Consider the following 72,089-nt stretch of genomic DNA (forward strand, 5'->3'; position numbering starts at 1 on the left):
ACAGAATACATTTAAAATATGTTGTAAGATCATGAACATGGGCCTCACACAGAGTGTCGATTATGAAAAAAATATACAGATATAATTAATTTTCAAAAAACTATAGTGGATCACTGGTTAGTTATGATAAAGGACTTTGATAAAGTGAGTAACTTAAGAAAGATGTACTCCATTTTAATTTTATGAACAATTATTTTCATGTCACACCATATGACGATTTTAGGCACAAGTACAACAAACTGCTGAATAAAGTCTAATTCCAATAAAATATCTAAAAACAAAATGTATTTCCATAAGGTTGAGAGTGAGTAGAACAAAAGTAAATAACTTTTATGCCTGCAATTTAAAGTTTTTTTAAAAACACATTTTTTGGGGCGTCACGTCACTGACCCATATACTGTTTGTTTTAGACTTACTGTCTTCTTTTTTTGTTTTTCTTTACATATCTACTGCATAGTACTGTGTTCTATTTGTCTGTCATTCAATGTTATATGAGATACTTCAATGGTTTCCAGTGGAAATAAGCTTAGTCTTTTCATGGATCTCCTTTTAGTAGACCTTGTACCAGTGAACTGTACCGTCATGAAACTGTACCTTTTCCTATGCAAACTTCTAATAAAGTCTTCAATCAATCAATCAATGCTGCCCCCCCATACTGACCACCATCGCCCCCTAGTGGTTTACTGCTGCTATTCAAAGATTTGGCATTTCAGATCATGACAAGTGACAAGCCAGTGGGCCAATTACATGAGTTATATTTCGTCATTGTCGGGTGGAAACCTTGTATGTCCAAAACCATTTTAAAAATTATTTAAACTAGTGAAAACAGCCGATTTACAAGCACACAACGCCTCGCACCTTGTATGATGAAGCAAGGCTTTGCTTTACGAAAAAATGTACAAATTTCAAACTTGGAGATACGAGGTTTCTTCCCGTGCCCGACAGTGACGATTTACTTTGTTGGCCGCCCAGCCCCCAAAATGGTGCTAGTGTTTTTATTTCTTTTTCTAGTATCTACACGTCGCTCAGCACCTGCCCAACTTGGTTTGGATGTGCATGTCATCTCCCTGTTTTCATGTAAATACTGAGCCTTGCAATCCATAGTTATCTGGTGAGAAATCTGTTGTTTTGACAGAGAGCGAGAGTGGTTTTTCAATGTTGCCATTTCTTGTGTTCCGGTCTGATCGGGACTCAAACCTGCGACAGGCTGTCAGTCTAATTTAGAGCCTACCTGTGGTATGTGCCTGGCCCTGGACCACTAGGCAAGCAGGCATCTCAGATGACATCAATGTCTCATCAGATGGTTTATGGACATTTCCAAATCTACCTACCAGTGACATCATCAATGGGGATTCCACGCTAAACTACAAGCTTCATGGAAAGTTACAGCATGCTGAAAATAGAAGCCATTATTCATGCATTCATAAAACAAAACAAAAAAGGGTGAAAAAAAGTTCACAATGGGTGAAATGCTCCTTTAGGTACATTTTGGGGTACTTTATTTGAGTGTTTGTTTTTTTGTGGGCAATAACTACTTTAGTGCTGTTGTATCATACTAACTCACCTACTCTTCCCATCCAACACGCCATCCCAGCCTGTAGGAGTACATGCAATGACCAGTATCACCCCTCCCCCGAACACTGGCCAATTGTGTTCACCTAGAGGCCCGGTGAAGATGGATGCACCACAGGGGATTTGAACCCACAACCTCCGTGGTGGTGGACGAGGACTTTACCACAGCTCCACCTGAGCGTCCTCAACGTTGTACTTTCAACTACAAGCTCTACACATCTATGAAGGGATTATATTGTTTTTGTTTACATTTTATTTACTTTTTTAGGGGAAACATTTAAACATTTCAACAGTATTGATATAAAAATACAATTTGCACTTAGTATTTTTAAAAGCACTCAGTAGGCCTGCTGTAAGTCAAGTACACAGTTGACTGAGCAACTGAACAAAATTTTAATTGTGTAATATTTGAACTGGAGTAGGCTCTTTAAACATTATCTGCAGTGGTGGACAGTAGTACTCGAGTGCAGTACAAATAAGTGTTAGATGCCCAGAAAGCCGTGCACAAAACGTCCAGTGATCAGTACACAGCAGAGAGCAGACACTGCATGCTTTGAGTTGCTCTCCATGTTCTGTGGCACAATGACCTCATATCACTGGTGGAAACCTTTTAGTCCAAAATGCTTGCTTTTCAGGAAATGGAAAAAATATATAATGTAGTCACCAGCTCTCTCAAAACTATATAGACTAGTTAGTTTGTCATCTACTGTTGCTGTTCTTAGTCATGACTGCCAGCTCCCACCTGATGTCGTGTCGGAGTTCAGACTGCTTCACACCGTACTGAATAACTGCTAGCTTGCATAATGACTTCAGACTAGGACTCAAGTCTAAGATGTACAGGTCACGGGGTGTGGGGTATCCTCCAAAGAGGATGATATGATGATCTCCCATCATGCAACAGCACATGTCTGTCATCCTATCGGGGCCTTTTCCCTTGGGCTCAATCTTCTTCCAGGTGAAAGTTTCTGGAATGAAATTCCAGATATCATTGAAGGTCGTCCCATTGTTGCCACCAAATATGTAGAGCTCTCCATCATAGGTAAAGGCTGAATGACCGCAGCGTCGTTCTGGAAGGAGCTGTGTAGAAGGTGTGCTCAGCCAGCAGTCGGTCTCTGTATCAAACACTCTGACGATGTTGTAGTAGCCGCCCCCACGTGCACAGCCCCCAAATACAAACATCTTTGTCCCGATAATGGTGGCAGAGTGACCGTATGAAACCGGTGGTGAAGTGCCTCTGATGTTAATTAAAGACCAGACCATTATTGTGGTGTCTAACTTGTAGATGTCATTAGTGCATCCATACATCTGGCAGCTGTATCCTCCATGGACATACATGAGCTTCCCCAAGACACAGGCTGAGTGACACCGCCTCCCCTCTGGAACAGTCCCTGACACCTTGGGCTTCAACCACCTGTGTGTGTCGACATCAAATGCATAAAGAATGTTGCAGTATGGTGTTCTAATCCTATAGCCTCCCCAGATGTAAATGACATCTTGTAACAGCGCAGCTGTGTGTCCCCAGCGCCTGGAGGGAACCTCGACGGGACGTTCTCCACTTCCAGAAGTTCCAGTCGTCACTGGAGCCAACTTCCTCCAGCACAAAGACACCATATTGAAGATGTGGACTTCAATCGGCTCACTCTCATTCGTAAAACTGTACCTTCCAAAGTAGTAAATCTCGGGTCCCACAGGAACAGCGGCATTATACCAATATGTTGGTCCTTCCTTCAGACATACAGTCCACCTCAACATTTCTATAACAGACAACGATGAATAAAAGCAGCTTCTTCAAGTGTTGTTGAATACAGTTATATTCTGTGTTCTGACACTTATATTGGTACAGAGGCCTCCACTGCTGTACTGATGTCATGTTGGTGACATCAGTCTTGTCCAAATGGAGTTCCACCCAGCCTGGTGGAGATGTGCACTCGACTGAGCAGCACATTTCTAGTTAGTTAATTCAATCTGTTACTTTTACTTATAGGTAAAGGTACGCAAGTATTGATTGATAAGCTTTGGGTTGAAGTTGTTAAAATCAGTCTGAACACACAGATCAGATCTGGTCACTTGAAAATGCAGGGGGAACAGTCGGGCCACAAGATCAGATTTGAGAAATAAATCAGATTTAGACTAAATTTGACTGAGTCTAAATCCAGCCTAAATGGTAAATGGTAAATGGTAAATGGTGCATTTATATAGCGCTTTTATCCAAAGCGCTTTACAATTTGCATTACATTCACCCATTCACACAATCACCTAAATGCAGACAGGTCACATGAAATCTGCTTTTTACAAATGTGACTTAGTTGAGCCACATGCAGAGGTGGTTTCAGATCTGATTAAAATCTGATTTCTAAAGATGTGCCTCAGTCTGAACACGGTAACCTTATCTAACGAGCCAAGTCACATATCAAACTCCAAAAACATCACTTGCAGCGTGACCCAAGCGCCACTGATGTCATTACAAGAGCGTAAATGGGGTGTAATGAAAATAAAACACTACAGAAGAAATGCCCAGCTGCATTCAGAAGACAGTGGACTAGCACTTTGTGGGGATGCCTAGTAGGCCTACATGAGAAATGTACAGGAACAAGCAATAAAGGCAATATATGAAGATATATCTCACGGCATGGCAGAAAATGTCAAGGTTCACAAGGTCTGCTGCAATATCAGAGGAACATTAAGAATTTTAAGGACACATATAAAGAGATGATGTCTACTGTACTTTGTTAGCACGGTAACAAAAGCAGATATGTCGACACAGGGCGGCTTTGGATTGAGGTTGTTAAAATCAGTCTGAACACACATATTTGATCTTTTCCCTAGATAATGGAGTATGAACAGTCAGGTCAAAAGATCGGATTTGAGCAATAAATTAGATTTAAGCTGGACTTAGACTGCAGTCTAAATGGGGCCTAAACCTTATGGGGTCTATACTTTGTCCCCTCCTTTCCCCATCTATACCAAAACTCTTCTGCAAAAACAGCAGATCTACATGCTAGTTATTTGTGAGCTTATAGCTAGCTGTGAAGCTTTTCAGCAAATGTTCTTGTTAGGGAAAAAGCATTTCAAAGTGTGAGTGAATCTTTTACTACTGCTGTAGGAGAACAGACTTACAATTTAATGCAGTGGAAAACACTCAAAGCATGTCCAGTCTCACTGCACAACTAGTTCCACACAACAACCTTAAGTCAATGCAATGCATGTGAATCTCACACAAAGTATGTATAACTCACTTTGACATTCATATGAAATTGACAAGAACTCATGGTTGCAGAGTCTGGAGCTAGTTCACAGGTCTAGGTCACAGGTCAAGTTTAGAAGTTTTTCATTTTTTATTTCATTTTTACTTCAATTTCAGGTTGAGTTCTTTATTGTCAGAGCAATATAAATACAAAAAAAGTTTATTGCGTGAGGGAAAAAAAAGACCATTTAAAACCAAGGTTTCACGGTCAACAGGCATAGCTAAACAAGTTAAACTGATTTCATAACCACAGACAGTGGTATATGTATGGAATAAATTGACTAAAACATTTTCTCTGTGATTTTACATATTGTTCTATTTCCTTGTAAAGCCTAGTTGATAAGCTGTAGTTGGGCAAACAGACTATACTACTTGAAGTTGTCCGACTTTATTCCATATTTTATTGTCTCCAAAGTAAACTTTTTTTTTTTTTTTTGCCATGCTACTCCTCCCACAGGTTTGGTGGCAGCAAAATAATCATATTTGAACTGGGGACCCACCCTGACGAGCACTAAGAGTTGAGAAATTACATCTTGCATAACACAGTTGTATTGAGAAAATAAAAGATTGTGAGCATGTAGATCGGCTATTTTCACAATTTCTGCCTAATATTTAACAATATTACATTAGGCCTACAACAACTTCACAACAGTTTGAGTCTTCTGTTTAACCAAAATCAAGTATTGTAAATAAATTAAAGCATTTGATAAAATTATTTCATGAAAAGCTTCCACCAGACAGTGATATAACATTTCATCAGTGGGTTTCCATGACGATGACGATGGAAACGTGCTCATGTGCAACTCAAAGACCTGATTTATACATGGCTGAAAATAAAAGATCTACAAGCTCTCAACACACCACAGTGCAACTCGTTGTGAGCTTGCAGATGTTCTTCTCAATGCACATTACAAGTATGACGTATATTTGAGGCGTAAGTAGGTGATGGATGCAAGCTTGCCCCAAGAAAAGACGTGATACTGTATCATTCTATCATTAATTAGTGTGGTTGCCCTATATGGCAACCAGACTTTAGTACTTGTCCGACTTTATTTCGGGATAAACTTTATTTTGCCACGCTACTCTTCCCACAGTTTTGGTGCCATGCATTTGGGCCGTATGTCAAATTGACCGGCTTCATCGGGACACGTCTGCTTGCATTTTGTTAAGAGATACATTTGATTTGATTTATTTATTTGCACAATAAGAAAACAAACAATACATGTTAACATTATTAAAAAAAGCATGAAAATATGTGCAGGCGAGAAAGGATACGAGGTTCTCACCTGAAGTAATAAACAAGTAAAGTTGAAACACAAGATTCAAACTAGAAAACTAAAAAATAATTGTCCCTCGAAAGTGTACATAGTTTAATTTATATGTTAATGTATTTGTGAATTAATTTTCTCCATTGACTTGAATGGGAAAATGAAAAAAATAAAATAAAAATAACTAATTAGTAATTACCAAATGTGGAGATGACTGACATGATATCTTACTGTCATAGAAAACATGAGAGTGACACAATGATTATGTCCATATATGGTCATTCCAAGATATGGGCTTAATATTGATGACATCAGGGATCTCCATATATGGTCATAAAAGTGACAAGAATTGACAAAGAGATCTCCATAATATGGCCATTAATTTATTTGTGAATTAATTATCCCCATTGACTTGAATGGGAAACATTCAAATGGTAAGATTTGCACGTGTGACTCACGTCACAGCAACCGCATTTGCAAATTTCATCTGTCTAGTTCAATCTTTTTATAATAAGGTGTACATGTCATACTGTATGTATTTGTTGAAGTAATAAATACGTGTAGACATGGGGAGGACTGTCCCTAAATAATGTTGTGTATTAAATGGTGTAAAACTTCTGGGAATGTGTGAATGAACAACATCATTATCATATATATATATTAAGGCTGTCAGTCGATTAAAAATTTTAATCCCATTAATCGCATGATTGTCCATAGTTAATCGCACGATTAATCGCAATTAATCGCATATTTTGTATTTGTTCTACATCTACCTTAAACAGATATTAATACTCATATCAACATGGGAGTAGACAAATAGCCTACTTGCTTTATGCAAATACAGCATATTTATTGTTATTTGGAATAATAACAAATACTGTCCATAATAGGCCTAACAAACATATAACAACTTGAGAAAATATCTGCTTCCATTAGGACAGATTAATAGTGAAAGGACCACCGCTCATCAAGGTGCTGCATGCCTGAAGGTCTATGACCAAAAGCTTGCACTTTATTAACTGAAAATAAAGAACATGATTTTGCACCTTAAATCTTTCATTAGGAGAGATTTAAAATAAACTTGGCATTCAATCACTAAACCTCAGCATCCCTATTTTAAGGGCATATTCACCAAAAGTAGCAGATTTAAAAGCTCATTACAAGATGCTACAAGAACTTGTAGATCGGCTATTTTTGGTGAAGAGAGTTGGTTTATAAATATAACTCAAGTACAGTGCAACTCAGGGGTGTTTTACAAAGCAAGCATGAGGCATTAGAGGGTCTGAATTGGTTTAACTGAAGTAATATTGATACATTCTAAATATTATCAAAGTATTCTGAGGCAGGTTATTGGGCACCCTAGTTCACTATGAGAAACCCAGCTGTTATGATGTAGAGTGTACTAGAGACACTGATGGCTCGTTGGAGATGTGTGGCACACAAGCCATAGTCAGCCAGACTTGCCGGATTTCAGCCGGATTTGGGCCATAACAGGGCCCAAACCTGTTTGCCACTGAGGCAGCCAACTGGTGACACTGCCAATCTTAACTGCTAACCACTGTATGTGGGTTCTCTGGCCGTTGTTGCAAGCATTTGGTGGTCACTGTTAGCATGTTGGTGCGGGGGTCTGGGGAGGCAGAGCACTGTATAATAAAGGACGTCGTAGGCTACTATGTGCTCGTGTACAAGTTGGAGCGCTCCTGTTCTTGGGAGCGTGTGTGTCTGCAGTATGGGGCTCGCGCTGTCTGCAGATGTGCCGTTTCAACGCTTCAGTATTTGATGCGCGCGACGCCGTGAGCGGTGATATTGTGGCTGTCTGCTGCAAAAATCTCCGCCGTTTTGTCTGTCTCATACATAGAGTTATGGGGTCTCATACTATGACTAGCCCTGCTGCTAGCCGCATCACACACTGACTGACTGTTGTCAGCGCATTCGCTTCCTCACTCTCTATACTACGGAGCGCACCGAGGCTCAAACATCAGCTGCGTTAATCGCACGTTAAAAAAAATATCGGCATTAAAAGGATTGTGAGTTAACTAGTTAATAGCGCGCTAAATTCGACAGGTATAATATATATATATATATATATATATATATATATATATATATATTATATGTTACAGTTAGATTGGGTAACTCAGTTAGATCGTGGTAAGAGCACTTGTTTTGTCGTTCACCACACACCAATCACCACCAGATGGCGACAACAGCCATTCACTAGTGTAGGCACTGACGTCACTCGTTTGCGACTCTCTTTCGTTGTTTATTTACTAGCCTAGCTCGGCTGTGTTTAGCCATTAGCTTACTATGCCTAACTCTAACCCTAACCCTAACCTTAACCTCAGTAAAACTAAGCCTAACCCTAACCCTAACCTCCGTGGGCCGTCGCTACGTTGTTGTTGCCTTTGTTCTGGATCAAAGTGACCACTTGTTCCGCGCCGCGCCGCACGACGAGCGCTCCGGTTCTCAATTTCACCGAACCTCAAAAAAACCGGGACATATATATATGTTTGTTTTTCTGCTTCATTAAAATGAAGATGAATGGAGACATGAACCCTATTGTCCCTTGCATGTTTTAATAGGAGGACATTCAGTGAAAATAGATAATCTAGAAGCTCACAAAATGTCACAACACAAAGCTTTCAATTCAATTCAATTTTATTAGAGTGTCAAATCATAACAAGTTATCTCAAGACAATTTACAAAGGCTAAAGAGCCATGAGAGAGAGAGAGAGAGAGAAAGAGAGAGAGAGAGAGGGGGGGGGGGTGGGGGGGGGGAGCAGAAATGGGGGGGGGGGGCGAGACAAGGGAAAGGGTAGGGAGGGCCGGCTTTCTGAGCATGAACTGTAGGTCCACTATTTTTGGAAAAGAGGTTTGGTGTAGAGAGGAGAAAAAAAGAGGGCCAAGTACAGACCCCTGTAACTAAGTACCGGTATGTACACATTGTTAAAGTTGAGCTTACTGTTGCAGAGGAAAGACCATATGTCATGGCATCATCAGCTACAGTACATCATTAAACACAACTACTTTGATTGACAATGTGAGATTATAGATCTACAGTAAGTAAATGTGTATTATTGTCCAATGTGATCATTTAAAAACAGTTTTCATAGGCTTTTGTAATGTTTCTCTGACAGCTTGTCAAAAATCTGTTCTACTGTACTACTCACACTAGAATGTGAAAGGTTCAGCATTGTCAACTACCCATTAAAGCTGCAAACAGTTTTGTGAATACAACTGTATTTGAATCATTCTTAATACAATCTAGTGCATCTGAGTAGTAAATAATGTTAATAGAATATAACTAGTATGGTAGAGTGTGCTAAAACGATTTACCTTTATTGTAGAGTATGCCCCCCCCCCCCCCCCCCCCCCACACACACACACACACACACACACACACACACACACACACACACAAAGACTAATGAATAATCCATTAATAGCTGAACACACAATGTTTATTTGAAGATTATTCCATGTAAATTACACACTGATGAAGTCATAAATGTGTTAAATTGTTACAATGGCTTTCATGTACAAAAGGATTCTCAAACTTGACATGATATCTACTCACATATATAGATGTTACAAATTGTTTCAGTTCAATGTCTTTGATCTGGAAATATGACAAAAAGCTAAATAAACTGAAAATGACAAATATTATATACTGTAGATATGATTGTAGATAGATAGGTTTGCTTTATTCTACAGTGTCAGTGCATTGTTTCACTTTTTTCCATAAATGAAAAGAATACAAAAAACTTATTAGCCATAATTTAGGGGGGGGGGGGGGGGGGGGGATGCTTTCTACCTTGCTTGTATGGACTGTAATATTTGGAAATAGTGTTTGATTTAAAACAATGTAAATGTTGAATCAGGCAGTCCAGGCACTCTAATTAATAACACAGTAATATTTTTTTTCTCCTATTTACAGGCAAATTCATGTTTGATTTAAAAGTAGCCTACAGCTATTCTTGTAATTGGTATAGCATGTTGTGGTTGTTGTGATTCACAGACTACATGTTCTCCAAGCTTTTGATAGCCTCCTCTTTTGTATGCTTTTTCCATGCTTCAGGAATTTCTCCACTGCCCTCAAATTTTTTGCCGTAATGATCCTCCAGTTGCTTTTGAAAGTGACACACAAACCATTGCCAATATTTCAGTTTTGATTCATCAGGGGTAATTCTCCAGTTAGCATATTTTTTCCGATACTCTTTGTATGGAATGGTCTCCTCTGAATCTCCTCTTGCGAAGAAATGTCTATCACTTGCAACCAGTGTTGTGCAGACATCAATGACAAATTCCACTGTACCTTTATACCAGCCTCCATAAATTGCTTTTGGGCGATGAAAAAGGGCACTGTGATCATCTGGACTGTGATCCTTAAGGGTGTTGGTACAAATGGCAGAACAGAAAGGACACTGTTCCCAGCAACAGTTGCACAGTTGTTCGATAAGAATTGTGTGTGTCTTTAACCGGACATCCTCCTGGTTGGTTAAGAGGCCAAAGGTCAAATCTGCCTTCATGGACTTAAGGTGTTTCTCAATCTCCTCTTTAAGAAAGTCAAAATCATCTATGTCATTAACATGATCATAGCAGTTGGTGACAACACGTAGGTCATCTTTTAACTGATAGGAGAACTCCTTCAACCACATGCTGGTGTCTCCACTCTTTGTTTTAACTTTTTCTGTTGCGTCATACACTGCTTGATTCAGAAGCCTGACTATATCGTCCTCATTTTTCTGCATGATACTGAGTACCTTGTTCTGATTGGTGGATATGTAAGTATCAACAGATTTTTTGATAAAAAGCTCTACTTGTTTCCTTGGATGTCTGATATATGTCACGTAACTGTCAAAGTCCTTTTCTTCTGCCAGTGATTGTAAAACGTGTTTCTCCAAATTCACCCTATTCCCACTGAAGGGAGGGTGACTATTTGCCATCTCTCCAGCCAAGTCAAGGGCAGTCTTGTCATGGACAGGCAGAATTGCAGACTCCTTCAGTTTGCTACAAAGTAGTTCACCAAGCACAACGGCAGAGGAGTTACCTTCACAAAAGCTTTTGAATGCATTATAATATTGTCCTTTCTGGTTTTCCAAATATGCACACGCATCATTGGACTTCTGGAATTCATTGTGAGCATCTTGAAAACTTGCCTTTGCAATTGTACAGGCATTAAGCAATAGATCAAGCTTAAACTCCTTCTTGAGGGCAATGTGGGATTCAAAATCTTTCACTTCTTCTTCCACATTTAAGGCTACTTCATGCATGTGACCAATATGGTAATCTGTGTTAACAGGTTTCTTCTTAATTAAGGCATTGGTTTGTCTCTGAACATTGGCAATCAGGGCTCTGATCAGATCATTATAATTAGGTTCTTTTGTTGAATTCAGCCATGAAGAAAACTGTTTATAAGCCTTTTTGAGAGCTTCAACTGCAACCAATTTGCTATGCTTGCTGGCTATGCAATCAAAATAATTCCCTCTCTTTGTCATGTCTTTGTAACAACCTTGCGTTTTGCGTTCATTTAGAAGATTCCACTCATATCCCATTTCCGAAAGGATAGAATCCACATCCTTTTGGATGTCTATGTCTTTTATGCGAGGAACACCTGCCGTGAGCTCAAAAACCCAACATTCCCAAAGAGAGTTGAACTCCTTTTTAAGTTCATTTTCATCCTTTGCCTTGTCTTTTAGCTTGCTGGCAAGCTCTTTGCTCTTCTGTAGAAGCGTATTCTCATAAACTGTCTTCTTATCGTCCATATTCTTTCGAGCACTCCTCTGCTGAATAATTTCCCCTAGCTTTTGTTTGGCTCCTCTCACTTGTTCATCACGGAAATCCTTAATTTTGGTTTCAAATCGTGTTTTCCATTGAACCAGTACGTCATCTTTATCTTCATCAAAATATTTCTTCACAGCCTTTTCCACTTCTTCCCAAGTCGTATTAATTTCTTTGATAAGATCACTCATATTAATGTCGTCAAGTCCTCCATTTTCAATTCTGTTGTGAAGTTGGTTTTCAATTGTCAGCATTTCTTTCCTTAAAGCCCAGGTCCATTTTGCATACTCTTCTTCAAGTTTTCTGTACAATGAAATTTCCTTTGTGTTTTTGAAACTGAAGACAAAATTTTCATTCAGCAGGGCATCCCAGAGGTCTTTAATGGTGCTGCTGAATTTTGAAAGTGTCATTCCATTAGACTCTTTTGCTTTTGAGAGGATCATGTTCTTCAGCTCTTGGATGTTCTCACTATAACCTGGGTTTGGAGGGGCCATGGGTGGACTGCCTTCCCACAGCTGAGAAATGTATTTCACATCTTTTTCTACATCAAATGCAATGACATCACTGAAGAACTCAGCATCAAACTCTTCCTCTTTGGCAGCTAACTTGGTCATCTCATCAAGCTTTTCTTGTAGGCGTCTCTTTCCCTCCTTGTTTTTGTCACCCGCTTCAATAGCTGCAACATTCTGGTGAACAAACAGACAACTTGGAGACAGTTTAACCTTCTTCATTCTCATGAAGGCCTGAACAGCAATATGAAGAACGTCTTGCATCTCAGATGGATTCTCTCCAAAGATGTTGATCAAAGTCATGTTTCCTAGGCCAATGACAAATGTTGCCAATTCATTGTCATTGTGATGAGTATGTTGCCCTGCCAGCTCAGGAGCACGCAGTCCTTCAGTGTCCACAACCAGGACATAGTCAAACTTGAAGTCTTTCTGGATCTCCTCTGACACTTTCACTAGCTGCATGAAGGCCCCTCTTGTGCACCTGCCAGCACTCACTGCAAACTGCAATCCAAACATTGCATTCAGCATTGTGGACTTTCCACTGCTCTGAATGCCTAAAACTGACAAAACAAAAACTCTCTTGTCTCCGAGTGTCTTGATGACCTCATCTAGAACACTAGTGATCCATGTTAAAGGCACATGAGCTGCATCTCCATCCATTAGCTCCATTGGGTGTCCTGCTATCATAAGCTCTGCAGCCAGCTTAGGGTAATGGGAAAAGTTTGTCCTATTACTAATAGATGCATGGGCTTCATAGATTTGTCCTATTTCTCTCAAGATGTGCTCAACTCCAACAGTTGCTGACTGTAGTTTATCTGAAATGTCCTCCAACTCCTTTTGCTTCTTCGTCAGCAGTTGTGGTGTGTCCTCCCCTTTCTTCTTTTTCAAAGCCAAGACCTCAGACCATTTTGCATCATATTCCTGGTTGAGTTCAGAAAGTTTATCCGTGAAGCTGTCATCGAGACGGAATACAATCCATTTTAGGAAGTAGAGTTTTTCATTCTCATCCAGAGACTGCAGGTTTTCAATAAACATCTGCATAAGCTTACTGGGTGGTTTGGCACATTGTTCCTGTCTTATCCACTTCAGTTTATTTTCTTTATCACTTTTGTCCTTCTCTAAACTGTCTCCTTTGAGGCGGAAGAGGTCTTTGTTTGTTTTGCACCATTCATGCCACAATTGGCCATGACATGGTAGAAAGGTGCCTTTGATCTCTGAAAGCTGTTTTTCTTTGAGCAAATCCAGAATCTTCTGAGCAGCAGATTTCCCTTTTTGGCATGCAGGGTTGTTTTCGTCTATTTTGATTCCAGAAACATTTCCCATACTTTCAAGTCTGAAGGATGGTTTTGTTTTTGACAAAATGTCTCCAATTACTCTTGTCATTTCTTCAGCCACATTTGACTCACTTCTATCCTTCACACCCATTATAAACTTTCCTGGTGTGATCTCTTTGGCAACAGAGTCATTATCAGCAAGGAGACAAATGAGAGGTTTTGGACCCTTAACAAGGTCTGTCACCATTTTATCATCTCTTCTTAGAGTAGGTAAAAGGACAACATTGACTGAAGCCTTATCAATAAGTAGTTCTCGCTGTTTATCATGTGTTAGAGCGTCTCCGTGAAGATTACAGAAGGCAACACAGTCAGAGAAAGCATCATTTGGTTTTCCAGCAGGAAAGTACCAGGCAATCTCTGCCATGCCATCTACCAGGCAGTGAGATTTGGTGGCACCTGGACAATTTCTATGAAAGAATGTGTTGTGGCGGTTATTGATTAAGGTATTCATCAGCTGAGATTTAGATGATGACACTGAGCCAAAGCGTAAAAATGACACCATAGGTGTCTCAGCTTGGCAAATAGGCATATTCTTACTTGTGATGGCACCTGAACTATCAGTTACCTTCCATGTTTTTCTTATTTGCCTAAATGTCCACAACGGGCAATGGATATCCATTGTGTATGGATCAGGCACAAGAAAAGGTAAGGCATACTGACACTGTGATAGTTTGGTAATCATGTTCTGCCTGAGAAAGCTATCTGAGCAGTGAAACACAGCCATCTGAACATCCATTGGATGGACATGGCTCTGCTTCATGCTCTGATCAGTGATTGCATTGGTCCTGGCAACTATATCAAAAAAACTTTCTTCCGTGGAAACCTTGTCAGAATCTTGAGTGCCTTTTGAATTGTCTGTTACAGGAATGTACCTGGCACTGTGGTCTAGCATCAACAACTTCTGAAGGAAAGTATGAACTAAATCGTTCTCTGTTACCTCCTTGAACTTCTTTATGGAAGAGCCTATTTCAAGAATGTTAGCAGTTATCAACTTATCTATATAGTTGTCTTTGAGGTGAAGTCTGCAAAGCAGCTCATTAAATTCTCGTGAACGTTTCTCCTCTGGGATGATCTCTGCAGAAATCTTCACAGATTGCTGTCCTTGGCCAACCTTTAAAATAAGCAATCAAACGGTTAGAAAAAAAGTCTGTTAATAAAATCATACCAAAGCAAAATGCCCTGAATATCTTGAGACACCAAATACAGTTATCTTACCTCAGACGTGTTCTTGATGCTAACGTCATCAAAGGAACCTATTTGTATCAATAAATACAGGTTAAGTCTTACATTAAACTCAATGATGTGTGGTATATTTTGTCATATCTTGTCATAAATGTTTCCCTGACAGTCAATGTAATACACTTCAGTTACAAGTTTACTGGTTTTAATGAAAATTCAGTATGTTCACTTGTGAGAATGTGTATTCTGCTCATAACTTTGTTGATGGTATTTACCTGTCTCCCTAGGAACAGTGCTAATGGTATCGGAAGACTTGTTGTCAAGTGATGAATTGTCATCTTCTCCAACACTATCTGTCACCTCTGAGCTTCCAGCAGCTTTGATTTCACTCTAAGAAAACAGAACAATTTCAAGTTGTATTGTACTTGTGCTTAGTGGCTGATATGATTTTGTTTTCATGAAATAAATGCACAGAAACAATACAAAACAACACTAATGCATTCACGCACGCACGCACGCACGCACGCACGCACGCACGCACACAACCACACACACACACACACAACCACATGCAAGCAAACCAGAACAGCAGCACACATGCAATCACCAGTTTATCAAGTATGTAAGTCTATAACAGTTGTTAAAAAGTCCACAACGAGATGATGAGTCCATGATTCATGAATACGGGATGGGAGTTATCGTACACTGTACCAATGTTTCCTGTTGAGATTGGCACACATCACCCAGGTTTTTATTTTTTTCATCTCGCTCACTTCACTTTTTCTGCTGACCTCACTCAGCAATGAAATAAACAGAAAATAAAAATAAAGTGATCACCCCATAACCCAGTACGCAAATAGCGCCATCTTGGATATGGCGCAATGCAAGCGCCACCATGAGGCCGATTCTTGCAAAACACATTTTTGGACACTGCTCCTACAATTTTCGCCCTAAAATCACGCAAATCGGTACACAGTATGTCTACACTCATCCCATCAACATGAATCTGTCCCATATAGCGCCACCTCCAGGCCGATTTTTAAAAACACATTTTTGGACACTGCTCCTACAGATTTTGCCCTAAAATCACGAAAATCACTACACAGTATGTCTACACTCATGTCATCAACATGGATCAGGAAGATTTTGCCAAAACACATTTTTGCCCTATTTGTGGAGATAAGTGACCTACGGTCGCTTATCTCCCGATTAGGGAGCCTTACTGGTAATTTAAATGTTCCTCATCCAAGACGCTATTTATTAGACCGTGACATTGTTGTGTCAAATGCATTAAAGAAGGATTTAGTTGCCTGTTGCCGTGCAGCATGTATTTTAAATCTGCAACCACCAAAACAATACACTACAGATTACAGAAATAGAGGACCAGAGGAGGTCCAAACTAATTTTAGATGGGGTTATAATTTGTCTTCCCGATCCTGATACCCTCCAAAACAGCTGGGAAGACGTCATGCTATCCACAGTTGTTACAAAGTGCTATAGAAGTAAGTCTAATAGTCCGTTATTGTCTCCAGGTTGGCAGAGGGACTGTAGCGCCCAGGATTACATTAGATAATATAATTAATTGACACCGAACATGGGTTACAAAATCGTGGGATAAAAACAAACAAACAAATAAATATTAAGTCTATTAATAAGAATCAAATCACGTTAGCTGCAATAAATAGGCATATATGCCATTGACTGTTAAAATATTTAATTGGCTCTTAATTATAAAGACCACCGGCTATGTGGCCGCCTGGGAAAATGCTGTTATTAGGCTATTTTATAATTTAAGCCTATTATTGTTATTATTATTATTATTTTGATAAAGTAGAACAACCATTAAAAATTCATAATCATTTAAAGTTTGTATCGTGCTCGGACTCTGTCCCTGCTTTGGTTCGTGACAGCTTGCTGCTGCTGCTGTTATAGATCAGCCTATTTGTCGTACGATGGTGTTGCGCGCTGAAAATATCAGAGCTACAGGCTCACAACAGGTCTCAACTCGCCAGGTTGAGAGCTTGTATATCTGCCATTTAGATATGCAGAAACACCGTCGTACGGCGAAGGCTCGAAGCACATTTTCTCCAATTTATCAGCGCGGTGTACGGGACTTCTTGGTTCGCTTGGAGTCGGGGTTTAGGTTTACTGTTATGACAAACAGAACCGGGCGTTATCTGAACCAACCCGGTTGAGGATAATAAAACAGGGATACAAACTTCTATGGGTCGTGGAATCAGTGCCACTTGGATACGAGCAAGAACAGTGACTGTCTGACCATTGAAGTATCTCATATAACATTGAATGACAGACAAATAGAAAACAGTACTATGCAGTAGATATGTAAAGAAAAACAAAAAAGAAAACAGTAAGTCTAAACAAACAGTACAAAGAAGGGGCAGGGGAAGGTTGGGTTGGGCTATGGGCTTAATGGATGGATTAAGTGCCAAGAAAAGTGGTGAAAGTTGGTGACGATGCAGGCAAGTTGCTTGCGCCATCATGACATAACATTAACAAAACAAAACATGTTTGCATATTAAGGTTGAATGAGATGTAAAAGCCCAAATCATATATGAATTGGTAGGCTACTGTGCGACCGCATCGCGCAAGCAGTTCCCTTGCGCCCACTTTATTCATTTTATTTTTTGGCAAGCCCTCTGAGTCTGCACGAGTAGATTAATATAGACATTATTTAGTTAATTATAAAAACAGTAACAGATTGCATCTGTGATAAAGTGGAAGAAGTGCAGCGCTATAACATAAAACAGTTTAATAATCGGCACGTAGAGAGCAAAGACGCGTACACTCAAAGCATATCCCAAGCAGCTGAGACGCTCATGGACCCATTTACTCCCAGATAGCTTTGCGCTTACCCACAATGCAACGCAAAATATCCAAGATGGCGGTATTTGCGAACTGGGTTATGATGTGCACTGCAATGTAATTTCAAATGCACTACATTGCAGGTGCTTTTTGAGAGTGAAAAAATAAGAAGACCTGTGTGACGTCACGTGTGATCTGGGCAGCTTGCCCCAGGAAATGTGCCAATCTCAACAGGAAACAACGGTATAGTCTGAAAGCAGTTGGCACAAAGGATCGTCTGTACCAGTCTGTGTATTAATATAACTAAACTATAACTGTTTAGTTTTAAACAGGAATGTTCACCATTGAATCTTCAATAAGAAAACAAACATGGAACTTTGTAAACCACGTCCTTCTAACAAAACTGATTATTCGAAGAGTATCTAAAATAAATGCAAATCTTAAACAAATTACCAAAATTGTATGAAGATAAACATGTGATTTTAACATGTGATTCAATAAGCCTTAACATTCTTGAGAAACTAAATAACTTCCTCTTACCTTATCTTTATTTGTGTTTGTGCTTCTATCTTCATCGATGAAACCTACAGCATTTGTATAATTAAATATACAGATTAAACATTTACTGTTTCAAGCATCTCAATATTGCTTAATTTAAAGGCATTTTGTGATAGATAATGTTTTCCTGAAAGTCTGTGCAATCATCTCTGAACTTTTAGTTTTATTTATTATTATCATCCTTTATTCCTGTCTACCCCAATCTCTTCAGCACACTAGCCTAGTATAAACTAACACACAACACATTGTGGTGCAAAGTGTTGAGAGCTTGTAGGATCAGTTATTTTGGGCCAATGTTCCCTCCAGAATATGGACGCTTGTATTCAAGTGGTTAATTGCAGTTATTTCAAATTATTCCAAAGATCGAAAAGTACAGTATGTTCACTTATGAGAATTAATATGTTATTAACTTTTAGAACATCCAAGTCGTGAATTATTGAATGCAGGTTTGTTCTGTCTCACCTGGAGCAGGATAAGTGCAGCTGGGATCTGAACAGGTATTTTCACTTGTGTTGTCATCTTCTCCAATCTCTGAGCCTCCAGCATCAACAGTCTTGGGTCGACTCTATGAAAATGTATCAATTTCACATTTATATATGATCTACAGTACTGACCATGATATTGGCTGACAATGTTACATGTCCACGGCCAATGGTGGACAAAGTACTCAACCCCAGTATTTGTGTCAAACTATAGAGCAAGTACTACAGTATATATAGTACTTTCTTTGTGTGAATATATATAAATATTGAAGATAGCTGATCTACAAGCTCACAACACGCCAATTAGCATCACATTGTGAGCTTATACACATGTTATTTCACTATTCTCTAGCCGGCCATACTTGCCCGTACTTGTCCGGTCGGCTCAATTAGCCGACCGGACTTTTCCGTACTAGGTCATTAAGAATGAAATTAATGATAATTATTAAAAAAAACGGTCGCCGGTCCTTCTCTGTCTCTTTAAGGATCCATGTAAAGGGTTAACGTGTCACGGATCATGTGACCAGAAGTGCAACTGCAGACTGCAGACTGCATAGCCGCCATTACGTGCCTCTCTATTATAGGAGGAGCCGTTAGCGCAGCGTTTCTCTGAGTCTTTTTCGATCAGACGAAAGACGAAATCAAGGCTTCACAATGAGTGGATTACATGTGTTTAGATCGCTGTGCGTGGATCGAGGACGTAATGTACTTTCGGGCGCGTTTTTTTTATCGCTGTTTCCCCCGTTTCGCTGCACGCAAATGAATGGAGGAGTGTTATATGAGATACTTCAATGGTTTCCAGTGGAAATAAGCTTAGTCTTTTCATGGATCTCCTTTTAGTAGACCTTGTACCAGTGAACTGTACCGTCATGAAACTGTACCTTTTTATTTCCTATGCAAACTTCTAATAAAGTCTTCAATCAATCAATCAATGCGTCTCGCAAGTAAGTCCGCGCCCACTAATAGTACTATGTACACGTACCGTTCGCTCGTACCGAGCGCTCCAGTACGTGTTGTTATCATTTGGGGCATTGTTTTTTTTAAACATGTTTATAAATAAATAGAAGATTGATCGGCAGTACTTGTGTTCAGGGGTTTTTAAGGGGCTCCCCGTGGCTTGCAAAGTGTAGAACTTATTTAAGTGATTTATTCATAATGCATTCTGTAAGTTTGTACAGTAAGTAGAAGTCAAAAGTACAAATACTTTAAAGTTTAGGGGAGTCAAAGCCATAAGATGGATTTAATATGGACTTCAGTACTTGTACATTGCAATAACATTTTATACTAAATTGTAAAAAAAAGAAGAGGATGGTCTATTAGCTTAAAATTATTATTATTATCTTACCTTATCCTTGTTCTCAGTTATATCTTTATCAATGGCACCTATAGATACAGATTAAACATATGCAGTAAGTACCTCTGTTTAGTTTATTTTAAACACAAGTCGATATGTTTTATTTTCCTGTAAATCTGTGTAATAATGTTGAGGTGTTTAGTTCTTAAATGTTGAGTTAATAAATTGTACTCAGTGTGTTCAGTTGTCAGAATGTGTTGTGTGTTCATAACTTTTGTATAATCCAAGCAGTGACTTATTGAATGCAGGTGTTTACCTGTCTCACTTGGAGCAGGAACAGTGCTGCTGGGATCTGGAGACTTGTTTTCAGGTGTTGTGTTGTCATCTTCTCCAACACTACCTGTCGTCTCTGAGCTTCCAGCATCAACAGCTTTGAGGTCAATCTAAGAAAACAGGAAAATTGCTTTAAACAGTTATATTGTACTCTAGCCTTTTATAGTGTGTTATTCTTATTATTTATTTTCATGAAGTAGAGACACCACAACTACAGCCTACGCAACAATACGCTAATGCATTCAACCATAAACACATGCCATCAAAACTACAAACAAACAGACAAACAAACAACCACACACGCACGCACGCACGCACGCACACACACACACACAGACAGACAGACAGACAGACAGACAGACAGACAGACAGACAGACAGACAGACAGACAGACAATAATAATTCCTTCCCTTCCTTCAAAATCTAAATTGCAAAAACGATGTAGCTAAAGGTTAATAGTACCATCACATATGATGCAAACAGCTTTAACAATCTTGTGACACCAAAAACAAAAACTGATCTCACCTTATCCTTATTTTTTCTGCCATCTCCATCGATGGAACCTACAGTATTTGCATAATTAAATATTTAATTATAAGATTTAACATCTACAGTAAGCATCTCAAGGCATTTTGTGATGTTTTCCTGAAAGTCAGTGAAATATAGTTTAACAATTTAAATCCTTTATAATTAGATAATAGACCAGGCTCGTGTCTGTACGTAGTTTATTTCCCTCTACCATAAATCTCTTCTGCTAAAATAGCCTTTAAACTAGCTCACAACTTAACGCGGTGTGAAGTGTTTTTAGCTCGTAGATCTGCTATTTTAGGCCAATGTTCGCCCCAGAATATGGATACTAGCGTTCAAGCGGTTACAATTACAGTAATTACAGATTGTTCAAATAATAACTAAGCATGTTAAGTTGTGAGAATTTGTTTTGTGTTTTTATCAACCAAGCAGTGAATTATTGAATTTGAGTGTTTACCTGCACTTGGAGCAGGAACAGTGCTGGGATCTGAAGATGTTGTGTTGTCTTCTCCAACACTATCTGTCATCCCTGATTGTCCAGCATCAACAGCTTTGAGGTCACTCTAAGAAAACAGGAAATTATCTTTAAACTTTTGTACTTAAGCTAAATTGCAAAAAATGTAGTTAAATGTACAATCAGTTAAGGTGCAAAGAGTTAATTTCAAGTGATCGTAACATGCTCAGCCGTACACTCCCTGAGTTACAAATACCCATAAGGGTCCATTTGGTTCCTATCATTTAGTTGGGGACCCCCTAGAACTCCCTCAAGTACCCCTGGGGGTCCCCGGACCCCACTTAGAGAACCAATGCTCTAATGTAGTCCTTTGCAATAAAAACAGATGCCCCGTGATTATTGTCTCCACCAGCCGAAGGCTGAGGGAGAGTATGTTTTCCCCTCCGTCCGTCCGTCCGTCCGTCCGTCCGTCCGTGCGTCCGTCCGTGCGTCCGTCCGTGCGTCCGTCCGTGCGTCCGTGCGTCCTCGCAGTTTGTGAGCAGCTAATCTCAGTCACCGTTGGCCCGATCGCTGCCAAACTGAGCACACACACTCCCTGGATGCCAATCTAGAACCTCTGCCCCACATTTTTCAAATCAGCCTCATGGTGGCGCTATAACAGGCCGATTTGTGTGGCCTGGTTGTTACCAGCTAATCTCCGGCGCCGTTGGCCCGATCGCTGCCAAACTGAGCACACACACTCCCTGGATGCTAATTCAGAACCTCTGCCCCACATTTTTTAAATCAGCCTCATGGTGGCGCTATAACAGGCCGATTTGTGTGGCCTGGTGGAGACCTGTGCTCGGAAGAGCACTGCTTCTAGTTACCTTTGCTGTCGGTAAGTGCGGGGACTTCTGACGGTTCTACTGGGAAAAGTGTAATATCCAATACATTACTGGCGCATTCTTATAAAATCCCAACTTTGCATTTCTCCACTGGTATTATCACGCTGATTTGTTTACAGTCGCTGTGTCGTTGCGAGCGTCATTTTACACACACCAGTGCGCCCGAAGTAGCAGATCTAAGAGTTTACAACTCATCGAAATGCAAAACGCTGTGGGCTTGTAGATCTGCGGTTTTCCCACAGGACAGAGCAGGCAGCTCTTTTATTTATTTTTGCCTTTTCGTTGTACTGTGTTTAGCAGCCCTCACTTTTGAAGCAATGATTTGTAATAGTAAACGAGTAAAGTGAGTTCAGAGTTTCTCAGTAGGTTAGTTATTTAATGCTAAAATCCAGGGAACTGATTAATAACTTTAATTCCGATTACCGATTCATATAGATATTTTACGACACCCTTAATAGTTACACTTTATTTTATCTGTAATTGTATTTGCTAACTTTAAGTTTGCTAGCTATGGTGAAGGTATTGTGAACCAAATAAAAATAATTGTTGAGTGATGCTAACCGTTTCTACGTCTGGCTTTGCGTGTAGTGTAGATCCCTATGTCCCTATGTCTCTATGTCCATATGAGCACGAGACTAACATCTTACGAGACTAATAGAAAATACGCAGAGACCGACATCAACACAGCTAATGTCACGGACAGACATGACCGCAGGAAGTAGGGGTGCTGGGTGGGTGGCCGCCCCACCTCCCCCGGCCGCAACAGCCCGCGCTTTGAAGCTATGTTCAAAGCAGTTGTTCTCAAAACCACTCGCATAGAACGGCTGCAGACCTCTAAGCTCACAACACCAGTCGCATCCGCAACAAGCTGTGAGCTTGTATATCAGCTGTCCTGGTGCGCAATGCTGTTACGGTAGTGAAGTATATACTGTAGGTGGAACGTCTTCACAGTCACCAGCCAACACAGAGAGGAGGTTGAATGAACGATGGCTACACGGAGCTGGATATTTCTGAAGCTAGACATTTTTTTGTGCTGTTGGGGCTTGCAGCCACATGAAGCTGGATATTTCGGCTGCGAAGCTGGATATTTTTTAAACCGGATAAATAAGTGGAGAGATTGAAAAATATCCGATTCACTGGATCCGTGTAGACAGGGAACCCGGATATCTCTGAAGACTTTTCTGTGTGTGTGCTTGTTAGACCTAGATATCTTTGTCGTGTGGACCTAGATATTTTTCTATGTGGATATCTGAAAAACCGGGATATATGAAATATCCAGCTCCGTGTGGACCTAGATATTTTTCTATGTGGATATCTGAAAAACTGGGATATATGAAATATCCAGCTCCGTGTAGCCAAGCTGCGCTCCCCAAATCAACAGGTTTGGGGATATTTTGGAAACTGAATGATTATATGAAACAAGCAGGTGCAGTCTCAATGTTGGTAAACAAGAAATCTGTCTACACTGTCGGATGGCCAATGTCTGTGCGCCATTTGGCTTTTTGATTTGTCTCCACGCTGTCCACAGTGTGTTGAGAGGGGACCAGAGGGGAAGGGTAAGTGTAGTTCTTGATTGTGTTACATTTAGCAAAAACATTAACTGTGGAAACCCGATAACAACACCAACAAAACCAGATAAAATCTGCATTCCACGCGCGTGCATGAGCCCCCCCTGCTTTAAATGACTTCCTGTGGGCCTGCAGACAGAACGGCCCACACAAGGAGATATGCACATGTCGTTTTTTTCTTTCTTTTTCTTTTTTTTTACACTCCACCAAACTTCTTTTCGTGGAAATCCAAACGGACATGGGGTCAAACGGTATGACTGATTTTGTTAGCTGGAAGAGTGTTGACAGAAATTACTGCCATGAGGCCTCTCCAGGTTATCATTTATTATTTTGAAATATAGAAGAAGTCACACACTTTCATTCATGAATTCATGAAACAGGACCAACTCGTCCTACACTGTGTGATCTGCCCTCTCCAGTATTAATTCCCTAAGTACATTTGGCTCTAAAGACCTGAATGGTTTAATGAAGCACAGCTTGCATAGCTAGTTCATGCAGACAACTCAGAGGAGAGGAGAGGAGAGGAGAGGAGAGGAGAGGAGAACATTTCAAAAATATTAAGGAGACAACGCTATGAAGCAGTGGGGGTGGGGACGGGCTGCAACAGTAGATAAAATGGAAGTGGGAGTGGCTGAAAGCAAAGAGACTGATACACAAACCTGCATGTCATCCTCTGGTCCAGGCAGGTCTCTGGAATACTGCAGGAACTGGGCCACGTATGTCATAATGGACTTTTCATCCGGGTCGTGAACATCCACATCTGCATCCAAATCACAAGCCTTCATAATCCACCTCACACACACCATATAGACTAAGACAGTTCCTACTTATAGCCAGTGCTATAACAGAGTAGGCTAATCTATACCAGCCTAGACATTTTTGGTACCTGGTGAGAGTTTATCTCAGCACTATTAAACCAGTACAGTATCAGACACCCTGTTGATGATGTGAGGAAATGAAGTGTCTAATTGAGACAAGCAAGCATTTCATATGAAATCACAGCTAAAACCAAACTAGTCAACAGATTGTCGGAGCATTATGCCCTCTCACGCTGGGACAAGCTTTGTAGAACAGTCACAACAGTCTGCTAAACTGTGAACATGAAATATCATGTGGGAGCGGACAGATTCTAACCTGTAACACAGGAACTAGGTCTGTGTCTACTAAATTTGTGGTATTTCAAATCCAGCCTTCAGGACCCCTGGTACTGATGATTTTCCTAATAATTGACTCTACTTGTTTACGTGCTACAGTATGTGTCAGAAAGTAATCAATGTACCATCAGGTTCCAGCAGTCTGGGGATCCGTAGCTCTCTCTCTGCAGTGTGAAAGGCCTCCTCCAGGTTCTGCTTGTTGGATCTGGTCGTAGCTTTGGAGAGTTCCACCAAGTCTGGCCGCAGGGCATAAATGATGGCCAGGAACACTTCCCCGCTCCTCCAACTGGCCTTAAAGTCCTTCACATCCAGAGTACAGCCAGCCCTGAAGACGGAAAAAAGGTCAAAGAATTACACTGATTGTTAGAACTTCATCAGTTCTAACAATACATAGGGAAATCTCACTTTTGCGAACGCCCACTATTTCAACAACGGAGCGTTGGCAAGTTATCTACTCACCCCACGGAGGTTAGGGTTAGGGTTAGGTTTGGTTGTCGAAAAGATCCTATGTCTATATGCTAAAAGATGACACGCTCCCCAATACATTACACTGATTGTTAGAACTTCATCAGTTCTAACAATACCCTGTGAGTGGAGCTCTGATCTAATGTTCACTTGTACTCTATATTAAAAGCATTGTTTGGATCTATCTGTAAACTGAAGGATACTCAGCCAGTGGGTACATACGTACTTAAGACACTGTTCTATGACCCAGAGAAGCAGGACTTTCTTGGCGTAGATCTCGACGTGGCTGGAGCTTCGTGAAGGCAGGGAGCTACTCCTGGCTGAGTGTCTGGACAAGGTGGAGGTGGTGTGACTGTCCAGACTGGCCAGGGACTCTATAGATGACTGACGTGGTCTTAACGACAGACTACTGGCCAGCTCCACAATCTGCAAAAAACAAAGCAAGGGTACACAGTCAAACCCTCAGTGTTCATTCAACTCAGAGAGTAAAGGCACTCAAATGTCAATTTCATTACAAATGTACAAACATTTACACTGTGGCTTTTTCCGAGTACCGTTTCCATTTCATGGAAATTATATTACTGGCTAGACTTTGAGTTTTAGGCATTTAGTGAATGTTTAATACACAGACACTTGAGTAAAAACACATTTAATACAAAAAATATATTTGTGTGTGACCTTTAAGGGTTCTTTGAATCTTACACTCTTAAAATTGTTGGGTCAAAAACAACCCATGTTGGTTATTTATGTAACCCAACACGTAACACTGTTTTGGACCAGCCCAACATGGGTTATTGCAGACCAACAGGGTTGGGTTAAGGCTGTGACCCAGCATGTTGGGTTGGGATTGTACAACCAAGTAATGGGTTAAAAGTGACTTTGCTGTTGGGTTAATGTGATACTGCTGATGGGTTGGAATCTAACACCCAAAAATGGCTTAAAAGTGACCTTGTTGTTGGGATTGTACGCTCATTCACATTAAATCTATTCATTTTTTTTTTACAACATTTTCTTCAATGATATTTTTCATGCTTAATCTACTCAAGGAAGAATGCATGCGGAGTAAATTATGCATTTAGTCGTGGCTATATATCACAACTTTGAACACGACAGATTATGTGGTGCCTCACATTAAAAGAACAGCAAACCTGTTTGTATGTGTCAGTCTGGACCATCTTAGTCATGGTTTCTGTTTCTGTATGCAACTATGTTTTTTTTAATATATTTTTTAATTAGGGATTATGACTGGGCTACTTCCACTGCGATCATCTACAATACAATGTTGTTTTCTCTATCTAAAACCATAAAATAATGGAAAAGTTTGTAAAAAATATCTGTATGGGAGCACAGTTGCATGCTGGGTAACTGCCCACCCACTTAGTTTAACCCAATAGTGGTGCAATTCACAAACCAATGTGTTGATAGACAGAGAGGGCGGGTCTATTTTAACCCAAGTTGGTGCAATGCAGTGAACCATGTGTTGGGTAAACTCGAATTCAAAAGCCTATACCAACACTTGGGTTATGAACTCAATGCATTTTATCTGATGATGTGGGCGGGCCATCCATATCCCAACAGATGGTTTACTAATTTTAAGTATTTTTAATCCAATGTTTGGTCAAACTGACCCAACCTTTGACCCAACAGTGTCAACCCAGCAAAAGGGTTGAACATTTGACCCAACATTTTTAAGAGTGTACATGATATTGTCGAATGATGATCCATATCAGTCCCAGGATGATGGAGGGATTACCATTGATGATATCGGGAGTGTTAATGTTGACTAGCTTGATCTGGGAAGAGAAAACATTCTTTCTTACCAGGGAGACTGAACACATGCATGCACGCACTCACTCACGCACGCACGCACGCACGCACGCACGCACGCACACACACACACACACACACACACACACACACACTGCCCCTTACCGATTTCTTCTCTAAGAAGGACAGAGCTGTCTGAATATTGCTCCTCTGATGAAACATACTACTGCCTCTCTCACAACCCTGGAAGAGATCATGGATGGAATCAATCAAATGAAAGAACAGATGCTGTTTAGAGCTGAGCTGAGCTGGACCGGACAGAGAAAGACAGATTTACAGAGTACAGACAGACTTACAATTCGCTCCCCACTCATCACCTCCAGCAGATCCAGCAGTCTAGAGCCCTCACGAAAGTCAATGAACAGGTTCTGCACCATGCATGGTGGCTTCCTCTGTCACAACACACACACACACACACACACACACACACACACACACACACACATGCACACACACACACACACACACACACACACACACACACACACACACACACACACACACACACACACAGACAGACAGAGTAGTATAAATGACACTGTAATTTGCAAAGAGCCTAGTGTCTCCAATGTACGTACTGTAAAGTTCTAATGTTCAAAATGTGGGTCCATGCTCAAGTTCCCTATAAGCCCGACGCTGGTCAGTAGCAAACCTGCCGACGCTGGTGAATGTTAACCGCTATGCCTAAATCTAACCCAAACTCTGACCCTAACCTCATTGGGGCTGAGGGAACATAGGGTCGAGAGAACATAGCCATGATCCCCAAAAGGTTACATATTGATAGGTGATGATTAAACTGAAGGGGTACAACATAAAAAAATAAGTACAACTATCCCTACTGCGTAATATTTGCATGTGCGTGAATTGTTTTCCACTGGCTTTATTGTCTCTGGATGCCAGAGCAGAACCTCTGCCCTATTTTTCTGATCAGACTGTTATAGTGCCACCAGGTAGTTGATTTTTATTATACAGATTTTTTTAACAGATTTTGTCCAAACATCATGCAAATCGGTACACAGTATCTCTATAGTTATTAAACCAAGCGGATCTGTCCGATTTTCCATATTCCATCCTGATAATGATTTTAGAAAAATAGCCTACCTGACCTGGCTCAGAGGAGCAGATTGAGGAGCAGATTGTCTAGTTATGCTTTCCACACAGCAGGGAAAGGTTTAGGCACAACGGCACATTTAACACTAGCGTGGCGGCTGCAAGACCAATAGATTAGTCCTATATTGCACTGATCAGAGCAATGGTCATAGAGTTATGGCCATCTGAAGGCCCCATGGTGTGCCATCACCATCAGGCCCCATGGTGTGCCTTTTGCAACGCAACGCAACGCAACTCAACTCAACTCAACTCAACTCAACTCAACTCAACTCAACTCAACACATAAAATCGGACCCTGTCTGCAAAGGCCTTTAATGTCACACACACTCGGCAGCTTCTCAACCCAGGGGGTGAATGCACCACAGTTTGGGAATCCCTGCTCGAGATAAAGAGCAATGAATATCTATTGTCACTTCGTACTGATGATGAGCTCACCTTGGACAGCTGAGCGTTCACCCAATTAGTGAAGGTTCTCTTCTGAATCTGCTCCAGTTCCTCTGTTGAAAGAAGAGAAAACGTATCAGGAATTGATGTCATATTATATTTGTACACATACAAAACAAAAAATCTAATTCATGAGTTGAGGCATTTTGTTCAAAACGGACCAATCCTGCAAACTTTGGAATCCGTTGTTAGCAAATTAGGATGGAATATGAAATATCGGACAGATTCATCTTGATCAAATCACTATAGAGATACTGTATACTGATTTGAGTGATTTGGGGATAAAATCTGAAGGAGTAATATCAAAGAATGTGTTTTACATAAGTCGGCCTCCTGGTGGCGCTATAAAAGGCAGATGTGAAAAATGCAGGGCAAAGGTTTTTTCCTTGGCCTAGGGACTGCACGGATTTGCACGTTTTGGCGGCAGTGGAAGGGGGTCCCTGGGGGTCCCTGGAGCTCCGGGGGTCCCTGGAGGGGTGGAGGTTGTGGATTGGCAGGCAAGGAGTGTGTGTGCAAAGTTTGGCATGGATTGGGGCAACGGTGGCGGAGATATGAGTTGGGGAAAAGTGTGACGTGACGGACAGACTGACAGACTGACTGACAGACAGACAGCCGGTGGAGGTTTTGGTAGTAACTGCGACCTTTTGGTCGCATACAAAATCTGTAGGAGCATTTTCAAAATGTGTTTAGAAAAAATCGGCCCTGGTGGCGTTAGAACAGAACTTGCCTGGCTCCAGCCCATAGACCCGCCCACTCTCTGAGTGGACTCGTTCTCTTGGTCTGGTGTTGCGCAATGAACCTATAGTTTCTTTGGTCTGAGGCAAACCAGGCCAATGAGAGTCAGAGCCTTGGAGGAGGGGGTGGGTCTAACAAGACAGCAAATCAGCAGAAACAGAAAATCAACAGAAACAATGGAGGGAGGGGGAGCTCAGCGACAGCTCTTAATTGCTCCCTTTGTTGTTAGTAGAGTTCTCAAATTCTGCCCGAACCCGACCATACCCAAACTCGACCCTACATTTAGCATAGGGCCTAAAATGTATGCTAATTAGTCAGGCCGGGTAGGGCTCGGGCTCAATGAAAAAAGAAAATATATTGTTATTATTCTTTTATTATTATTACTCTGTGATAGAGTAATGAGAACCCGACCATACCCGAACCCGACCCGACATTTAGGGTAGGGTAGAGCCTAAAATGTATGCTAACTAGTAGGGCCGGGTAGGGCCTCGGGCCTGCCCAGTTAGGGCCCAATTAGGGCCAGGCCTTAATGTTCAGGCCTGTTGAGAACTCTAGTTGTTAGTGATCTCTCTAATCAATGAAGCATCAAAGACAACGACCTGTTTGATGCCTGTCATAGAGGGGAGGGGGAGGGGGGAATGTTTTTGTGTCAAACACAACCCCTCCCACCAGATCTCTTGTGATTGGGAATTTCAAATTTCAAATCCCCTCCCCTTTGAAATCTCTTGTCATTGGGACAATGTCAGACTCAAGCTCCAGTGCAGAGTCTGACATCAGGCTACAGGCCAACAGCATCGGAGATTAGCTGGTAACAGACGGAAGCATTGATTGATTCATTATTTTATTAAACAAAAATGGAGAACAGTACAAGTATAGTCAATACAATTGAAATGTAATACAGTACAAATATAGTCAAACAGGATAGGGGAAACAAGGGGGTGGGGCTAAGGTACTGTAAGGGGGGGTGCTCACTTCTCGCTTGTCTATGGGAGAAGTGATAGCTACCTCCTTCTCTGGCCTCCTGAAAGGTGAGTTTTCAGGGAATTTTTGAAGGACGGACACACGCACGGACGGACAGGGGGTAAAACATACAGGGTCCCAAACATACAGTAGTCTCCCCATGCCTTCGGCCTGGCGGAGACAATTACATTTTTTTTATCACAGCCTCTTTTCCTGTGGTCAGACAACCTGGTAAAACAGCCATGACTTGACTAACATTAGCATTTATTATCTCCTGCATCCTCCTCTGTCCCACAAGAAGAGTGTTTGCAATCTGAGCCCAGCCGAGTGGGGTAGCCCGACTCTTTTCATAAATGTTTGATATTTTTCTGGATCGCTATACTGGTTACTGAATTTCCTCCTTGGGATAATAAAGGTATCTATCTGGTATGGAACATCAACGGAGGGCCGAGAGAAAGACTGCCGCTGTTTCGGACGCAAGAAACAGGGTCTGTTGGTGGCGACAGCCGCTGATCTGAGTCTGAGCATAGTATCTGATCGACAGATGTCGCTCTCTTTTTCTCTCCATCTCTGCCTCTCTCTCTCACACGCACACAGACACACTTTCCATACAGTCCATCCGTCCATTAGATTGTATCATGATTGGGATGGAAATTAAAACTCAACAGGAGCAGGTTTGTTTTATGACTAATCATAAATCAGGCATCATGAGAAGCAAGACGCAACAGCAGAGCAGCGTTGACTACTACTAGTTTAGCGGTGGAGAGAGAGGAGAAAAGTCAGGGAGTTGAACAGATCCATGGATGGACATGAAACGTGTCAAAGTTAACTCATATTATCATCAAAATGGGATACAAATTCCATAATGAAGTGTTTTATTTTTCTCTGTTGCTCGAGGCGAGGCGATGGCATGTTGAGTGGATACCATTAATGTGTTTGTCTGTGCGTGTGCGACGCGTATCAAGGCGAAGCTCTCAGAACAGCCTCCATGACATTTTGTATTCATTATATTATGTATCATTGCTTTGTTCAGGCCAGAATCAATCTGGCTAGTGTGAGCGTATTTAGATTATCTGGTAGGTAAGAGAATCTTAAACAATTATCCTGTAGGCTAGTTAATGCTACCTGATTTCATCGTGCCCGATTATCTGCTAGTGTAAGGCCAGCTTTAGGCTGGAGTTGAAATGGAAAGGGACAGAGATGGAGAGATGTGAAGTTATCCCGTTTTTCCCTCAGGGTATTTCACTCCAGAAATGTAGTAAATTGGATCTCTTGCTAATGGAGCAAGATGTGCCACAATAACTCATTACTGCCATCACCTCCCTCTCTTTCCTCTGCCTCCTGCATCATACTGTACCACAAACAGCCTAACATGTTAACTTTAAGATGCGGGCAAAGTAACTCATTTCATTTGACACCTTCAGTCCATGTCTGTAAAATAAACAATACGTTCTTATTACCATGTAAAAATGAAAATACCGTAATTAACGTTGCTGATAAGGCAGGAAGATCACATTAACAAAACAATTTGTTTCAAATTATAACCTAACATTCAAAACAATGTGCTAACAGTCTGGCCACGCGAGACTAACTCCAAGGTAACATATGGTTCAAACATTGTCCAATTTAAATCAGACGGCAACAGTGCTGGAAAAGGTTTGTTACTTGAGAAAAAGTATCAATACTGCAACGCAGAAATACTCTGTTACAAGTAGAAGTCTGGTATTCAGATTGAATTTACTTGAGTAAAACTACCAAATAAATTCTACCAAAAGTAAAAGTACTCGTTATGCAGAACGCCCTGTTTCAAGTTTTCAAATATATAAAAATAGACGATCTACAAGCTCACAATGCGTCCCGATGCGACACATTGTGAGCTTGGCATTTGAAGTGGACAAACCATCAAAATGTTCAGATGGTCTAATGGTCCATGACTCAGCGGTCGCCAAAAAAGTTCACTAATGATATGGGGTCGTGAGATCAAAAAGTTTGAGAACCCCTGATCTAGCTCATCTGTGTAAACCTTGTATGCCCAAAAATGTTACTGATCATGAAATAAATAATACAAAATATTAACCTTTAATCCTAGAACATGTGGATGTCTTAGGCCAACTTAGGCACCCATTGTGCAATACTTTTCATTGGTTCAATCATTATAATACCACAGATTAAAGCTGATCTACAAGGTATGTGAGCCTGTGGAACTAGCTTCCAAAAAGGTATTCACATGATATAACCAAAATAATTGCTTGAGTGATTGATTAATGTATTATTTCATTAGCCTAACTGACATACTGTACAAGGACTCATCTGGAACATTGTCTATATCCAATGTTTTGTTTGTTGATAGATTTTAAATTGTCTGAATGTTAAGTTTTTGGTTGGTCTGTTAATCAGTTGATAGACAGGCAGGTAGGTAAGAGGACACTGACCTTGCAGGGGCATTTGGACATCTCTGTCTATATCCTGGGAGATGGCCTCCCTCTGCCCCGGACCATCTCTGGAGTTGGACCCCGATGCCATGCTTTATCCACAGATGCCCATCACTCTGCAACACACACACACACACACACACACACACACACACACACACACACACACACACACACACACACACACACACACACACAATCATTTGTATCTTCCTCAAAGTCTTTAAAGCTGCAATCACATTAACCGTGACTAAATCTACAAGACAATCAAGCATGCCCAGCTATGTACATTGCTGTAGAATCGTCATTGTCTCCACCAGCCGAAGGCATGGGGGAGAGTATGTTTTTGTCTCCACCAGCCGAAGGCATGGGGGAGAGTATGTTTTCCCCTTCGTCCGTCCGTGTGTCCGTGCGTGCGTGCGTCCGTCCGTGTGTCCTCGCAGTTTGTGTGCACCTAATCTCAGTCGCCGTTGGCCCGGTCGCTGCCAAAGTGAGCACACACCTTCCCTGGATGCCAATCTAGAACCTCTGCCCTAAATTTTTCAAATATGCCTTTTCTAGCGCCACCTAGTGGCCGATGTTTGCAAAACACATTTCTGTGCACTACTCTTACATATTTTGGCCAAAAATCCTACAAATCGGTAGGCAGTAGAGATGCACCGATGTATCGGCCGCACATCGGCATCGGCGGATATTTGCCTCATTGACTGCCATCGGTGCATCGGTCAATAACGTGACGTTCACCGATGGTACTGGCCGATGTTCGTCTGTCTGTCTGTCTGACTGGCCGGCTTGCAATATTGGTGTGTTTTCTGCTGCCTAACAATCTGGCTGCAGTTCCAAATGATTATCCCTAGGTGGTGCACACACACCAAGAAGGCAGCCCTGCCACAGGTGCACATGCGCAGAACGTATCTAGCTTACACATGCGGTACATGTTTACATACGGAGAGACACAATGTCGGCTGTGTGGGAATTCTTCACTATCTCGGAAAAGGATCGCAGTTTTGCAATTTGCAATACATGTTCCAGCGAAATTTCAAGAGGGGGTAAAACCACCAAGGATTTCAACACCACAAATTTGAGGGGTCATTTGAAAAGCAGACACGTTGTCGAATACAATGACTTCCTGAAAGCTGACAAGAAAAGACAGGATGAATTGGCTGCCAAGAAACAATCCACCAGTACAGCCTCAACTCAACTCCTCCAAACAGCGTTTGAGAAAGGGAAGCCATACCCCGCGGATCATCCCAGAGCCATTGGCCTCACTAAAAAAGTTATGGAGATGATTGCATTAGACGACCAGCCCTTCTCTATTGTGGAGAATGTGGGGTTTCGAGCCTTGATGGCTTATGCGGAGCCCCGCTACACCCTGCCCAAAGCCGTCAGTTTTCTGATGTCTGTCTCCCCGAATTATACAACATTGTAGCTGGTCACATCCATACTCTACTAGCTCGTGATGTCCCTGCCAGTGCCATCAGTTTCACCTCTGATATATATAGTTCAGACGTCTGCCCTGTGAGTATGATCAGCCTCATGGCACAGTGGATAGACACAGAGTTTAACTTGGTCAAAGTGGTGTTACATTCCCAGGAGTTCCCTGGCTCCCATACCGCAAATGCTATCGCTGCTACTTTTGAGAAAATGTTCGAAACGTGGGAAATTCCCAAGAGCAGAGTCCATGCTGTCGTGAGGGATAACGCCAGAAATATGGCGAAAGCTATGAAGGACATGGAGCTGACTAGCTTTGGTTGCATGGCACACTCTCTGCAATTAGTCGTGGGCGATGGCGTTCTAACCCAGCCTAGCGTCATGAATGTGTTGGCAATATGTCGAAAAATCGTCGGCCACTTCAAACATTCACCCCTTGCCTACGATCGCCTGGATGCTATACAGGTCAAAGCGGGGCTGAAAATGAAAAGATTCCAGCAAGATGTACCCACTCGCTGGAATAGTACATATATGATGATGAAGAGCCTCCTGGAACAAAAGCACGCACTTGCTGCTTATGCCGTTGACTTCGACCTCCCTGCAAACCTGAGTGCTCAACAATGGGGATTAATTGAAAACTTAACCACACTACTCTCCCCATTTGAACTACTGACAAAAGATATCAGCGCATCCGAGTCATCAGCTGCTGACGTGATCCCCTCGGTGACAGCTCTGCGACGCCTTTTAAGCAAGACTGCTGATACAGTTTCAGACCATGGCGTTAAAACAACAAAGGCTGCCTTATTAGATTCAGTGAACAAACGTTTCAGAGAGGAGTATGATCCCAATTTCTTAATTGCAACATTACTGGATCCCCGCTACAAGGACCGCTTCTTTGGGGAGGATGTTAAACAACGCGCTCGAGCAGCACTTGAAGCACTACTGGAGGGCACCCAGCCTGCGCTTGGGAATGAGACGCAGAGATACCCCTCTGATGATGACAACAACGGCCCATCAACAAGTGACGACCCACTTCCCAAGAGAGCACGAACAGACGAGGAACTACGGGCAGGGGCCAGTCTGCACGACATGTTTGAGGAGATTCTGCAGGAAAAGGGACCAGAATTGCCAAGGTAGGTATATATTTTTTTTATTATTTAATCTTAAAATGAATCGTTCTTGTTATTATGCTGCTGTTATATTGCAGACCACATTTTCATTTCATTGCTTCAGCCTACTGTAAGGATAGTGTGTGACAAAAGCCTCTGTATTCATAGGGCGGATGCGGTACAGCAGCTGGATGGTTACCTATCCGAGGCCCCCATTCAAAGAAAGAAGAAAAAAGAAGATGCTAGTGCTACCCAAGACAAAGAGCCTCCACTGACTGCACTCACATATTGGCAGAAAAACAAACAGCGTTTTCCAGCACTGGCGCAAATGGCCCGCAAATATCTGTGTGCACCATGCACAAGCGTGGACAGTGAGAGGCTTTTCAGCTCCGTGGGTAACATTTTGGATGAGAAGAGAAATAGATTGAGCTCAGACAAGGCAGAGATGCTTGTCTTTGTAAAGAAAAACATGCATCTTACGCTTTTTTAATTTAATTTATTAAAAAAATATATTGGGCTGTTATAGTTATTTAATTTGTTTCAATTCTGTTTTTTCTCCCAATGTTACTGTAAGTTCACAGGTAGTTATAAGGCAGGCAGTTTTCATAGAAAGATATTTGTTGTCAGAGCCTCCTATATTGTGTTGCACAGCAGACCTAGTTCTGCGTCTTGAAACTTGAATGTATATGCCTGGTCTGACTTACTGACTAATGACCATGATACGGACATGATGCTGACATGATGCTGACTGACCAATGACCACAACTGACATGATGCTGACATGATACTGACTGACCAATGACCACAATACTGACATGATGCTGACATGATGCTGACTGACCAATGACCACAATACTGACATGATGCTGACATGATGCTGACTGACCAATGACCACAATACTGACATGATGCTGACATGATGCTGACTGACCAATGACCACAACTGACATGATGCTGACATGATACTGACTGACCAATGACCACAATACTGACATGATGCTGACTGACCAATGACCACAATACAGACATGATGCTGACATGATGCTGACTGACCAATGACCACAATACTGACATGATGCTGACATGATACTGACTGACCAATGACCACTATACTGACATGATAACTTACTGACCAATGACCATGATATATTACACTAGTACTGACTGACATGATGATACTTGGTTACTTACTGATCAGTGACCATGATACTGACATGATTCTGAGTGACTACTGACAGTGACAAGATACTGAGTACAGGCCATGTTATTGTTGTTTACAGTTTACTTTACACACTTCTATTTGCAACAGAGAGACAGTTAAAAAGGTTATTTAGCTGGGTGTCATAGATACCAGCAATTTGTCTGTTCTGTAACAGAAAGTTAAATAAAAATTAGTTGTTTCATGAATCTGAATTTGTGCTCATTATGGTAAGCAATAAGCATCAAAGAGTGATAAAGGGCTGAAATAATTTAAAAATTGTGCTCTTAAATATGTATTTAATGTATTTCCTGGCATAAAAGGGTGAATGAATAACATCGGCATCGGCCATCGGCTAAAGTGTTATTTCAAACATCGACATCGGCATCGGCCAATAATTTCCATATCGGTGCATCCCTAGTAGGCAGTATCTCGACAGTCATGGGATCGACACGGATCTGTCCGATTTTGCATATTCCATCCTGATTGGCTAAGATTGGCTTCCAAAGTTTGTAGGATTGAGCCGTTTTTAACAAAATGCCTCAAATCACAAACGCAAAGTGCAATTATCATGGAATCGCATACACACGTTCCCACAAGGCAGAGGAAGAAATGCCACTTACATTTTTTTTAAATCAGCCTCATGGTGGCGCTATAACAGGCCGATTTGTGGTTTTACCTATAACTCCACCGATCAGTTTCAAACTTTGTAAGCGCACTCCCTAGAGGCTAAGGATAAACCTTTGCCCTGCATTTTTCACATCAACCTTTTATAGTGCCACCTTTGGGCCGACTTATGTAAAACACATTTTTGGATATTACTCCTTCAGATTTTCTCCAAAAATAACACAAATCAGTACACAGTATCTCTATAGTCATGTGATCAAGTCTGATCCGTCTGATATTTCATATTCCATCCTGATTGGCTAATATTGGCTTCCAAAGTTTGCAGGATTGCTCAGTTTTGAACAAAATGCCTCAAATCATCAACGCAGCTTGCAATTACCGTGAAATTTGTCACACATATTCCCACTATGTCAAGGAACAAATGCTACCCTTTTCACATTGGCCTGTTATAGCGCCACCAGCAGGTATACTTTAGCAAAACACAATTTTGGAACACAATGCATCAAATCATGCATGCAGCGTCCGATTGCCATGAAAGGTCTAAGGTGAGGAACATATGCGACCCTTTTTACATTGGCCTATTATACAGTAGCACCACCAGGACACCTGGCCTGGTGGAGACCTGTGCTCGGAAGAGCATTGCTTCTAGTTTGAAGTGTTGCTCCAGCCACGCTGTGTAAATGAAAATATTATGGTTAAACAGCACAAACTGGCTAACGGCTGGTTTTTAAAATGACTTGTGTTGTTGCTTGTGCAACATGATGAGACAAACTAAGTCAGTGACCAATTATATTCTACTTCAACACTGTAAGAGATGTGGTTCCCTGCAAAGAGAGAGAGAGACAGTAAGGAGACATGCCTGTGTCCTGACTTATCACTCTGAGACCCACGCACTGCCTTCCGGTATATTGTAGTCTAGATGTCATCATATGCTTTAACTTAGTTTTACCAATTTGGACACAGATACGTCGATCAACTACATAGCTTAGAGTTGAAAAGCGCAACATTGAACCAAACATCCATATACACACTACGGCAAACATGGGCAATTGGCGACCCTGGTCCACATGCAGCCCCCACCGTCTCTTAAAAGACAACTTTGTTTTTTTACAACAAGGGTTCATATTTTAGATTGTTATTAGAGAAAAGAAAAAGTGAGTGTTCAAATGTTTTCATTTGCTTCGTTCTATTGTTTTATCGCGTTTACTGTGCTAAAATGTGTGGCATTCGTACGCATGGGGGCATGCATACAAGTGGCTAAATGTCTTTTTAGACACAATAAGCCAGCAGTTTCTTTATTGCTATTTACATTAACACTTCTAGCCCTCATAAGTCACATCCAACCATGAAAGGTTGCGTTGTATCTTTGGAATGGGCTTATTCTGTGTAAAATGACATATTTAGCCACTTGTACGCATGCCCCCAAACACTGAAATAAGAATCTCTAAAACAATAGAAAGAAGTAAATGAAATACGTTTAACACTCATCTTTTATATTCTTTCATTACAATCTAAAATATGAACCCTTGTTGTAAAAAAATTAAAGTAGTCCTTTAATAAGGTTAAGGTTAATAAGGTACGTTAATATCGGAATACTGATATGTTATTGATTTCAGTTGTTACAATTCCAAACATGCAAACTTGACCCGCTTTAATTACTTAAGTCTATATTAGTAGCTTAATGACTAGTATTTACATTTATATTGTCTTTTTTATGTCCAATGTATTTGTCATTAAATTAATTAGTTAACATGAGTATAACTAAATGCATTTGAAGTTAAATACAAATAGCAAACCGTTTGCTACTTTTGTGTGACAGAATGATGCAGCAGGGCATTCATTTAAGAAAAAAATTACAGTACACAGCATATTCTTTTGGTCAACTCAAACAAAGCATGCATTTCCAAACAAGCTATTCAATAATTACACACAATGTGTACAGTACGGCCATAAACACCAGTCTAAAAATAGTCTAAACGACCTCACCGGTGCACTGCACCTTCATTGGGCGCACGGACAGTGGACCATTCACAGAAATGCACCTAGTGAAACGTGTGCCTGTGGGTTGTGCTGCGTCAATGCTTCACTCACTATGGCGTGGAATCTGAACTCTAAAGGCTTCATGTCAGCTGCTAGAGAAATTAGAAAAGGAGGGAGTGGGAGATTCAAGTGGGGTGGGAGGTACAGTAGAAAGGACCATAATGCCCAAAACACGTCTTTTCACAGCTTTACCCATACAGTACAAGGTGTCATACAATAGACCCTCCAGAAAAAAAAAATCCTTGATTATGCGGGCTAAAATCCTTGATTTTGCGGGCAAAAATCCTTGATTATGCTGTGAATTATGCAGGGTTTTTATGTGAATTTATGCTGTGAAAATGCAAAACTATGCGAAATATGCAGGAACTTGAGAAAGTTGCGAGAAAATGCGAAATTATGCGAAATATGCGGGAACTTAAAAAACATATTTATAAATACAGTGTGTATATAATCAAATTGTATAACTATTAGCCTAATCGAACCACTTTAATATACAGTACACTGGCTATTTGGAAATAGACAATCTACAAGCTCACAACATATCACTAAAGAGACATATGTGTGTATATCTGCTATTTTCAAAGTAGTCAAAACACGAATATTTTCAAGGCAAAAAAGCAAACCTTTGTCAAATATCTGCCATTTAATTACATTTATAGGATACTTCAAGGCAAAAATAATTACCCTATGGCCTATGTCTTTGCTAAGGATACAGCTCACTGCTAAAGCAAAACTCCGGTTTATTTATGTGGTTTTGCTCTCTCTAAAGGGATTTAAGGGATTACAACGTTATGCTTTCAATTGCTGTTCCTATCTGATCCATGGAATACTGCATGCTACTTTTGTCGGAGGTGCTCGTTTGCTTTGAACGGCAACGTTTCAAACGGAGTGCAATAGAGACGTCAAAACAAGTACGATAAACTTTAATTTGTCGTTTCTTGAAGTTTGATGGAACAGCAGGTTAATTTAGGCTACAGTGTTGAGCAAGGGAGGACCGAGGAAGAGTGTCTTATGCCTGCCTCTCTCTGTCTGCCTGCACAGTGCAGATCCTTGCGGTGCAGCGAGTGCACGCACCCACACACCGCACGCAATCGCACGGCACACACACACACACACACACACACACACACACACACACACACACACACACACACACACACACACACACACACACACACACACACACACACGTTGCACAGCGCATCATTGCTTTGCCTCTGTTCTGTGTCTGAACGTGAGTGAAGCGATGACTTTATAATTGTATGTTCGGGTGGATTTGGGTCAATCAAATATAATTATACAATAATTTCAGATAACCGCGGGTGAAATAATGCAGGAAATAAATTATGACATCTAATATATCTCAATAAAAAGCTAAATCTGTATGCTTGTGTTGTGTCTATGTGAGTGTGTGTTATTTTGTGTAATTTGTATCGTGCACCTTGTCTGTATGCATGCATGTATGTGCGTATGTACCGGTATGTACGTATGCGTATGTATGTATGTATGTATGTATGTATGTATGTACAGTATATATATATATATATATACACACACACACACACACACACACACACACACACACACACACACACACACACACACACACACACACACACATATATATAGACTATATATGTGGTTGATACTGTACATCAATAACAATATAGTATAATATATTATTTAAAAAAACATAATACATGTTCTGATGGCCTTTATTAGATATAATTCTGATTTTCTGCTTAGCCATCTTATTCGTTCAGAAAAAAAGAAGAAAAAAAAACAGTCCTATTGTGTTAATGGCCCAATTTACCTGAATGTGTTAAACTAAAATGGGCCACCCATTTAATCTAAAATGGGCCACTCCATTTCATCTGTAATGAGCCCCTCAATCATTGTAATTTCTGATGAAACAATGAACAATCAATCAATTAACTTTTACACACACAACACAGTGTGACATTGTATTAATAAAACTATTAATAACATGTAACACAGTGTAACATTACATTTTAGAGTATTGTGTCAGTGCATGTCTTCATTAGTATTTTTCAAAGTTATTCTTTACTTGAGTATTTGTATTTTTGGATTACATTTCAAAGACAGCTATTGTGCTTTTTACACCACTACATTGTCTAGGAATGGAAAAGTACATCAACAACTTAAGCCCTGTTTCAAATGGTGATAGTAGCAGATACACATGACATCACTATCAATTATTGGGGGGATAATTTTTTGGGGACATTTTTACTTTTTACCAAAGTATTTTAAAAAGGAAGTATCTGCGTACTTTAATTCAGTACAAGTTTGACAGAGTACCCTTCACTTGTAGTTCAGTGATAGTATTTAAAGTTGTCAAGTATATATTGACTAAAGTACTGGGGTTGAGTAGCTACTTTGTCCAACAAAGCAGATTATTAAAGTAACACACACAGTATACAGTTAGGTTATTCATTCAATCTCAGAGGGTCTAATGGAGGTGACAATTCATGTCCTTAGATAGCAGGAATGTCCTTCACACATCTTGTATCTCTTCCCTAGTTTGTAAGATAATACTGATTTAATTTAACAATTACAATTTACAATCTAGGCATTTAGCAGACATTCTTAATCCAGAGGGTAAGAACAGCCCAAGGTACTACATCAAATGCATAGAAACATAGATGTGGCAGTAGCTTAGTCAGTAAACTTGTCTGATGTTTGGCAATGTTCTTTCTTTGACAAATAAAGAAAAGTCCATACCATATATTTTCAAAACCTTCTAACACATTTTGATTTGGAAAATACCAGCTGCTGTTAATTTAATGCATTCTGGTATTAGCCTGAAGTATAGAGGTCAAGTCACACTTTCCCATCACTAAATTACAAATGCTCTTGGGTGTCTTACCTGCTTCAATGTAACAATTCTAATGTAGGTCTGAAGAGGCAGAGGAAGACAAGCTGCTCATCAGCAAAGACCAGCACACTGACATGACAGGTGTCTACCTGTCATTTTATAGATTCCAGTCTGGAATTCCCCCTGTGGGGGGAGTCAGAGATCAGCTGTTTACAAGAAGAGGGCCATTTCTTGTAAATGTAAAAAAGTGCTTATTTCCAGCAACACATGGCACTTAAAGATGGGGCGCCCTGATTATTTTCCCTCCTAAAACATGATGATCAGGTATTATGATTATACTATTACACTCACTAGGGCTGTCATGATTATGATTTTACGTGATGATTAATTGTCACACAAATAATTACAATTGACCCCTTCACCACAACCAAAAGTGAAAGCATGCAGCTATCTGCCTTTGGTACTCTCTAGGGTAACGTAATGTTTAATGATCAGTACACACAAGCCCACTTGAGCCAGAGTACAGGCATGAACCTCCTGGTCAAATATTACATAAAGTCAGTAAAAAGTGGTGCACTCAGTAGGGCTGCCACGATTTTACGGGACGATTAATTGTCACACGAATAATTGTAATAATAAAAATGTAGGCCCTAATTGTGTTTTTGTCGTTGAACACTGGAGCATATGAATATAAATTACATTTCTGTTTGGCTTTGAAGTGTTGCACAGGGCAGATATGACAAATAACCTAAATATACAAAGGAATGACTGGCATATTTAATATCATTATTCTTTATAAATTTAGTGTGGTCTAGATATATATATACACAGTATATATATATACATATATATATATATATATATATATATATATATATTATATATATTAGGGCTGGGATGCGATAAAAAAAATTACAGGCTTTGTAATTAATTAATCGCAATTAATCACATTTTAATCGCATATTAATATTTTACCCCAGAAGCATTTTTTTCAAGTAAAACACATTTTGTTGTACGAGTGAATCAACAAGTGAGTTTTTTAAATCTAAATTGCGCTTCCACTGGGCCAAGCAAAGCGCTCTGATCAGCTACCAGCTACTTCTCCCTTTGCGTTTGTTGTCTCTTCTTGATTCGTGCATTGCTATGATCAGTTTGCCCGAAACTGAAGGTTCTGTGGTGCAAAAACTAAGTGCGATACTAATGTTAGGTTTAGGCATAGATTTTGTGAGGTTAAATGAAGGTTAAGGTGAGGTGAAAGGAGAAGTTCACTCCTTTATTAATAATAATATGGGTAATAATAATAATAATAATAATAGTCGTCGTCGTCAATAAATGAATAAATACATTAATTAATTAATTCATTAATTCATTAATTAATTAAAAATTTATTATAATTGGTGTGTGAATGTGGGAAGTGAGGACGCTGGCGTGGAATGTTCGCCGCTTCACTTCCCAATGTATGAATGAATGAACCATTGTAAAGCACTTTGAGCACTTGGAAAAGCGCTATACAAATGCAATTCATTATAATTCCAAATGTTCTTGGTCTTTACATATTGTGTGCTGTATTGAAAACCATCCATCATTTCTAAATATTGAAATATTATTATTATTCTGATTACTGATTATGTTGTAATCAGTCTTTATTGTCCCATAGGGATATTCTAAGTCCACGTGGCAAAATCAAATTTGAACCTTATACTCTAATCTTGATGAGATGTGAAACCAACAGAACACAGGATAAAGGTGTGTGGTTTTTTGTATGAATCTGATTCAAATCCATTGTTGTTTTTTGGTTACACTTTAAAACATTACACTCATGTTTTTTTTGGACAAATGAAACAGGGTCTAGAAATAGATATGTATTATAATAGTTATATCTTGGTTTTGAAATGTTTTTCATTAGAGCATAGGCCTACATGTTTCTGTTTTAATAGATTTTTTTAAAGCCCCTCTAGCCCCTCCCTGAAGCCGTCATTGCATATGCGTGGGCACACATGCGCTAAAGCACGCACGCACGCACACGCGCGTGCACGCACACACACACACACACACACACACACACACACACACACACACACACACACACACACACACACACACACACAAGTTGCAACAGCTATTGTAAATCTGCATGAGACAAACCATGAACCTTAAATCTCGCTGGTTTATGAGACCAATATCAATACAACCTTGTTATCTACTGTATATTGCAGCAGAATTAACAGTGTTCAAAGATTAGCTTGAAAAACAAGGTATTCTTTTACTTTTGGTTTTGCAGGGATCCATTTCTTGTAAATGTGCTGACTGACTGTAAAGCTGTCTATGTTAGTGCACTGACCTCTTTTCACCTCTTCAAATATCTCCACCAGGCCGGGCTGCCTACCCAGGGCTTTGTCAGTCGTGTTGTAGGATGCAGCCATCAGGACCAGAAGAAGCTGTGAGTGAATTAGCATTTATATGACACTACATTTACAAATCCAGCCTATGTTGCACTGATCAGAGCAATGGTCACAGAGTTGCAGCCATGTCAAGTGTTGAACCCTGCTGTAAGACTGCTGTAGTGCCCGATACATGTACAGTTTAGGTGTGTTGGTGTGACTATTGTCATGGCAGGCCCCCGAACAGGGTGGGTGCAGGTTTGGAGCAACAGTGTCCCTGATGTGTCCCCTGAGGGAAAACGTGGCCCCTAGTGGGACTTTCCCCACGGTAGAGTCCTGAACAGTTTTTCAAAATTGTAAAAGTTTGAGTTCAGGTATAAGGGGTGAGGCATGGACGAAAATAGGCCCCTGAATCTCTATGTCTAATTTAGCTGATCTACAAGCTCACAACATGTCACAGCGCAATGTGAGCGTGTAAATCAGCTATTTCCGCTTAATAGCATGCCCAGAAGAGGAACTCTGGATCCAGCTTGAAAGCTGGCCCTCAGCTTGAAATTGGTAGAGAACTAATAAACTAATAAATTGTGGTATCTTGACCTGATGTATTTTCTGTTCACTAAAGAGCTGGAGATCATCATAACCTTTTAACTAAAAATGAACACTTAAACCGCCATTAATGTGTATTTGAATTTTATTTCAACTTAAGTCCTAAAGTCACCTACAGTGTATGACATCACTTACACAGATGAGTACAGGCACCACTAGAACCAGGTGTGGCACAGCTATATAAAGAAATGGCGTAGTCATTTCTTTAACACCAGCTGGTGGAGCAGTTCCTGGGCCAGTGTGGCAAAGGGGCGCCAGGACTTGAGACACGTGCACTGTGGTGTCTCTGTGAAAAACAAGATTTTCTTTTAGTGTTTTGCAGGTATCCATTTCTTGGAAATGGGCGGACTGACTGTGAAGCTGTCTCTGTAGTTAGTACTGTTAGTACATAAGTTAGTACATAAGAAAAGTATTTTTGTCAAGACAAGGCAGAAACAAACAAAAAAACAACAAATACTAGAAGCATTGCTCTTCCGAACACAGGTCAGGAAGGTTATTGTGGCCTCCTGGTGGCGCTATACTAGGCCAATGTGAAAAGGGTGCCATGTCTTCTTCAGCCTTTAACAGCAATCGGACGTTGCATGCATGATTTTGTTCCAAAAATGAGTTGTGCAAAGGTTGACCTGCTTGTGGCTCTATAACAGGCCAATATGAAAAGGGTGGCATTGTTCCATGACCTAGTGGGAATGTGCGTGCAAAGTTTCACAGAAAGCACAAGCTGCATTCATGATTTGAGGCAAAAAGGTTTTACATAAGTCTTCCTCCTGCTGGCGCTATAAAAGACAGATGTGAAATATGCAGGCAAAGGTTTTTCCTTAGCCTCTATGGAGTGCACATACTGTGATATTATTGAATATTTTCTTTGCTTGCTATTAACACCTTCTAAGCCAAGGGGGGCCCCTTAATGTTAAAACCGTACTATATCGCACATCCCCCCAGGGACTCTCAGCCAGGCCGTCTATTCCCGGACTTTGTCTTTAAAACCGGAATAAAAGCTTTTGATCCGAAAATCGGCGATCGTCTAACCTTCCCTAGTCACCACTCGTGCACTGATGGCTCATGCAGACCGTGCATGAAGCAGAGGTGACGTCAGCGCCTCTCCTTCTCCAAGGCACCTTCCACCCATCCGTTTACTGTCTACACACTCGAGCTCCTCCTGCAGCCATGCTTGGGGCTATGCTAGCGAAACTTTTCAGTTCTGTTCTTCAGTCACACATGGACTATTTGCGGGGACATTTACGTGAAAGGATCGCGCACGCGAAACGCACGGGGACATCGACGATCGGCCAAAACCCCCATTCTATCCCAACGGAGATCGAGAAAATCATGGTGAGTTACTGGCCTGGGGGGGAAAAAAAAAGAAAAAACAGCGGCGCTGTTCAAGATGGAGGGGCTGCGGGGTCATGTTTATAAACATAATATTATGTCTCAGATCACAATACAATAATAGAAATTTCACGGCTAATCTACCAACCACCATTCTATTTCGGACTGCAACGTGTTAATTATGTCCATGCATTAAATACAGAGGGCTTCCAACATAAAAAAGACTGTAAAAGGTCTTATTTGGGATGTTCCTTTTATGCAGGGTGTTTAACTGTACTTGTACTGTACTACATTTCAATTGTATTGACTATACTTGTACTGTTCTCCATTTTTGTCTAATAAAATAATAATCAATCAATCAATCAATCAATCAATCAATCAATCAAATAAGATTTATAAATGTTATTCTGTTTACTTGAAATACTTGCAACATAGGCTACATGTACATTGTTTTCCATGATGATAGAACTGTCTGTGTGAACAATGAAAATGAAATAAAATCCAATGTAAATATCTAAGAACTGGAGAAATAGCTCCACTATTTTGGTATTAGTAAGAACTCAGAGCAGCATTCTGAATCAACTGCAGTTTTTAGGGAGACCACAGCGTTACAGTAGTCAAGTCTACGTACTGGACAGAAGTCCTTCAATCCTTGATATAATTCATAAGGTAAAGGTTATGGTTGAGTTTGAATTTTATTAATGTGACTGTTAGAATTCAGGTCTAAAAAGCCATGCACCAAGGTTCATGGCTTGCATGGGTTGTGTTATTTTAACATTAACAATTGAAGCTGAATGTATACAATTTCCACACACACACACACACACACACACACACACACACACACACACACACACACACACACACACACACACACACACACACACACACACACACACACACACACACAACAAGGCAAGGCAAGGCAACTTTATTTATAGAGCACCTTTCGTACAACAACGCAATTCAAAGTGCTTTACAGAATAAAAACAGATAATGCAATTTAAAAATACAATACATTTAAAACAAGAAAATAATATATAATTAATAAATCATAGGGTAGAGTAAGCAATATCAAATAAATAAGTTTTTAAATTGGACTTAAAAACAGCTATGGTTGGGGATTGTCTAATATAAAGAGGAATATTATTCCAAGTGTGTGGTGCATAATGGTGAAAGGCTGCTTTGCCATGTTTTGTTCCTACAGTTTGAACAATTAGCAGGCCAGCACCAGATGACCTAAGTGTTCTAGGGGGTTCATAAGGCTTCAACATGTCCAGGAGATAGCTGGGCCCAGAGCCACAGAGACATTTATAGACAAGTAACAGAATCTTAAAATCAATTCTCTGGGAGACTGGTAGCCAATGTAAGGATTTTAAAACTGGTGTAACATGGTCATATTTTCTAGTATTTGTCAGGACTCTAGCAGCAGCATTCTGAATCAGTTGAAGTTGTTTAAGGGCTTTGCTTGAGAGTCCTGTGAACAGACTGTTACAGTAATCCAGTCTACTGGAAACAAAAGCGTGTATAAGTGTCTCTAAATCTTGCTTGGACATAATTCCCCTGACCTGTGCAATATTTTTGAGATGATAATAGGCAGATGAAATGACAGATTTGATATGACTGTTAAAATTCGAATCTGAATCTAGGACAACACCAAGATCTCTCACTTGACTCTTAGGTTTAAGAGACCGGGATTCAAGGTAAGAAATTACTCCCTGTCTCTGCTTCTGTGGTCCAAAAACAATGATCTCAGTCTTATCTTGATTTAATTGTAGAAAATTTTGCCGCATCCAGTCATTGATTTCCTCAATGCAGTGACAGAGAGAATCAATGGAAGAATAGTCGGTTGATGCAACAGATATGTAGATTTGTGTGTCATCTGCATAATTATGGTAACTTACTTTATTTTTGCTTATTATTTGTCCTAGGGGGAGCATATACAGATTGAATAGGAGGGGTCCAAGAATGGACCCCTGTGGAACCCCACAGGTCATAGCCATCTGTTCAGACACACAATTTTCAATAGAGACAAAGTATTTCCTGTTATTAAGGTATGATTTGAACCACTCAATAACAATTCCAGAGAGTCCCACACAGTGCTCTAATCTTTGTAATAAAATTGAATGGTCCACAGTGTCAAACGCGGCACTAAGATCTAATAACACATTGGCAGTGTCAGTTATGAGTCGAATGTCATTTAAAACCTTTATGAGTGCAGTCTCAGTACTGTGATGGGGCCGAAATCCAGACTGAAACTGATCAAAACAATTATTTAAAAGTAAAAAGTGACTAAGTTGTTGATGAACAGCTTTTTCAATAATTTTACCTAAAAAGGGTAAATTTGATATGGGCCTATAATTATTTAGTACAGCAGCATCAAGGCTGCTCTTTTTAAGGAGAGGCTTGACAACTGCAGTTTTCAGGTGCCCAGGAAAAATGCCAGATTGAAGAGAACCATTCACAATATTTACTAGTTCTTTCACCAGACTGCCCAAAACAGCTTTGAAAAAACTAGTGGGTAAAACATCAAGGCAACAGGTAGATGAATTTAAACTGGATACAATATCTTCAAGTGTTTTGTCATCAATGCAATTAAATTGCACCATACATACCATGTTACTTCTGGGGGCCTGTGGTAGTGATAAGGCCGTGTTTGACACTGAGGGGTTACAAGCATACCTGATTCCTTGAATCTTGTCATTAAAAAATGATGCAAACTCATTACATTTGCTGGTAGTGACTAGTTCGGATGATATTGGAACTGGAGGATTAGTTAACCTGTCAAATGTAGCAAATAACACACGTGAGTTGTTACTGTTCTTTTTAATGATATCAGAAAAATATGATTGCCTGGCACTTTTCAATATCATATTAAAAGCATGTAGATTTTCTTTATAGATTTCAAAATGAATCTGGAGGTTTGATTTACGTCATTTTCGCTCTGCTTTTCGACATTCTCTTTTCTGGGCCCTTACAGAGAGAGTATTTCTCCATGGTGCCGTTTGCTTATTTGTAATTAATTTATCTTTAACAGGAGCAATGGCATTAATTACATTCAGAACGTTAGTATTGAAAGTACCAAGCAAATCACCAACTTGATTTGAAGCTACATCAAATTCAGCTTTGATGGCTTCCATAAAAAGTGTTGGGGTGTTCTCATTAATGTATCTCTTTTTAATAGTTTTAGATCCAATTTTAATTTTTGGTGTAATGTGGAGGTCAAAGAATACACAAGAATGATCTGATCTGAGAGCAACATTTAACACAGTGACATTGGAGATATTAACACCCTTGGTAATAATTAAATCTAGTGTGTGTCCTCTATCATGGGTCGGGCCATTCACATGTTGGGACAAACCAAACATGTCAAGTATGCCAGATAATTCAATGGCATTGTTATCATTGACATTATCTACATGTCACTCACACACACACACACACACACACACACACACACACACACACACACACACACACACACACACACACACACACCATCATTATTTTTACTGTTGTCACACCGTTCAGGCACAAGCATTCCACTTTGTAAGTGTGCACCTGGCAAACCATAAACCTTAAATATTGCTGTCATGCTGAGTTTTATGAGACCATTAATACGATCCTTGTTATCTACTGTATATTGCAGCAGAATTAACAGTGTTCAAAGATTAGCTTGAAAAACAAGGTCTTCTTTTACTTTTGGTTTTGCGAGGATCCATTTCTTGGAAATGTGCTGACTGATTGTAAAGCTGTCTATGTTAGTGCACTGACCTCTTTTCACCTCTTCAAATATTTCCACCAGGCCGGGCTGCCTACCCAGGGCTTTGTCAGTCGTGTTGTAGGATGCAGCCATCAGGACCAGAAGAAGCTGTGGGCGAAATAGCATTTATATGACACTACATTTTCAGGCAAATGCAGCCCTATATATGTTGCACTGATCAGGGCAATGGTCACAGAGTTGCAGCCATTTCAAGTGTTGAACACTGCTGTAAGACTGCTGTAGTGCCCGATACATGTACAGTTTAGGTGTGTTGGTGTGACTATTGTCATGGCAGGCTCCCGAACAGGGTGGGTGCGGGTTTGGAGCAACAGTAGTGAATTTAAGCAACGCTACGGCGACGGCAGATGACAACGGCAACCGGAAATGATCAGCGCTCGATAGATCAACCTGCCGCCGTAGCAGCCGTCTATACCACGCGAGAAGGTCCCTTTCCACGTTGCGCCTCAAACGTCTGCTCCATAGACGCGTCGCCATGGGAACCAAAGCATTTAGTGAAAGAGGTTGGACCCCGTCGCCGACAGCTCTTTACTTAATGATTTTTGACCGCAACAGCGATTGGGTCATACTGTAGCAGCCGTAGTCCCGCCCCACGTCGCGGTAGTAGAAACGGGCTCCTTAAATTCCCCAGTGTCCCTGATGTGGCCCCTGAGGGGCAAACGTGGCCCCTAGTCGGACTTTACCCACGGTAGAGTCCTGAACAGTTTTTGTGCCAAAATTATAGTTTTTAAAAATTGTAAAAATGTTCAGGTATAAGGGGTGAGGCACGTACGAAAATAGGGCCCCGAATCTCTATGTCTAATTTAGCTGATCTACAAGTTCACAACACGTCACAGCGCAATGTGATTGTGTAAATCAGCTATTTTCACTGAATAGCAGGCCCAGAAGAGGAACCAGCTGAATCCAGCTTGAAAGCTGGCCCTGGCTTGAAATTGGGAGAGAACTATAATAAACTAATAAATTGTTGTATCTTGACCTGATGTATTTTCTGTTCACTAAAGAGCTGGAGAGATCATCAGAATACTGTATACTGTAGGGGTCATCAACGTTTTCAGGCCAGGGACCCCCAAACTGATGGGGAGATGGAGCAGGGACCCCCTACCTTGTAGGGTGGGGGTGGGGCTACAACATATATTTTATATTTATGTATACAATTATGTTTCATGTGTACAAACACACCATGTTATTGTGCATTCAATACTGCCATCTGCTATTAAAATAATATATGAATATATTCATGCCTTTATTTTAAACGTGCATTTTTAAAATAAAAATATCTTATTTTATATAAATGTAATATGTTTTTCTCCAACAATTTCGGGGACCCCCTGTAGTATCCCCACGGACCCCCTAGGGGTCGCGGACCGCCGGACCCCCTGTTGAAGACCCCTTTAACTTTTTAACTAAAAATAACACTTAAACCACCATTAATGTGTAGATCAGTTGTACTTCAAGTCCCAAAATCACCTGCAGCATGACATCACAAGTATATCTGTAAGCTTACACAGATGAGTGAATCAGTACAGGCCATAGAGTATATATATATAATAGAGAGCGGACCAGCCCCGCCCCCAGCTATCATTTCAATGCAAGTGCTCAGTGGCGTTTTGAAGCATGCAGAAGTAGCTAATCCAGGTGCTTTCTCTACCTAGAGGCCAAAATGTTTGACGTAGAGACGTAATGATGTCACAAACGACATCGACGTCCATTGAACCCTATTGTAGACCCCAGCGGCGCGCTCTTATGCTCGTGCATGTATGTTTCACCCCGCCTGAAATTCCAGCTTTGGCCAGTAGGGCGGCCGCTTCAATGTTTACAAGCCGTTCTGGGGGCTTGGCACAGGGACCACTAAAACAGTTAACCAGGTGTGGTACAGCTACAGTATATAAAGACATGACTACACCACCCTCACATATACTGTGTGTGTGTGTGTGTGTGTGTGTGTGTGTGTGTGTGTGTGTGTGTGTGTGTGTGTGTGTGTGTGTGTGTGTGTGTGTGTGTGTGTGTGTGTGTAGACAGGGAATGAACGAGCATGTGTTCTGTTTAAAAACTGGAATAGATGATTTCAAGCATGAATCATCTAGATTCTACACAGTGTTTTTGGACTTCAGGGATGCGTTTGGAACACTCTCTCACCAGGTGATGCTGCATGCACTAGAGGAAATCCAGCTCCCTCAGCCTTTCGTGAAGATTGTGTCCAGCGTGTACCAGGGTTCATTTCTCCAGGTCATATGTGGGCAGCAGCTCACAGAACCTATTGCACTGAAGGTCGGAATAAAAACCGGCTGTCCTTGGAGTGCTGTGAACTTCATCTTGGCCCTCAACCAGTGGATGAAGTGGATTCACCAGTGCTCCCCTGAATGTACGCTCTCCGAATCCTGTCCAGGGGTATGCGGACGACGTGCAGGTGTCATCACGACAGGAGGAGGTCATCACCAACATGCTGACACGCACTGACCAGTTCCTCCAGTGGTCGGGGCTGGAGGTGAAGCAGGCCAAGTGTGCTGTGTTTCACGAGCGCCGCTCTGGTGGAAACCGCTGGTATAAAGCCAAGAGAGACATGCCCCCCTCCTTCCTTGTAATGGGCCAACCCATCAGAGTCTACTCCCGTCACGAGACCTACCCATACCTCGGCCACAGGTTCAACATCGCTGGCGAGTGGGGGGAACAAGTCGAGGAGCTCACAGCAGAGTTCCTCCACCGTCTCCACCTGGTTGACCTGTCCCCCCTCCCCGTTCTCATGAAACTCCAGGCTGTGAGAGAGGTGGCCCTGGCAAAGGTGTGTCACCTGTTTGCCAACGTGCACATCCCCCTCAAGGCACTGAGAGAGATGACCAACACAACAGTGGAGCTGGTCAGGATGTGGGTGGGTCTCAACTCACACTCTACACGGGGCATCATCTTCCTCCCATGTGGGGAGGGTGGACTAGGGGTCTCAACGTGGAGTGGACCTACACAGCCACCAGACTGGCCCACCTGCTCCACATGGTGAATAATGATGATGCCACGGTTCGAGAAATGGCCAGGGCTTCTCTGCTGCTGGACCTACGGAGGAGGAAGGTCCCCCTGGCCACCGCAGACCATAACAGCTTCCTGGGCTTCAGGAGAAAGGAGTCTGGGAAACTGGACTCACAGGACAAGGGCTTTGGGGTCTGGTCTGATTGGCCAGACCTCAATGACCTCTGCAACCGCTCCGGAGTTCAGCTGAAATGGACAAAACCCAACACAGACTGTCCCTGTCTCTGATGAACTGGTCACAGACCCCTGTATAGCTGTGGAGGCGACTATCACCACACTACAGGGAGAAACCAACAGACTGACCAGCGAGTCCTAATGATAGAGGTAGGCTGTGTCTTTGACCTGTACATGGACCAAGCATTCCAAGATAAGTATGTGAAATACCAACCACTACTTGAGACCATCACCAGTCTAGGATACACTTGCAGATATAGTGTACTGATATTTGGAAGTCTTGGACATGTACATAAATGCACCACGAGAGGCCTGCAGATTGCTGGCTTGGCGAAGGCAAGAGCAAAACAAGTAGCAAAGTATTGCTCTGTCTCTGCTATTATTGGCAGCTTAGCAGTGTGGAGAAGGAGGTGCTATGTGTACCCATAAGTGCTCAGTATTGATTAACCCTAATATATTTGTTTCCCTGTTTATGAAATGTAATTTGTGGAACCAAATAAAGTATTTAAAATGTGTGTGTGTGTGTGTGTGTGTGTGTGTGTGTGTGTGTGTGTGTGTGTGTGTGTGTGTGTGTGTGTGTGTGTGTGTGTGTGTGTGTGCGTGCGTGTGCGTGTGCGTGTGCGTGTGTGTGTGTGTGAGAGCGTGCGTGCGTGCGTGTGTGAGTATCCTGCAATAATCTCATAAAATCTTGCAAACCAGCATCTCATCTAAAATCCTCTCCTCTCCTCTCCTCTCCTCTCCTCTCCACGGTTCCATTTGTACACTGTCAGAGTTAAGGGGAGACCTTAAATGTAAAAGTTTGAGAACCACTGCTTACTTAGTCTTGTAATTACACCTGAATGATACTATTGGGTCAATATCCCGCCAGTGTTATTCACTGTTGACTGAATGACCATGGTGGACTGGAGACTTGGTCACTGTGATTTGAACACAGCTGTTCCACGTTGTGAGTTTTGGCTGTCGCATGAGACTCGTCAACAACAATAATAACGCAAATAGACAATGCAAGCCTCTAGAACAGTCTGTCCATGGAAATGAGAAGTAATACATGTGTGTTCTCTTTTAAATCCACATTTTAAAGTGTTTAGCTTTTCAATTTGACGTTTTTTTTTATTATTATTTTATTATGATTTTCTATGGATTTACCCTCTCCCAGATGTCGTTATGTTTTTGCTGTTATTCTCTTTTAAATTATCTTCTTTTAATTTAATTGAAATATACAAATAAGTTATTCATATTACTACAACAAACATTGGTGGTACATAATTTCTGCCGCTGCCATATTCTTTCTTTTCAAATCTTTTTTATTACGTTTTACATATAAAGCCCAGTATACAGTACAATGCTACCATATGTCTTTATTTTTATCAAATAAATACTTTAAACTAGAAAAGTGTCCTCCTCGGAGCACGGGTCTCCGCCAGGCCGGGTTGCCAACCCAGGGCCTGCAAACTTTGGAAGGGTTCTGAAAACGTATACATCTTGATCACATGAACCCAGAGATAATGGGCCTCATTCACTAGCTGTTTGTAAATAGTGTGTAAGTAAAGTGACTACAGGGGTGTGTTTTCTCTAAGCACAATCTGACGTGTTATTAACAAAACAGGGGTGTAAATCTCTGATACAGTATGTGTGGACAGTACGGATCACGGGTGTTTCTAATTTTTAACCCTCTGAAAGTCACAATTAAGCTCTACCAGTGTAGAGCGTTTTAATACACCTGCCATGTTGGGGGACCAACACAGGTGTTTCAATTTGTCTGATAACTCTGATTGGCGTAGAACTAATTAATTTGTTTGCAACACCTGGCAGGTGTAGGACTACATTTGAAACTCGTGAATATATATCTCTTCTTCAAGTGAGGTACAGGGACCCTCTGGGTTACTTGGGGGGGTTTCAAATGGACCCTTAGAGGTCTGTAACTCTGAGAGTGTACAAATGGAACCCAATGGACCGTCCATTTGGTTCCATTTAAACTTAGTACAGGTATTGACCTGTGACCTCGACCTGTGAACTAGGCCACCAGAATCTGCTACCATGTGTTCTTGTCAATTTCATATGAACGTCAACGTAAGTTATACATAGTTTGTGTAATTGTGTGTTCATGCATTGACATAAAGTCCAAACCCTTTTCTGTCAAGAAACCACTGTCATGGATACACGTGATGTCAGATGACGATCCTTCAAGTTTTTTTTTTTGCTTCTAACTCCAGTTCAGGTTTTCAGTATTACAATAGGGTAGTATCAAAATGGCAGATCTACAAGCTCACAACGCATCGGGAAGCGTTGTGAGCTTTTTGGCAAGGATAATGGGTTTTGATTATTGCGATAATATTGTAAATCGCGATTTATTTCATCACAATAATCGTGATATTACATTTTCATATCGTCTCATCCCTAAATGTGGCCACATCGTGTTTTTCAGCTCCTATATGACAATAACAGTGTTAAGCAGACATCTATTTATTGAAAATATTTCGGCGAGGATTAAAAGCCTGCTATTTAGTAAATTAAAACATGCATTACTCAGTGTCAGTTGCACACAGAGGGATTATTTATTTCTGGGGAGAACATCAAAATGTTTCCTTCAAAATGAGACCATGCACAATGCATTACTCCAAATGGTTCTAAAAAACAACAATCAATTTACTTTGGGTATTCTGTGTATAGGCGTTTCTTTTTTTTTTTTTTTTTTTTTTTTTAAATCTTACAGGATTGTTAACAGGTTAAAGTAACTTTGGGCTGGATCAAGTGCCAGTTTTGGAGTCTGAGGAACAAAGGTTTGTGTGCTTTATTCACCACTGGCTCTGCCCTCTGGTTAGGGATAACTTATTGTTTTAAACGTTTAAAAAATAATAGTTTTAGTTTATCCCCGCCATTTTTTTACTATCATGCTCTCACTTGTATTTCAAATCCATCATGTTAACATGTCATTTGTGTGAGTTTTACACGATGAGGAAGGCCTGCTGGCTGAAACGTCTGCATGTTCTGATGGCTGCTGGGGAGAATACCTTAAAATAAACAAAAATAATTCATTCTAAAGTGAGTGCTGGCGTCCTTGTTCTACAACATGTCCTTTGTCCCAAGTGTGATAGCAATGAAACAATGAACTTTACACACCAATGAGGTCAGTTCACTAGTTCCTTATTGCACCTATAATATGTGTCCTTGTATGCTCTCCTTTATGTGGACATACATAAATTGTTCAAATGTCCGTGCGTGCGTGTGTGCATGTGCAATATGAAACAGCCATCACTCAAGTCATTCATTAATTGTTTTGTTTGAATTTTTTCACACACAGATTTGTGCTTTCAGCCCACAGACACACTGATGTATACGTTGCGTTGTTCATGATTATACTGTCGAATAATAATTTCACACATCATTGTCTTGTAATTATTAATCCAGGTACAGTGAGCTGCTAGCTCAGTGTTCCATCAACCAGTCAGTTGGGGGAGTTAGGAGACATTTTGACAGACTGACAGAAACAATAACCTTTTGATTGAATAATTTATTATCAGTTTGCAAAAAAAACAAAAAAAAAACACAGGTTTGCTAAACGGATCAAACCCAAGAAAGCACTATGGTTTGTTTCCATTGGATAATCAATGAAACATTTTGGGTCATGATCCAATCCTCATCAAAATGATATGTACACTGGACTGTTGAATGCACAAAATGACAAATTACCAATTACCTTCTCAAAACACTTCAATCATATGAGTAATAATCTATACTCCAATGAAATTCAATACACACTCAAACATGTATGTGTATTAAGTCGATATCATCATGGTTTAACATAATCTTTTTCATGGATTGATACCTTGATAGTACTCTTTGATTGACTTGGGTAAAATGTTTCTTTAATCCTGATGTTTGCGCATAGAAAATACCTGTACACAATCCATCTGTACTGGACTGAGGTTTGTCACTACACTGACGAACATTACAGTATCTGGCAAAACACTCAAACTGCACGTGGCATTTCCTTCATTCTTTCAGCTCAATGGAGAACAATCATTCCTTAATAGCCAGGGATCCAGTCCCTCAAAATGGGAGAGGACCTGTGATGTTCTGCTGCACTTTTTATTTCTGTTTTATCTATTAGTTTGGTCATTAAGGTCCACAGAATGAGAGGCCTGCTCTGCCGGAAACATCGCGAAAAAAAGTTATGGCCATTTGTATATTCACTGTCCCATTGACTCCACTAGAAATATTAAAAAGAGAAAGATAATGAAAAACATTCCTTGGGCAAAATATTGGAACTCAAAAGCTGTGAAAAGTGGTGAGTCAACACTTTTTTTTCCACTTTTCACAGTTTTGGGTGGCCAAAATTTTGCCCAAGGAATGTTTTCATGCAAAACAAATGCTTTCAATGGATTCAGAATGATGAAGAACCCCTATATTGACCCCTCACATGCTACTTAAAGCAGATTTATTTTAATTTTTTTAATATTTCTAGTGGAGTCGATGGGACAGTGAATATACAAATGGCCATAACTTCTTTTCGCAATGTTTCCGGCAGAGCAGGCCTCTCATTCTGTGGACCTTAATGACCAAACTAATAGATAAAACAGAAATAAAAAGTGCAGCAGAACATCACAGGTTCAACCCTATTCCTTGAGCTTTTGGGCTTGTGGATCCCCGACTATAAGTTGTCAAATGTGACTAAGACATTGTCACTATAGTTCATCAGGATTGTCTCTATAGCAGCAACTCTAGGGAGGCCTCTTGCTAATTTACAGTAGGCCTAAACTTAAATTACACTCCATCTCACAACAGTTTTACTTGCCATGGGGGTTTGTGAAATAAAAAATAAAAAAACATTTGAGAACTGCTGTACTACGCCAAATAAAACAGCCTTTATCAGTGGTAAGACCTGAAGGAAGTAAGATTACTTTCCAACATGGCTCCTGTGCCGCCTATTTAGGGTTTGGAACCGTTTCCAGAACAGTTTTATCTCTGTCAGAGCAGACGGTTGACATTACAATACAGCGGGCTCTCAAAAGTTTTTATTTCACGGACCACCATAACTCTGAGAGTGTACAAATGAATGGAACCAAATGGACGGTCCATTGGGTTCAATTTGTACACTCTCAGAGTTACAGACCTCTAAGGGTCCATTTGAAACCCCCCCAAGTAACCCAGAGGGTCCCTGTACCTCACTTGAAGAAGAGATATATATTCACGAGTTTCAAATGTAGTCCTACACCTGCCAGGTGTTGCAAACAAATTAATTAGTTCTACGCCAATCAGAGTTATCAGACAAATTGAAACACCTGTGTTGGTCCCCCAACATGGCAGGTGTATTAAAACGCTCTACACTGGTAGAGCTTAATTGTGACTTTCAGAGGGTTAAAAATTAGAAACACCCGTGATCCGTACTGTCCACACATACTGTATCAGAGATTTACACCCCTGTTTTGTTAATAACACGTCAGATTGTGCTTAGAGAAAACACACCCCTGTAGTCACTTTACTTACACACTATTTACAAACAGCTAGTGAATGAGGCCCATTATCTCTGGGTTCATGTGATCAAGATGTATACGTTTTCAGAACCCTTCCAAAGTTTGCAGGCCCTGGGTTGGCAACCCGGCCTGGCGGAGACCCGTGCTCCGAGGAGGACACTTTTCTAGTTTAAAGTATTTATTTGATAAAAATAAAGACATATGGTAGCATTGTACTGTATACTGGGCTTTATATGTAAAACGTAATAAAAAAAGATTTGAAAAGAAAGAATATGGCAGCGGCAGAAATTATGTACCACCAATGTTTGTTGTAGTAATATGAATAACTTATTTGTATATTTCAATTAAATTAAAAGAAGATAATTTAAAAGAGAATAACAGCAAAAACATAACGACATCTGGGAGAGGGTAAATCCATAGAAAATCATAATAAAATAATAATAAAAAAAAACGTCAAATTGAAAAGCTAAACACTTTAAAATGTGGATTTAAAAGAGAACACACATGTATTACTCCTCATTTCCATGGACAGACTGTTCTAGAGGCTTGCATTGTCTATTTGCGTTATTATTGTTGTTGACGAGTCTCATGCGACAGCCAAAACTCACAACGTGGAACAGCTGTGTTCAAATCACAGTGACCAAGTCTCCAGTCCACCATGGTCATTCAGTCAACAGTGAATAACACTGGCGGGATATTGACCCAATAGTATCATTCAGGTGTAATTACAAGACTAAGTAAGCAGTGGTTCTCAAACTTTTACATTTAAGGTCTCCCCTTAACTCTGACAGTGTACAAATGGAACCGTGGAGAGGAGAGGAGAGGAGAGGAGAGGAGAGGAGAGGATTTTAGATGAGATGCTGGTTTGCAAGATTGTATGAGATTATTGCAGGATACTCACACACGCACGCACGCACGCTCTCACACACACACACACGCACACACACGCACGCACGCACGCACGCACGCACGCACGCACGCACGCACGCACACACACACACACACACACACACACACACACACACACACACACACTTTTTTTTATTTTTTAAATACTTTATTTGGTTCCACAAATTACATTTCATAAACAGGGAAACAAATATATTAGGGTTAATCAATACTGAGCACTTATGGGTACACATAGCACCTCCTTCTCCACACTGCTAAGCTGCCAATAATAGCAGAGACAGAGCAATACTTTGCTACTTGTTTTGCTCTTGCCTTCGCCAAGCCAGCAATCTGCAGGCCTCTCGTGGTGCATTTATGTACATGTCCAAGACTTCCAAATATCAGTACACTATATCTGCAAGTGTATCCTAGACTGGTGATGGTCTCAAGTAGTGGTTGGTATTTCACATACTTATCTTGGAATGCTTGGTCCATGTACAGGTCAAAGACACAGCCTACCTCTATCATTAGGACTCGCTGGTCAGTCTGTTGGTTTCTCCCTGTAGTGTGGTGATAGTCGCCTCCACAGCTATACAGGGGTCTGTGACCAGTTCATCAGAGACAGGGACAGTCTGTGTTGGGTTTTGTCCATTTCAGCTGAACTCCGGAGCGGTTGCAGAGGTCATTGAGGTCTGGCCAATCAGACCAGACCCCAAAGCCCTTGTCCTGTGAGTCCAGTTTCCCAGACTCCTTTCTCCTGAAGCCCAGGAAGCTGTTATGGTCTGCGGTGGCCAGGGGGACCTTCCTCCTCCGTAGGTCCAGCAGCAGAGAAGCCCTGGCCATTTCTCGAACCGTGGCATCATCATTATTCACCATGTGGAGCAGGTGGGCCAGTCTGGTGGCTGTGTAGGTCCACTCCACGTTGAGACCCCTAGTCCACCCTCCCCACATGGGAGGAAGATGATGCCCCGTGTAGAGTGTGAGTTGAGACCCACACACTTCCTGACCAGCTCCACTGTTGTGTTGGTCATCTCTCTCATTGCCTTGAGGGGGATGTGCACGTTGGCAAACAGGTGCCACACCTTTGCCAGGGCCACCTCTCTCACAGCCTGGAGTTTCATGAGAACGGGGAGGGGGGACAGGTCAACCAGGTGGAGACGGTGGAGGAACTCTGCTGTGAGCTCCTCGACTTGTTCCCCCCACTCGCCAGCGATGTTGAACCTGTGGCCGAGGTATGGGTAGGTCTCGTGACGGGAGTAGACTCTGATGGGTTGGCCCATTACAAGGAAGGAGGGGGGCATGTCTCTCTTGGCTTTATACCAGCGGTTTCCACCAGAGCGGCGCTCGTGAAACACAGCACACTTGTCCTGCTTCACCTCCAGCCCCGACCACTGGAGGAACTGGTCAGTGCGTGTCAGCATGTTGGTGATGACCTCCTCCTGTCGTGATGACACCTGCACGTCGTCCGCATACCCCTGGACAGGATTCGGAGAGCGTACATTCAGGGGAGCACTGGCGAATCCACTTCATCCACTGGTTGAGGGCCAAGATGAAGTTCACAGCACTCCAAGGACAGCCGGTTTTTATTCCGACCTTCAGTGCAATAGGTTCTGTGAGCTGCTGCCCACATATGACCTGGAGAAATGAACCCTGGTACACGCTGGACACAATCTTCACGAAAGGTTGAGGGAGCTGGATTTCCTCTAGTGCATGCAGCATCACCTGGTGAGAGAGTGTTCCAAACGCATCCCTGAAGTCCAAAAACACTGTGTAGAATCTAGATGATTCATGCTTGAAATCATCTATTCCAGTTTTTAAACAGAACACATGCTCGTTCATTCCACACACACACACACACACACACACACACACACACACACACACACACACACACACACACACACACACACACACACACACAGTATATGTGAGGGTGGTGTAGTCATGTCTTTATATACTGTAGCTGTACCACACCTGGTTAACTGTTTTAGTGGTCCCTGTGCCAAGCCCCCAGAACGGCTTGTAAACATTGAAGCGGCCGCCCTACTGGCCAAAGCTGGAATTTCAGGCGGGGTGAAACATACATGCACGAGCAGAAGAGCGCGCCGCTGGGGTCTACAATAGGGTTCAATGGACGTCGATGTCGTTTGTGACATCATTACGTCTCTACGTCAAACATTTTGGCCTCTAGGTAGAGAAAGCACCTGGATTAGCTACTTCTGCATGCTTCAAAACGCCACTGAGCACTTGCATTGAAATGATAGCTGGGGGCGGGGCTGGTCCGCTCTCTATTATATATATATACTCTATGGCCTGTACTGATTCACTCATCTGTGTAAGCTTACAGATATACTTGTGATGTCATGCTGCAGGTGATTTTGGGACTTGAAGTACAACTGATCTACACATTAATGGTGGTTTAAGTGTTATTTTTAGTTAAAAAGTTAAAGGGGTCTTCAACAGGGGGTCCGCGACCCCTAGGGGGTCCGTGGGGATACTACAGGGGGTCCCCGAAATTGTTGGAGAAAAACATATTACATTTATATAAAATAAGATATTTTTATTTTAAAAATGCACGTTTAAAATAAAGGCATGAATATATTCATATATTATTTTAATAGCAGATGGCAGTATTGAATGCACAATAACATGGTGTGTTTGTACACATGAAACATAATTGTATACATAAATATAAAATATATGTTGTAGCCCCACCCCCACCCTACAAGGTAGGGGGTCCCTGCTCCATCTCCCCATCAGTTTGGGGGTCCCTGGCCTGAAAACGTTGATGACCCCTACAGTATACAGTATTCTGATGATCTCTCCAGCTCTTTAGTGAACAGAAAATACATCAGGTCAAGATACAACAATTTATTAGTTTATTATAGTTCTCTCCCAATTTCAAGCCAGGGCCAGCTTTCAAGCTGGATTCAGCTGGTTCCTCTTCTGGGCCTGCTATTCAGTGAAAATAGCTGATTTACACAATCACATTGCGCTGTGACGTGTTGTGAACTTGTAGATCAGCTAAATTAGACATAGAGATTCGGGGCCCTATTTTCGTACGTGCCTCACCCCTTATACCTGAACATTTTTACAATTTTTAAAAACTATAATTTTGGCACAAAAACTGTTCAGGACTCTACCGTGGGTAAAGTCCGACTAGGGGCCACGTTTGCCCCTCAGGGGCCACATCAGGGACACTGGGGAATTTAAGGAGCCCGTTTCTACTACCGCGACGTGGGGCGGGACTACGGCTGCTACAGTATGACCCAATCGCTGTTGCGGTCAAAAATCATTAAGTAAAGAGCTGTCGGCGACGGGGTCCAACCTCTTTCACTAAATGCTTTGGTTCCCATGGCGACGCGTCTATGGAGCAGACGTTTGAGGCGCAACGTGGAAAGGGACCTTCTCGCGTGGTATAGACGGCTGCTACGGCGGCAGGTTGATCTATCGAGCGCTGATCATTTCCGGTTGCCGTTGTCATCTGCCGTCGCCGTAGCGTTGCTTAAATTCACTACTGTTGCTCCAAACCCGCACCCACCCTGTTCGGGAGCCTGCCATGACAATAGTCACCCAACAAACCTAAACTGTACATGTATCGGGCACTACAGCCAGTGTTGTATAAAGTACTGGAAACCCGTACTTAAGTAAAAGTACCGATATTCCACTTGAAAGTTAATCAAGTAAAAGTAAAAGTCACCGATAATATTATTACTTAAGTAAAAGTATGAAAGTAGCTCTCAAAAAATGTACTTAAGTATCAAAAGTACATAGTGTTAAAATGTACTTAAGTATAAAAGTAAAAGTAAAAAGTACAAATACAAGTACAAGTAAAAGTACAAAAAATATTTTCAAAATGCCTACAAAAAATTAAGACCAAAAATTCTCAAAGTGTTTTATTATTAATAGGTTGGAACATTCAGTGACCCCTTGATACCAGGGGCACAAGCACACACCTACAGTAAGAACAAAACATTTTGATCCTACGATGCAAAGGTTCAAATAGCACTGGGGTACCAAGTTCCCCAAAGCTATTTGAGATGTTTATAGATTAGAATCTTTACACACCTGCTTCCGAATAATTATATAATTCCAGTTCACTGCGCATATTATGTAGGTGACAGGTCATTTCAATTAAGATCTCACTCCAGTCTGTGCTTTTTCTGAAAAGAGTCAAGCAGCTCCCTATAGTTTAAACTAGGCTATAAAATGACACAATAGGCTATAGAATGGATCTTCAGACAAGAAGTTAATTGTGAATGAAAACGTAGGCCTGTGCTTTCTTATTGTCACCTCAAAGTAAACGCTGGATTATTATTTCTTCAAATTGACTGGATTCAACCTGGATCACACAAGTAATGAGGTAACATCCAGCATATGCGTGTGAGCCACACTTTATATGCGTTGGCGCATGCTTAAAAATAACAGATCTAACTAAGGGGGCGTTCTCACCCAAAATCCGCTTAGGATCAGGGACCAAATGTTTACATTGTTGCATTTTGAATTTGGTCCGGTTAGCGTTCACACGGGACTTTTGTTAAAAGAACCAAATATGTAAACAAAATGACACGTGGACGTGGTCATACAGGCTGCTGTTGATCTATTGACAGAATAGGCTATTCATATGGAAAATTACTTGCTGCCTATTCTAATTAATGTTGTGTTAGCCGCTTCCTATATCTTTTTTTAAAGAAGCGAAACTCACACATTTCAGGCAGTAATATAGCGATGGATGGATGGAGGAATATCTCTCTCTTTTTCTCTCACTCAAAATATATAGCCTAATATAAAGCCTACTTCTTGATTCATTTAACAATAAATAGCGCAAGAACGCGTGGCCAAATAAAAACATAATAAGCGTCACCGTTTCCACATCAAATAATCTCTCTCTGTCTCTTTCTTTCTTTACAAGCAACGGGCGTGCGTGTGAGCCATATAACTTTATGCGGTGGCGCATGCTTAAAAATAACATATCTAACAGGATGCTATAGCTTGAGATCTGTTCTTTTTAACCACAGGATTCATTTAGCTCTGAAACAGCGTAACAGTGTAAGCTTGCAAATGCAGTTATTTTCGCGCACAGCACACGATGACAGGAGTAGGCTATGGACATCTTACTGCCGTCCCAACAAATTGTGAAAAGTTTGACTCATGAACGCCTGTCCTCAGGGGAACAGCAAGTGAGAGAGCGAAAAGAGAGCGATATCCTAATCCCTTGAAAGAAAAGCCAAGTTTGAAATGTCCTTGTTGGATGCTCTGTCTACTCCCGTGGGCCGTGTTACACACAAGATGGTGACCTTACTTTTATTTGTGACAGTATTTGCGTCAAAAACAAACAATGATCACCGTGTTCGGAGAGCGACCCCTGGAGTCACCGCACACGATGGGTCACCAGTTTCCATGTAGTGCCGCACCGCAGCATAGCACCGCAGCGCCGGCTCAGGGACAAATGATACAGTATGAGACAGACTGCTATGATATTAAGATTTTCGATTTGTAGCGAGTAACGAGGTGTCCAATTTTAATGTAGCGGAGTAAAAGTACGATTTTTTCCTTTTAAATGTAACTAAGTAAAAGTAAAAGTTCAGGGTTGAAAAAATATAAATAAAAGTACAAATTCTCAAAATGTGTACTTAAGTACAGTAACGAAGTAGCCTACTTGTACTTCGTTACTTTACAACACTGCCATTTGTACACTCTCAGAGTTATGGTGGTCCGTGAAATAAAAACTTTTGAGAGCCCGCTGTATTGTAATGTCAACCGTCTGCTCTGACAGAGATAAAACTGTTCTGGAAACGGTTCCAAACCCTAAATAGGCGGCACAGGAGCCATGTTGGAAAGTAATCTTACTTCCTTCAGGTCTTACCACTGATAAAGGCTGTTTTATTTGGCGTAGTACAGCAGTTCTCAAATGTTTTTTTATTTTTTATTTCACAAACCCCCATGGCAAGTAAAACTGTTGTGAGATGGAGTGTAATTTAAGTTTAGGCCTACTGTAAATTAGCAAGAGGCCTCCCTAGAGTTGCTGCTATAGAGACAATCCTGATGAACTATAGTGACAATGTCTTAGTCACATTTGACAACTTATAGTCGGGGATCCACAAGCCCAAAAGCTCAAGGAATAGGGTTGAACCTGTGATGTTCTGCTGCACTTTTTATTTCTGTTTTATCTATTAGTTTGGTCATTAAGGTCCACAGAATGAGAGGCCTGCTCTGCCGGAAACATTGCGAAAAGAAGTTATGGCCATTTGTATATTCACTGTCCCATCGACTCCACTAGAAATATAAAAAAAATTAAAATAAATCTGCTTTAAGTAGCATGTGAGGGGTCAATATAGGGGTTCTTCATCATTCTGAATCCATTGAAAGCATTCCTTGGGCAAAATTTTGGCCACCCAAAACTGTGAAAAGTGGAAAAAAAAGTGTTGACTCACCACTTTTCACAGCTTTTGAGTTCCAATATTTTGCCCAAGGAATGTTTTTCATTATCTTTCTCTTTTTAATATTTCTAGTGGAGTCAATGGGACAGTGAATATACAAATGGCCATAACTTTTTTTCGCGATGTTTCCGGCAGAGCAGGCCTCTCATTCTGTGGACCTTAATGACCAAACTAATAGATAAAACAGAAATAAAAAGTGCAGCAGAACATCACAGGTCCTCTCCCATTTTGAGGGACTGGATCCCTGGCTATTAAGGAATGATTGTTCTCCATTGAGCTGAAAGAATGAAGGAAATGCCACGTGCAGTTTGAGTGTTTTGCCAGATACTGTAATGTTCGTCAGTGTAGTGACAAACCTCAGTCCAGTACAGATGGATTGTGTACAGGTATTTTCTATGCGCAAACATCAGGATTAAAGAAACATTTTACCCAAGTCAATCAAAGAGTACTATCAAGGTATCAATCCATGAAAAAGATTATGTTAAACCATGATGATATCGACTTAATACACATACATGTTTGAGTGTGTATTGAATTTCATTGGAGTATAGATTATTACTCATATGATTGAAGTGTTTTGAGAAGGTAATTGGTAATTTGTCATTTTGTGCATTCAACAGTCCAGTGTACATATTATTTTGATGAGGATTGGATCATGACCCAAAATGTTTCATTGATTATCCAATGGAAACAAACCATAGTGCTTTCTTGGGTTTGATCCGTTTAGCAAACCTGTGTTTTTTTTTTGTTTTTTTTTTGCAAACTGATAATAAATTATTCAATCAAAAGGTTATTGTTTCTGTCAGTCTGTCAAAATGTCTCCTAACTCCCCCAACTGACTGGTTGATGGAACACTGAGCTAGCAGCTCACTGTACCTGGATTAATAATTACAAGACAATGATGTGTGAAATTATTATTCGACAGTATAATCATGAACAACGCAACGTATACATCAGTGTGTCTGTGGGCTGAAAGCACAAATCTGTGTGTGAAAAAATTTAAACAAAACAATTAATGAATGACTTGAGTGATGGCTGTTTCATATTGCACATGCACACACGCACGCACGGACATTTGAACAATTTATGTATGTCCACATAAAGGAGAGCATACAAGGACACATATTATAGGTGCAATAAGGAACTAGTGAACTGACCTCATTGGTGTGTAAAGTTCATTGTTTCATTGCTATCACACTTGGGACAAAGGACATGTTGTAGAACAAGGACGCCAGCACTCACTTTAGAATGAATTATTTTTGTTTATTTTAAGGTATTCTCCCCAGCAGCCGTCAGAACATGCAGACGTTTCAGCCAGCAGGCCTTCCTCATCGTGTAAAACTCACACAAATGACATGTTAACATGATGGATTTGAAATACAAGTGAGAGCATGATAGTAAAAAAATGGCGGGGATAAACTAAAACTATTATTTTTTAAACGTTTAAAACAATAAGTTATCCCTAACCAGAGGGCAGAGCCAGTGGTGAATAAAGCACACAAACCTTTGTTCCTCAGACTCCAAAACTGGCACTTGATCCAGCCCAAAGTTACTTTAACCTGTTAACAATCCTGTAAGATTTAAAAAAAAAAAAAAAAAAAAAAAAAGAAAAAGAAAAAAAAGAAACGCCTATACACAGAATACCCAAAGTAAATTGATTGTTGTTTTTTAGAACCATTTGGAGTAATGCATTGTGCATGGTCTCATTTTGAAGGAAACATTTTGATGTTCTCCCCAGAAATAAATAATCCCTCTGTGTGCAACTGACACTGAGTAATGCATGTTTTAATTTACTAAATAGCAGGCTTTTAATCCTCGCCGAAATATTTTCAATAAATAGATGTCTGCTTAACACTGTTATTGTCATATAGGAGCTGAAAAACACGATGTGGCCACATTTAGGGATGAGACGATATGAAAATGTAATATCACGATTATTGTGATGAAATAAATCGCGATTTACAATATTATCGCAATAATCAAAACCCATTATCCTTGCCAAAAAGCTCACAACGCTTCCCGATGCGTTGTGAGCTTGTAGATCTGCCATTTTGATACTACCCTATTGTAATACTGAAAACCTGAACTGGAGTTAGAAGCAAAAAAAAAAACTTGAAGGATCGTCATCTGACATCACGTGTATCCATGACAGTGGTTTCTTGACAGAAAAGGGTTTGGACTTTATGTCAATGCATGAACACACAATCTAACACAAACTATGTATAACTTACGTTGACGTTCATATGAAATTGACAAGAACACATGGTAGCAGATTCTGGTGGCCTAGTTCACAGGTCGAGGTCACAGGTCAATACCTGTACTAAGTTTAACAACACGTATATGTGTAGAATAACTATACACACTACATTGTCTAATGTCAAAACACAAGTTTTATAATAATAACAGTATTTACTCTTACTTTCTTTCATATTCACTTATTTCCAGCTATTAGTTTTCATTCGGTTTGACTTAGCTTATCAATTTCGGTTTGCATTTTTTTATAATATGGGGTCAATTTTGGCAGAGATACAAAAGTGTTTATTGAATGAAGAAAACATACCATTTTAGAAAAAGGATCCCCAGTTAACTGGCATAGCTAAACAAGTTAAACTGATTTCATAACTAAAATAGTAGGCTTATGTATGGAATAAATTGACTAAAACTAAAGAAATGTTCTCTATGATTTTAAATATTGTTTCCTTTCCTTGGAAAGCCTAGTTGATAAGCTTGATATATCCAGAACAAGAAAGCTAGGAGTTTCAAATATTAAAGTCAGAGTTCCAGCCTATAGAGCAGTGAAGTCTGACATCATTTACCCATCCTACCGACTTCACTGCTCTATTGAGCACTTACACTGTGTGAGAGAAGAGGTGAGGAGACTGAGCGTTGTGTGTATTTTACGGACCCTGAATTAAAGATAGACATGGGGGGGTCCAAGCTAGGACTGTCTGAGAGCAGCTGCGAGCAGGCAGAGAGCAGCAACCTCACTCCCCATGAACTGTGATCAGTTCATCACATGCCAATGAATGCACAGATAGTTTCTGTGCTGCCATGGCACCAGTTGGAATCTTTTCTCCTCCTTCTCTACCTGACTTGCATTGTGATTAGCAGAGAAGCATATCTACTCCCAATCTACTCCCAACTTAGTCCAAGCGTGTATGCCTTTTTTGTGTGTGTGACTGAAACTGAAACTCAGTTGTATGCATCTGTACCACCAATATGCCAGATTTACACTGGCAGCCAAATCCAGCTAGCCTGAAACATGCAGATCTGTGCCACATCCAGAGTGGAATCCGATTTGATTGTTTAAACAAGTCTAAATGCAGACAGGTCACATGAAATCCGATTTTTTAAAAATGTGACTTAATTGAGCCACATGCAGAGGTGGTTTCAGATCTGATACAAATCTGATTTCTAAAGATGTGCCTCGATCACTCTGAACACAGTACCCTGATCTAACGAGCCAAGTCGGGATAGCTTTGCTGTTTCTACATGTCATTTTTTCTACACCCAACTCTAACCCTTACCCTAAACCTAACCTCCGTGGGGTGAGTCGCTAACCCTCCCAACGCTCCTTTGTCGAAATGACGGTCGTTCCAAAGAGCGAGAATTTCCCGCCAAGTCACACATCCAACTCCAAAAGCATTAGGTTTGCAGCGCGACCCGAGCGCCACTGACATCATTACAGAGTGCGAGAATTGCATTTTGATTTACGAGAGCGTAAATGGGGTGTAATGAAAATACAACAATAGTTCAGCATACTGTAAGCTTTACAATACAGAAGAAACACCCAGCCACATTCAGAAGACAGTGGACTAGCACTTTGGGGGGATGCCTAGTAGGCCTAGATGAGAAATGTACAGGAACAATCAAGAAAGGCAATATATGAAGATATCTCACGGCATGGCAGAAAATGTCAAGGTTCACAATGTCCGCTGCATTGTCAGAGGAACATTAAGAAATTAAAGGACACATATAAAGAGAGATGATGTCTACTGTACTTCGTTAGCACGGGTAACAAAAGCAGATATGTCGACACAGGGCGGCATTGGATTGAAAGCGGATTTGAGAAATAAATCAGATTTAAGCTGGATTTGACTGCAGTCTAAATGGAGCCTAAACCTTATACATTTAGTTGGACTCTCTGGGGTCTATACTTTGTCCCCTCCTTTCTATTCCTCCTCTATACCAAATCTCTTCTGCAAAAACAACAAATCGTCATGCTAGTTAGTTGTGAGCTTATAGCTAGCTGTTAAGCTGCAAAATTGCTTCTATTTTCAGCAAATGTTCTTGTTAAGGAAAAAGCACTTCAAAGTATGAGTGAATCTTTTATTACTGCTGTAGGAGAACAGATTTACATTTACAATGCAATGCAATGGAAAACCCAGTCTTACTCAAAGCATGTCCAGTCTCGTTGCACTACTAGTTCCACAAAACAACCTTAAAACCCTGTAAGGCCCGCATTAATTTCTACTTGCCCAATAAAATGAAACAAAATCAGATGGTGTTGTAGGAGTCCTAATCAGAGGAAAATGTATTTTTTTGTAAGGTTTTATAAATAAATCATGCTCTAATTTACATATGGGGGATATTATTTTTCACAATAATAACATATGTACATGTTCTAGAGATCTAGACATTCTAATGATCACCAAAACAATGATTACAGGCATGTTACTTTAAAAAGTGAGAAGTTGTTTGTCCAGATTCTGGAATGTCAGCCTCTGTGGGAGGTGTGAATGTCAGCCTCTGTGGCGGGTATTTATATGGAAATATTGTGGACAATGGCATTGCAATATTAAACAATAGAATCCAATGGTGATGTTTAGGTGGTAGGGGGATCAAAAATAAAACAATTTAAACCTTTTTTTTGGATAAAATACAAACGTAATATTGCAACAGTTGGTCTTAGGGTTAAGTCAATGCATCTGAATCTCACTCAAACTATGAAAGTCAGGTTGACATTCATATGAAAACTTATGGTAGTAGATTCTAGTTCACAGGTCTAGGTAACAGGTGAAGATATTAAGTTTACTTCAACAATAAATCTGTAGAATAACTTCACACAGTAGTGTTTTATAATAATAACTCATTTTGTATAACACGGTTGTATTGACAAAATACAAGATGGTGAGTATATAATAGACCAGCTATTTTCACAATTTCTGCCTAATATTTAACAATTTGGCATGTTAGAATTATTAAAAAGTCCTTAAATTGTCACTTTAGAAATGTGAAGACACCCATACTTAAAATTTATGTTGGTTTGTTTACTGTTGAGAGAGAAAACAATGTTGTACAATAAATTAATCATCTGGCCCAGGTCCCTGGGGATCCCGACCCACAGGTTGAGAACCACTGTACTAGAAGATGGGGTCAGATAGCGGTATTGACAGCGGTTCTTCCTTCGAGGGAGACAGTAGAACTGACCTCTGACCTTTGCACTTGGTTGTCACAGGGATGTTGTGACAGCAGCGGGCTGGCATGCTTGGTGTCAGGGTGGCTCTGAAGACAAACTGCTCCTGGATATTCTCATAATATAATCTTTGCCAAGGCTGAAGGCAAAGTGTTGCTCTGTCTCTACAGGGCGAATCACGCAAACCACTGAACCAAATGTCTTGTGCGCGCTGCCAGTAGGCCAAGGAAGTAGGCTAACTCTACCTCTTTTTTTCTTTTTTTTCTTTTCTTTTTTTTTTAGTGCTCACACACACAAAGTAATTGACGTCATGGACATAACGGCCCATACAAGGAGAGATCCAAATGTATGGCCAAACATGTTTTAAAAATAAATCCATGTCATCCTGGACTTCACCAGAACTGTC

The 72,089-nt window shown here is 40.8% G+C and overlaps 1 protein-coding gene across 1 annotated transcript; it reads right to left on the reverse strand.

Moving 5' to 3' along the window:
• Positions 1-10,103: 10,103 nt before the first annotated feature.
• LOC308283168 (interferon-induced very large GTPase 1-like) lies at positions 10,104-33,029 on the reverse strand (the record flags this gene model as incomplete). The annotated part of the gene is made up of 12 exons (XM_080723546.1): positions 10,104-14,819; positions 14,924-14,961; positions 15,163-15,277; positions 20,096-20,133; positions 20,361-20,487; positions 20,903-20,940; positions 21,363-21,468; positions 24,471-24,571; positions 25,091-25,290; positions 25,657-25,856; positions 28,803-28,864; positions 32,939-33,029. 12 exons carry the CDS (start codon positions 33,027-33,029, stop codon positions 10,104-10,106), a joined length of 5,832 nt encoding a protein of 1,943 aa, XP_080579672.1.
• Between the last annotated feature and the right edge of the window lie 39,060 nt (positions 33,030-72,089).

The sequence above is a fragment of the Nannobrachium achirus genome (assembly GCF_963921795.1).
Source record: "Nannobrachium achirus genome assembly, chromosome: 4".
Taxonomy (NCBI): domain Eukaryota; kingdom Metazoa; phylum Chordata; class Actinopteri; order Myctophiformes; family Myctophidae; genus Nannobrachium; species Nannobrachium achirus.